The 72,089-nt window shown below is 37.6% G+C and overlaps 5 protein-coding genes and 1 pseudogene across 5 annotated transcripts; all 6 read left to right on the top strand.

The window, feature by feature from the left end:
* Window positions 1-17,330: 17,330 nt before the first annotated feature.
* On the top strand, window positions 17,331-18,285 carry LOC112606826 (olfactory receptor 8B3). The gene has a single exon (XM_025357736.1). It carries the CDS (start codon window positions 17,344-17,346, stop codon window positions 18,283-18,285), a length of 942 nt encoding a protein of 313 aa, XP_025213521.1. The 5' UTR covers window positions 17,331-17,343.
* A 4,725-nt stretch (window positions 18,286-23,010) lies between these two features.
* LOC112607012 (olfactory receptor 143-like) lies at window positions 23,011-23,967 on the top strand. The gene has a single exon (XM_025358011.1). It carries the CDS (start codon window positions 23,035-23,037, stop codon window positions 23,965-23,967), a length of 933 nt encoding a protein of 310 aa, XP_025213796.1. The 5' UTR covers window positions 23,011-23,034.
* Window positions 23,968-39,324: 15,357 nt separating this feature from the next.
* On the top strand, window positions 39,325-40,257 carry LOC112606809 (olfactory receptor 8B3-like). The gene has a single exon (XM_025357710.1). It carries the CDS (start codon window positions 39,325-39,327, stop codon window positions 40,255-40,257), a length of 933 nt encoding a protein of 310 aa, XP_025213495.1.
* A 10,457-nt stretch (window positions 40,258-50,714) lies between these two features.
* LOC112606834 (olfactory receptor 8B3-like) lies at window positions 50,715-51,647 on the top strand. Its single transcript, XM_025357751.1, has one exon. The coding sequence runs from the start codon at window positions 50,715-50,717 to the stop codon at window positions 51,645-51,647; it is 933 nt and encodes a 310-aa protein (XP_025213536.1).
* Window positions 51,648-62,808: 11,161 nt separating this feature from the next.
* Window positions 62,809-63,741, top strand: LOC112606849 (olfactory receptor 8B3-like). The gene has a single exon (XM_025357770.1). It carries the CDS (start codon window positions 62,809-62,811, stop codon window positions 63,739-63,741), a length of 933 nt encoding a protein of 310 aa, XP_025213555.1.
* Window positions 63,742-68,110: 4,369 nt separating this feature from the next.
* On the top strand, window positions 68,111-69,042 carry LOC112605982 (annotated as a pseudogene).
* Window positions 69,043-72,089: the final 3,047 nt, after the last annotated feature.

Below are 72,089 nucleotides of genomic sequence, written 5' to 3'. Positions count from 1 at the left end.
TTGTAAGAACCAAGATATCCCCAGAGGCCAAGACCAGGACATATTTCAGCAAGAACAGTCTGGCCAAAATGCCACACCCCTGCTACATGCATCTGACACTATCCTTGGATCTTGCGGAAGCCATGCAAATGGTTCTCAATGGTTCCATTTGTTTGTATCATTGTAGATGAATTTCTCAGGTGGGAGCATGCACGTAGGTCCTGCTGACCTAGGTCAAGGTTCCTGTTTTCTGGCTGCCAGGTGGTATGAGGAGGGGCCTTGTCTCCTACATGGTTTCTGCAGTGGGAAAATGGGCGTTGAGTCCCTCCAACATGACACTGAATGGAGGATTTCCCCCAAAAGACACAAGTTCATACATTTGACTCACATTTTTAACTCTGGCTATAACTTATGGCTTATTTACATAATATCAACTGTAACATTTGGGGGTGTTGTTCTTGCTGTCTTTCATTGCATGTGATTAAATCATATCAAGGATTCAGGTCATTTCTCCCAAACTGATATTTCATTTATTTTCATATATTTAAGGTGCTTTTTATTTCTGGTCGAAGCATTGAGTATTGGTGGAACTGAATACTAAGATGGCTGGCAAAGTAGAAATCTAATCTCCAGAGGCTCAGCTCCAGTATCATAAAGAAAAGTATATTCCTTCACAAATCTGAAAAAAACAAGAAATGGGGAAAGGATTCCCTATTTAATAAATGGTGCTGGGAAAATTGGCTAGCCATAAGTAGAAAGCTGAAACTGGATCTCTTCCTTACTCCTTATACGAAAATTAATTCAAGATGGATTAGAGACTTAAATGTTAGACTTAAAACCATAAAAAGCCTAGAAGAAAACCTAGGTAATACCGTTCAGGACATAGGCATGGGCAAGGACTTCATGTCTAAAACACCAAAAGCAACAGCAACAAAAGCCAAAATTGACAAATGGAATCTAATTAAACTAAAGAGCTTCTGCACAGCAAAAGAAACTACCATCAGAGTGAACAGGCAACCTACAGAATGGGAGAAAATTTTTGCGATCAACTCATCTGACAAAGGGCTAATATCCAGAACCTATAAAGAACTCAATCAAATTTACAAGAAAAAAACAAACAACCACATCAAAAAGTGGGCAAAGGATATGAATAGACACTTCTCAAAAGGAGACATTCATACCGCCACCAGACACATGAAAAAATGCTCATCGTCGCTCACCATCAGAGAAATGCAAATCAAAACCATAATGAGATGCCAGTTAGAATGGCAATCATTAAAAAATCAGGAAACAACAGGTGCTGGAGAGGATGTGGAGAAATAGGAACACTTTTACACTGTTGGTGGAACTGTAAACTAGTTCAACCATTGTGGAAAACAGTGTGGTGATTCCTCAAGGATCTAGAACTAGAAATACCATTTGATCCAGCCATCCCATTACTGGGGTTATACCCAAATGATTATAAGTCATGCTGCTATAAAGACACATGCACACGTATGTTTATTGTGGCACTATTCACAATAGCAAAGAGTTGGAATCAACCCAAATGTCCATCAGTGACAGACTGGATTAAGAAAATGTGGTGCAGGCCGGGCGCGGTGGCTCACGCCTGTAATCCCAGCACTTTGGGAGGCCGAGGCGGGCGGATCACAAGGTCAGGAGATCGAGACCACGGTGAAACCTCGTCTCTACTAAAAATACAAAAAATTAGCCGGGCGCGGTTGTGGGCGCCTGTAGTCCCAGCTACTCGGGAGGCTGAGGCAGGAGAATGGCGGGAACCCGGGAGGCGGAGCTTGCAGTGAGCTGAGATCCGGCCACTGCACTCCAGCCTGGGCGACAAAGCGAGACTCCGTCTCAAAAAAAAAAAAAAAAAAAAAAAAAAAAAAAAAAAAAAAAAAAAGAAAATGTGGTGCATATACACCATGGAATACTATGCAACCATTAAAAAGGATGAGTTTGTGTCCTTTGTAGGGACATAGATGCAGCTGGAAACCATCATTCTCAGCAAACTATCACAAGAACAGAAAACCAAATACCACATGTTCTCACTCATAGGTGGGAACTGAACAATGAGATCACTTGGACACAGGAAGGGGAACATCACACACTGGGTCCTATTGTGGGGAGGGCGTGGGGGAGGGATAGCATTAGGAGATATACCTAATGTAAATGACGAGTTAATGGGTGCAGCACACCAACATGGCACATGTATACATATGTAACAAACCTGCACGTTGTGCACATGTACCTTAGAACTTAAAGTAAAATAAAAAAAAAAAAAAAGAAAAGAAAAGTATATTCCTAGAGTCAAACCATAAAGGAAAAGAAAAAGAATAGGTGTATGGATTTGGACAGAGAGGAAACCGTATACATATGCCTAATGATTTATGTATCGGTTTACTCATTACATTAAAAAATAATAACAGAGGACTGAGATTAACCTACTCATTCATTAAAGCAGGACAGATCAAATACATTTTCAGATATCTGTACAAAAAGTGCTATCTAGGTGTATAAAAAATGAAGACTACCTTTATGTATGAAATAATCTCCAAAAGGTGTTGTGAAGTGGAAAAATCTGTCTTACACCACTGTTCCAGTCTAGCCTAGTTGGTCCGTATGGTGACTGCACAGATATCTGGGACTCCTCTTTACTAATCTTCTGAATCTACTCTTCCTGGGTCCTAAGTCTTACTCATTCTTCAGTTGTTTCTCAAGAAGTGATAGATAGGAAATAAAAAGCAAGTTGACAAACAGTGCGTACAGTATACTACTGTTTGTGTAAAATTTGTGGGATAATGCATGTGAATTTCATGATACAGTTATGCACTGCACAATGACGTTTTGGTTGATGACAGATTGCACATATGATGGTAGTCCCATAAGATTTTAACGGAGCTGAAAAACTCCTATCCCCTAGCAACGTCATAGTCATCAAAAGGTAAAGACATAGCACAACGCATTGCCCACATATTTGTAGTGATACTGGTGTAAACAAACCTACTGTGCTGCCAGTCATAGCAAAGGATAGCACATATTATGTACAGTACATAATACTTACTAATGAATGACTGCTACTGGTTAATGTATTAATCTTACTATACTCTACTCTTTTATCATTATTTTTGAGTGTACTTTTTCTTTTCTTTTCTTTCTTTCTTTCTGTTTTTTTTTTTTTTTTGAGGCAGAGTCTTACTCTGTTGCCCAGGCTAGAGTGCAGTGGCGCAGTCTCAGCTCACTGCCAGCTCCACCTCCCGGGTGCACGCCATTCTCCTGCCTCAGCCTCCCGAGTAGATGGGACTACAGGCACCCACCACCATGCCCGGCTAATTTTTTGTTTTGTTTTGTTTTTTTGTTTTTAGTAGAGACGGGGTTTCACTGTGTTAGCCAGGATGGTCTCGATCTCTTGACCTCGTGATCCGCCTGCCTCGGCTTCCCAAAGTGCTGGGATTACAGTAATCTAAGGTTAATTTATTATTGAAGAAAGAAAATATTTTAAGATAAATTTAGTGTAGCCTAAATGTACAGTGTTTATAAAGTCTATAGTAGTGTACAGTAATGTCCTAGGTCTCCACGTTCACCTGCCACTCACTCACTGACTCACCCAGAGCAACTTCCAGTCCCACAAGCTCCATTCATGGTAAGTACTCTATACAAGTGTACCATTTTAAATCTTTTATACCGTATTTTTACTGTACCTTTTCTATGATTAGATAGGTTTAGATACAGCAATACTTACCATTGTGTTACAATTGCCTGCAGTACAAAGTACAGTCACATGCTGTAGGAGTTTGTAGCCTAGAAACAAGAGGCTGTACCATGTAGCCTAGGTGTGTGGTAGGCTGTATTATTTAGGTTTGTGTAAATTCACTCTGTGATGTTTGCATAGCCACAAAATCACCTAACAACACATTTCTCAGAACATAGTCCTAGGCTCTAAGCAACATAGGACTGTATATCAACAAAATATCACTAATAGCATTGATAAAATAACTGGTAGCACTGGCTGCCTCCAGGGCGAACAACTAGCTGGCTGAGAGACAGGGACATAAAGGAGACTTTCCGCTGCATATCCTTTTTGAATCGTTTGAATTTTGAACCATATCATTGCATCATGGACTTAAATCATTTTTTAAAAACCCACAATACTAAGAAGCTGTATTTTCCTTATAGAATATGATTATATATATATACACACACACACACACACACACACACATATAGACAGAGAGAGAGAGAGCTAAGTTTAGAGAGATGGTGGTGGTGATAAGAGAATGTGGTAAAAGAAAGCTCTTCAGGGGAAACAGCATCGAGGGAAGAAACAGTGAAAAGCCTAAGAGGGAAGAGAGAATGTGTGACATCCTAAACAGTGCTTTCCTCAAGAAAAATATCTACTGATATGAGAACATGTTCATGATATCAAGAGATTTAAAAAAAACAGAGTAAAAAATTTCCCCCGGCTCCAAGAATCAGCAGGAAAGGTTTTGAGATGTGTGAATAATGTAGAGTCATAGACAACAGCAAAAATTATTATGTGGGGACTACAGGTGCTGAAGACTTTCAGCTGATGAGATGTGGAGGATATTGAAGAGGATCAGGGCATAAGAAATGAAACTAATGAAATGAAGCTAAGGACTGGCCTCTAGTATGCTAGTGGCAAGAATTCAATCTTGTTTATCATTTTCTATGGTCCTATTAAAAACAGATCTTGGCTTTTTTTTTTCTGGTCTTTATCACCCTATCACTAAATATATGCAGTTGCTTCTTGATTTTTCAGTGTTAGGCCTCAATAAAAAGTCAACTGACTTTCAGTTTAGGATATTAGAATTAACTTCATTTTCTACCTCCCTTCAACACAAATATACTTCCTATTCTCTTTATTCTCCCAATACAGTTTATTTTTTTCTAGTTGGATTCATATTCAGTGTTTACATAATTATAAGAATGTAAATGCTTTGCATATATAAACACTACAATGTGCTATGATCATTTTTCTTTCACTAACTTTGTTCTTTCTAGAATATTTATGGTTTTGGTTTTTCATTCAGTTTTCTATGTACTTAAAACAAATTCATCTTAATACTCTCCCTCTGATGTTTAAATCATCTTTCCATACTTACAAAATTTGGTGTTCAAAAGCAAATATACATAACTTAAATATAATAAAAGTTTCCATCTTACCCATATAAAGTTTAAAATAAGTTTTTCTAAATGGAGGGCAGCTCCGTAAAATAATAAACTTGGACCCAAAACCCTTTTCTTACGTTGCTCTGTCATCTCCAACACATGCTGTTCGACATCAGTGTGGCCAAAGAGGGAGCATCGTGAGAGAAGATGGAAGTGAAGTTTTTTGTGGGTTTGGAACTGACACACTTGATTTCCACTTATCCTCCATGACGGGAACTCAGTTATGGCTGTGCTTAAGCAAAAGGGACTCTGGGAAAAGTATTCTAGTTTTGTGATCAGGAAGAAGATAAAATGAGTTTGTGGAGCATCCAGCCTGCCCACACTTTGTATGTCTTGACCACACCTGGCATGTCTGAAAGTGTCCTTATTTTATACTCATATTTCAATGATACAGTAACATTCAGTATGTGAACTGCCAATTATTTCCCTCATTTTTAGTATAGTACTTCTCCACACTCAAGTGCATTCTATTCTGGAGATGCTTCATTTTCCATCTCTACAGAATAAACCTCCAGTCTTCTACTGGGGTGTAGGAGGATCACTCTTCTGGATGCACCGAGTAGAGGAGAGAATCTGGGGATCTGCCTACTTCTGTAACAGACTTTCAAGCCGCCCTCCTGTTTTTATGTTCACCATCACCCCTACTTTCAGAGGTGAGCTGTGCCACCACATTACTGAGCATGTGAGACATGCTATGACATAATCTGGATATCTGCTTCCACTATGGAGCTCTGAATTCAGCTTTGTGGGAATCACCGAGTCAGTTACTGATTATCACTGTGCCTTCTAGCTTTCTGATTTTTTTTCCTGCTGTCTTTCCCCTGTGTTCTTGTCCCAGTAAGTTAATGAAACATGCTTGTGCTTCTGCCTTTTAATGCCTTCATTAACATTTTAGTGGCCTTTCAGAAAGTAGCAGTGGTTAAAATGGATGAGTTCAACTGTATTTCTCTAACCCAAAGTCCTCTGGCTAAATTTCTAAGGTGAAGTCTGTGCGCACACAAAGCCTGCACAATTCTGTCTATTGGCAAAAACCCTCCTCTCCTCAGTTAATATGCCTTTGCTTAGATAAAGGATCCTTGAGATCTAAACTCCACAAGTAAGGTATCTGATTATTTTGGAACTTTTACTTATTCATTTCATGAAATAAACATCCGTAGAGGATTTAAGTATCAAGACTCTCTGAACATAAAAGGAGATAACATACAGATCTGCCCTTTAGTCTAATTGAAGAAGCAACAGAAGAAACAGAATTGCACAACTTATGGGTAACTGGTATTAACAACGCTAAGCTCTTTTATTAACTTACCTTTTAAAATCTCTATACAAGTATCTGTGTTTTACACAGGAATAAATCGAGGCTTAGTTTAAATGCTTTTGCCCAAGTTGCAAAAACTAATGACAGAGCCAGGATTCAAATACAGATCTTTCTTAATGTAAAATTTATTTCTGCTACAGTGCTATTCATAAAAATGGAAGTAAGCATTGCCACAGAAATTTGCACAAGGTACAATAGTGCAATATATTAAGAGTCTTTTAATTCTAAGTGATTGCTTTTCAGTAATTACTTTTGGTAATTCAGGTTTAACAAACCTGAGCCAAATCAGTTTAAACAAAAAAGTTCATTTAATTGGAAAGTCCAAGTAATGAAGGTCAGGCGAGCCTCCACATTGGGGCTTAACCTGGGAGAATTCTTAGCTTCGCTCAGAAAAGAATTCCAAGATGAGCCAGTGGTAGTAGACAGCACCTTTTATTAAAGTGGCAATGTATAGCAGCAGCAGAGGCACCGCTCCTTGTGGAGCAGGGCTACTCAGAGGCAGCGTGCGCTGTGCAGCAGCTCAGAGGTAGGTCTGCAGTCATCTTTATACCTACATTTAATTGCATGCAAATTAAGAGATGAATTATTCAGAAATTTTTAGAAAAGGGGTGATGACATTGGGTGTTGCCATGGCAATGGTAAATTTTCATGGCACTGGTGGACATGTCTTATGGGGAAGTGCTTTTGGTGCCTCTTTCCTGCTTCAGTCAGTCTTCAATCTATATGAAGGGCAGCTCCCTAAAATAGTAAATGGAGTCGAGTCCTGCCTCCTAGGGACACATTTTGCTTCAGATTTGTCTGGATCCAAGGGGTCACAGGGGTTGTGCCTCTTTTTCAATTTTTCTGATGTACTTGAATCTATGTGGCTTTTTCTTAGACAGATTTCTCCACCTCTAGACGAGAAGACCCCATTCTGCTCCTTATGAAAATGTGTCTCCACCTTTATTCCTCTCAGCCATGGAAAGAGCCACTTACAATAAAACTGTCAGAAAAACAGAACAAGATAGAATGTTCTCAATTTAGCAAAAGAAACTTATTAAAAAACTATATCTTGCATCATAGTTAATGGTTGAAGACTGAATACTTTCCCCAAAAGACTGGAAACAAACTAAGATTATTCTGCCTCCTCTATGTTTGGTGAAGAGCCTAGTTTGTTGAAATATGACAGAAAAATGAATTAAAATGCCAACAGATTGAAAAGGAAGAAGACAAATAAGCATTGTTCACCTAAAATAATTGCTTATGTAGAAAATTCTTAAAAAATTACAGAACAAAAATACTAGAGCTAAAAAATGAATTTAGGTCTCAGGATACAAGGTCATTAAACATAAATCAATTGTATTTCTATATACTAGCCACAAAAATTTGGAAAGTTATATTAATACATCATTTATAATAGCATCCCAAACTAACTTAGGAATAAATTTAATGAAATATGTGCAAATGTCTAAACTGAAAACTTTAAAACCTTGCTCTGAGAAAGAAAAAGTAATATAAATAAATGCAAGATACATGATATTCATGGAATGGAAGATACAGTATTATTAACACGTCCATCTATTAGATCTATAGATTTAATGCAATCCCAGTACAAACATTGTCTCAACATGTTCAAAATTCTCAGAAAAAATAAGTTTTAAACTTGAAGTTTAAATTAACTTTTAAACTGGAAGTTAAACCCTACCACTGCCAATCAAAGAAGATGGTTAAAAAAAAAAAAAAAGAGAGGCAATTTCAGAGAGGCAATTTCTATAAAATTTGTATTCCATGTATATTTTCTCTGGAAATTAATAGAACATTTTTCAATCAAAATGAGGAAGAAGACTATTATAGTTGAGAGGAATGTAAGGAGAATTAAAAATTAAATGTAATGGAGTAACCTGGATGACCTGGAACAGAAAAAATGACATTAGATAAACACTGAGGCTATATAAATACAGACTTTAGTTAATGATAATGTAACAACATTGGCTTATTAATTATAATAAGTGTACCATACTAAGGTAAGATTTAATATTAGGGGAACTGAGAGTGGGGTATATGATAACTCTCTGTACTATATTCGCAGTTTTTCTATAAATCTAAAACTATTCTAAAAAATGAAGTTCACTTTAAAAATGGAGAGATAAATGAAGAAACAGGAAAACATAGAGTCAAGAAAACAGGTTACCTAACACAGGTATGAGATGAAGAGAATTCCCAGAAAGATGGTGACAAGAGATCTCAAAATGTTAGATTTTCAATAAAGCTAGAGGAATCCTGTTAACATTGTAGTAGGTCACAAGTTTCTTAGGATGAGATTTTTGAGAAGATGAAAATTTGAAATATCAGCTAACATCATATGGCTACAACTATATATGGTGAGAAAAGATACATACAAAAGGAGAAGAGGTCATGAGGATAATTCAAAGAAATCATAGACTATCAAAGCAAAGGAGAGCCCTTCAAAATATTTGCTTCATGGAAAATGAAAAGGAAATAAAATAAAAATGATTCTGGTGTCTGATCTATTATCTGTAAATAGTGTTTAAAATTGTGTTAATAATGCAACTACTCAATATTTATCTAGCCAAATTTATAATTATAAACCATATTGCAAGGAGAAGATATGTGTGTGTGTGTGTGTGTGTGTGTAGTGAGAAGGAGGTTACAAAGAGCAAATTCTTTTATTCCATAAGAACCCACATTAGTAAACCAAGTGTAATCCAATCAGGAGGTGAAGAGAGACTTATAAAAGCAATGTATTAGACAGGAAAGACCAGAGCAAGATTTCAAAGAGATAGCTTCTCTGGGACATGGAGCCTGGATGAAGAAGAAGAGTGAGGAGGAGATTCTTAGATTTAGTAACCTGGGTGATCATGAAAGTAATCTAGACAATAATGAACAGAGAAGGAGCGGTTCTGGAAATCGTAAGAAAATTCTGACTACAGTTTGGGACACTTTGAACTTGAGGCACATAAATACACATAAAATAAAAGTGTTCAGGGAGCAGGCAGGGAAAATGTTCACATTTTGTATATATAGATGAATATGAATGAGGAGGAGAACAAACACATACCAGACTCTTTCCATATTCCAGGCAGTGTTCTAATACTTTCCAGGTACTAAATCATTTAACCCCCAAGGCAATCAATTACTATTATCATCTTACAGAGGAGGAAATAAGGGTGAAAGAAGTTACATAACATCTAAAATCTCACAGTTAGAAAGTGGAGAAATAGTCTAGATTTAAATGGAGATAGTCTGACTTAGCTACAAAGTAGCTAAATAGTCTCTTATCTACTTTGTTACAAATATCTTTATAGAGGAGAAATCCACAACCATGTATAGTGTCAAAGCTATAATCTACTATTTTACTAACACAGTCCCAAAGGCATGTAGGAAAGTAGTAGAAATGGCAAGTGACTGTATCCCTGGACTTTCCTTTTGTAGTGCTGTGCATAGACTCCAGGGGAAAATGAAGTGACAAAGGGAGCATTCACTCTTCTGCATCAGAGCCTGGATTTTCTGACATGAAATTATAAACTGAGTGAGACCTTTGAGTATGGAAGGATTGAAGGGTAGGTCTGTGACACAGGATATACACACAGGCTCAGTAATATAAACCTTTAAGAGGCTCATCCAACTTTAGAGGAAATTGCAATAGAAATAATCATTCTCTGGGCTTTGAATCACTTTCTCCAGAACTGTAGGGCATGAAACAAATTCTCATTCAAGCCATTTAGGCTTCAAAAGTTGTTTTACTGCTTGCTTGTGAAGAGGGCCTTCTGGGCAAGTTTTCAAATAGAAGTCGTGGAAAATTCTCCAAATAACTCTTCTAGCTTGTCAGAGACTGAAGACTGTGTTGATGGCTCTTGCCTGCTGCATCATCAGATTTGCCCCCTTCCAGACAATGGGAAAGAAGGGCCCTCGAGGTCTAGCATCGGTAAGGTCTCTAGGAAAAATGACGAATGTCTAAATCATCTTTGTCTTGCCAATTTCCTTCCAAACCCATAAATCAAAGATTCTAGGGGAATACTCTGGAGACAGCCCTGGCTGGATGGAGGAAGTGCTGAAACTGCAAAAGGTCTACAAGCAGTTTTCTCTGGTTAGAGACCTACAAAAACTGACATGGGGGAGGGAGAGAAGAGGGAAGGACAATCTGGACTTTCAGGCCGTGGGGGACCACCTCAGGAAGTCTTCCTCCTTGGATGCCTTGCTGTAAGTCTTTAGACAACCCTGAGCTGACAAACCAGCAGATCCAGCTCTCCCTCTAGTGACAAAGAGGGAGGATCTGTCATTAATGTTATTGCCTGCTTCTGTTCTTATAGATCATATCATGAAATGAATGGCAGTAGAAAATAACTCTTTAGTGACTGAGTTTATCCTTGTGAGATTAACAAACTCCAGCTGCCCCAGTGTTTCATTCTTAATGTAGTCCCCGTGGGGAGAATTTGAACATAATTTCATGTCCCTAAATTCTCACCTTCATACCCCCAGGCGCTTTTTCCTCTTCACTCTATCCTTCGTTGATGTCTGCTATTCATTTGTCTGTACCACAAAAATTCCAATGGGCTTTATCTCAGAGAGGAACATCATCTCTTTTGCGGGATGGCCAATTCAGTTATATTTCTTTTACATCTTTGTCAAAGAACCTAAAAGTGGGGTCTTTGTGGGAATAATGTTCTCAGCCAAGATGCTTGTAGTTGAGAGATAATGGACTAGTTGTTGATGTGAAACTAGAAAAATGCACATGGCCCTAGAAAGGTTTGATTTTAGAATGGGATAAACAAAGTCTGCTACAGAGCAACATTTCATCATATTCTTATATTACAGTGATTATTTCCAGAAATAGTGAGGCTGCAGAGATTTGGGACAAGGCTCCTTAGTGAAGCAAGACACAATCTCTAGAATTGCAGGTGTACTTTAAAAAGTCTGTTACATATTATAATATGTTTTTATATTTGGAAACAGAAAAAAATGAGTTATTTATAACACAAATCATAGAAAATGAATCTTTACAAAATCTTCATGTTTTGTGGCTTACTCACAAGAAAATCCGTTTCTACTTCTCAAAAGGTTCAAGGAAAAATACTCCTTAAAGGACATATCTGATTCCGGAGAATAAGCTTCCCTATGTGTGCAATTTTTATCTTTGTCAGAAGATACTACTACCTTTTGAGAAAGCTGAAAAGACTGCTTTGTAAGAACAGCTTTAGAATGTATTTATACCAGTTAAGATCTTTACTTACATCTGACTAAAAAATTTGCTGTAAGAATGAAGCATCATTTATATACATTTATTAGGTAAACTTACGTTATTGTAATGGATTGTTTAAAACTCTTACTCTACCATGCAGAAATCTAAAGGCCTCATAACTGCCTCTACCGTTTTCTCTCCTACATCCATTAAGATGCCTGATTAAATAGCTTAAAATGGTTTGATCTAAGTTTAGCTCGACAGCACATCTTTAAAAAGTCACATTTTACAAAAGACAAGCAAAGATGCTCAGCATCCACGACTACATCCTTGGTACTTAACAAAAGTGAAATATGAGTCGCAGGTTTGGCATGTACCTTGCAGTCTGAATATGATATCCGTGTCACCAGCACCCCCTGGTGGAGGATAAGTCAGCAAAATGCTTAGTTCTGCTGTGAATCAACAGAGTTATTTTACAGGTCCACTCTTTTCATCATCCTGGCAAAAATTTTCAATTTTTAAAATTAAAGCTATAATTTACATAAAACTGAAATGATTAAATATTCAAATGCAGGTTTAAAAACTAATATAATTTGAGATTTGAAGTAAGACTATTTTAGAATATGACGCATTTTTAAAACCAACTTGTGGATATTTGGAAGTATCATATCTGCAAATTAGTGACTTTCTTGAAGATAGGGGTACTGTCATACATCCTTGTTATCCTTCTGTTGTACCAGCTGTATAAATACAATTTTAATTGGAAGAAAGTTTTATTCATATAGAAGCCCTATAAGAATATATGTGAAAGGCAGAGGCTACAGAACCTAAAAAGATGCTCTCAGGAGGGAAAGGGTGGAGAGTATCTGATAGTATGCTTTGCTCAGCTGCAAGAACAGTTGGCCAAGTTAGGTACTCACTGTTCTATTTCACAGCCTGACCAAAGAGGCACTTCACCACCTGGAGACCAGCTACAGCTGTCACATGGAGAGAAGGACAGAGACCATTGTGGACAAGAGACCTATGGAGCTGCTGATGGAGCTTTTGTTTTGGGTGTCCAAGAAGCACAGTGCTCAGCCTTAGGTGCTGCCTTCCGTGGTGGTGGGAGAGCAGGCCAGAAATCCTATGGCCACTGCTCCAGGCAGAAGCCCTAGATCAGATACTTCTGTCCAAGTATCCTAGATCAGATATTTCTGTCCAAGTATCCTAGATCAGATACTTCTGTCCATATATTCTCTTATAGCAGCTGATGGAGCCTTTTGGTGGCATTTAAGCTGGTTGCAATGTGGTTACTCTAATAATGCATACACTTTCTACAAATTAGAACTTCTTTGTTGTTTTGTAATATTTGAAATAAAAAAGTGAAATTGATTCCAAACAGATTCAACATTAAATATGCCAAAGAAAGGAAAAAAAACTCTTATATTTTTAAACTCTGATTTCAATAGCAAAGTTCTAAATGGTGGTACAAATTATTGAAAACTCTCACCACTTTTTATATATAATTTCTCATTGATGATGATTGCTGTGTTTTGATTGTTTGTCCCCTCCCAAATGCATCTTGATATTTAATTGCCATTGTAGCAGTATTAAGAGATGAGACCTGTAAGAGGTGATTAGGCCATGAGGGTTCTCCTCTCATGAATTAATGCCTTTATAGCAAGAGTAGGTTCCTTACAAAAGGATGAGTTCAGCTCCAGTCTCTCTCTCTCTCTCTCTCTCTCTCTCTCTCTCTCTCTCTCTCCCCCCATCTCTCTGCATTTCCCCTATGTGATAACACAGCAAGAAGGCTCTTGCAAGATGCTGACACTTCAATCTTGGACTTCCCAACCTCCAGAATCATTAGCCAAGAAAATTCTGTTTAAATTACCCAGTCTTAGGTATTCTCTTATAGCAGGTCAATGTGAAATAAAACAGTGACTATAAAAGAAATTAGAGATACACTCATTAAAAATTCTTGAAAAGCATTGCAAATAACTATTTCTAGCACAAAGCCTGATGTAAAGACTTTATGTTCCAAAAGAAAGTACAAATTTTCATTAATAATTATGAATATATATATTTGTGGAATATTATCTTATAAAAATTAGAGAAATTTTAAAATTAGGCTGGGTGTGATGACTCACACCTGTAATCCCAGCATTTTGGGAGGCCAAGGTGGGAGGATTGTTTGAGCCCAGGAGTTCAAGACCAACCTGTAAAACAGTGAGACCCTGTCTCTACAAAAATAAAAAAGATTAGCTGGGTGTGGTAGCAGGCGCCTGTAGTCTCAGCTACTCATGAGGCTAAGGTAAGAGGATTGCTCGAGTCCAGGAGGCCAAGGCTTCCATGAGCCAAGATCGTGCCACTCCAGCCAGGGTGACAGTGAGACCTGGTTTCAGATATTGTTAAATAAATAAGTATTTTATTTAATCTATTTATTTATTTTATTATTTAATTTATTTATTTTAAATAAATAAGTATAATAAAAAAGAAAAAAGAAAAAAATCGCTGTTACCAAAGGCTGGGGGTGAAGGTAATGAGGAGACGTTGGTCAAAGGGTGCAAAGTTTTAGTTAGAAAGGAGGTATAAGTTTTTGAAATCTATTGCACTGACTGGAGAGTATCATTAATAATAATGCAATATATATTTCAAAATTGCTAAGGGAGTAGATTGTAAGTGTTTGCACTACAGAAAATCAGTATGTGAGTTGATAGGTATGTTAATGACCTTAATTTAGTGACTCCATGATGTATACATTTATCAGAACACCACATTGTGTCCCATAAATATATAAAATAATTACCAATAAAAAATAAAAAAATAAAAATTTATACATCTCTTTTAAGATGGATATCTTTGGTTGGGTATGGTGGCTCACTCCTGTAGTCCCACCACTTTGGGAGGCCAAGGCAAGTGGATTGCTTGATCTTAGGAGTTCAAGACCAGCCTGGGCAGCATGATGAAATCCTGTCTCTATGAAAAATGCAAAAATTATCCAATGGCGGTGGCACGTGCCTGTAGTCCCAGCTACTTGGGAGGCTGAGGTGGGAAGATCTATTGAGCCTGGGAGGTTGAGGCTGCAGTAAGCTGTGATTGCAGCAATGCATTCCAGCCTGGGCAACAGAGTAGGACCCTGTCTCAAAAAAAAAAAAAAAAAAAGAAAAGAAAAGAAAAAAAAAAGACTTCTGTATCCTGAGTTAGGTGGTGGTTACATAAATATGTACATGGGATAGAATTGCATAGATTTACACACACATACATACAAGCATATTAAACTACTGAATAAGGTCTGTAGTTTCGTTAACATTATTGAACCTATGTCAATTTCCTAGTTTTGCTATTGTCCTATAGTCATGGAAGATGTCTCTATGTGAGGAAACTGGGTTCAAGGGAATCTATGTATGACTTTTGCCACTTCTTGTGATTCTAGTAATTTTAAAGTAAAAAGGTAAAAAAAAAAAAAATACATGCCTTCTCACAAGCACAAATTCCTACCTACAGGGAAATTCTGAAGTCACACTGTCTTGAAATGAGGGCCCCTGAATACTGATTTTTCTTATGGATTTGATTTTAACCCGAAAGGCAAAGACATGTTGAATTAGAGCAACCCAAGGTAAATACATTTTTATGAAACAAAGGTTAATTCTGTTAACAAAATTTTTATTTAAAAAATCTGAAATCAATGAAAAGTATCCTTTTTCTTTCTGCCTATGAAGTATGCAAAAGTAAAAATGGATTATTTAAAATCACTCAATATTAAAAATGAGCAGCATAATAAACTTTACTAAATTATACATACATTGCTGTTAAAGCTAATACACTACCTAGGATTACAATTAGCAAAAATTCTGACAATCATTACATTTACATCTTTATACATGAGAGCAGAGGCTCTTTCTTCTATGCCCTGTGGATTGCATAATCCCTGATGAGAAGTTTACATCTACTACAACAAATTAGGCTGTAAACACAGGCATATAATTCCTTCCCTGCAGAGTTTGTCAGGTCGGGGAGGTCCTGAGAGACTTGCTGCTGGATATCTAATCAGGTCCAAAAGAATTATAAGCCTTGAGCAAATGCCATGTGCTCTATGACATGGTAGCTCTGGTGTGAAGTCCGGTTTTCCAACAAAACCTCTTGGCAAATTTATAAATAATAGTTTGACCTACACCTCAAAATGACTCCCAGAACATTCAGAGTCTGAGATCTATCCTCAATCCTTTTACCAGTGAAGGGAGAAGAAGATTCTTTGACTACATCTGGTCAAAATAGATACCTTCACAGCCAGTTCTTCCTCTAGGGCAGTGAAGGTGAAACACACATCAAGGGTCAGCACTGAGTTCTCTCAGCGGAAGGGAGGTGAGTTAATCAAGCTTCTATTTCTCCCTCCTGGATGTTGCTGAAAAATGGGGAAAAGAATTCTATTCAATAGCAAGAAACTTAGTGGTATGGAGCTCTGACTCTAGGGCTTGCATTTCTCTCACATTGTTCTCTCTGTTGGATTCATTCTTAGCCTGGTAATCAAGATAGCAATAGCAGTTACAAGTGAAACATCCAGAACAGAGGAATGTCAGGAAAGGAGATTTGTCTCTTAATTAAAAAATATATTGACAGGTGCTATACATATAGAAGAGTTTAAGTATCATAAAAATACCAGTTTGGTAAAATTTTACAAACTTAACAACTAATATGACTGTACCCAAATTAATTATGTTTCTCTCATGCCCTCCTACAAAGACCTGTGGAAGCACATTCAGCTTCCTTTCTTCATCCTCTGTCTAGTTAGGATGGAATAGAGGAGAATGTGCAGAAACACTTATGTGATTTGTGTGTGGTGAATCATAAGGCTTCAACTACCAAGGGTCTTCAGTTATCACCTGGTGACTTCATGGATTCTTACAGTAAGGTATCTGGAAATGCTATAGGAGACCCTTGTCTAGGAAACAGAATATGGGCATGGTCTCTGCCCTAAAGGAATCCTCCCTTACCTGGTGGACATCACAAGGAAACTGAAGTGTCTAGCAGAATAATGGAAACATAAGGAGAAACTAGGAAGTGGCCAGGCGCAGTGGTTCATGCCTATAATCCCAGCACTTTGGGAGGCTGAGGCGGGTGGATCATCTGAGGTCAGGAATTCAAGACCAGCCTGACCAATATGATGAAACCCTGTCTCTACTAAAAACACAAAAATTAGCTGGGGTGGTGGCATGCACCTGTAATCTCAGCTACTCAGGTGGCTGGACAGGAGAATCTCTTGAACCCTGGAGGCAGAGATTGTAGTGAGCCGAGATCCCCCTCCTGCCAGGGCAACAAGAGTGAAAATATGTCTTAAAAAAAAAAAAAAAAGAAACTAGGAAGTGAAGAGCCAGGTGGAAGCGAGGGAGATGAGACACATCCACACAACCCAAGCTCAATAGCAAGTAGGCCTGTGCCTCAGCTACTTCACCTCTCTGTCTTCTAGTAAGGACTGGAGCAATTGTTTGTCACATTCACCCTGTGCAGACAAAAGACAGTGACTGAAATGTTGAGGAGTGGGTGTGGCAGTACATTCAGCACATTCAGACCCCGTGAAACAAAGAGGAACTCACCCAAATTCCTACAGCCTGAGTCCCCTCCTCATGAATGAGATTTTGTAAAAAGAAATCTGTGTTCCCTACTAATGGAATTTTCTTTTGTCTTCCCAGAGTTTTGAAGACAAAAAATGCTGGCTAACAATAACTCCTTAGTGACTGAATTTATTCTTGCTGGATTAACAGATCGTCTGGAGTTCCAGCAACCCCTCTTTTTCCTGTTTCTAGTGATCTACATTGTCACCATGGTAGGCAACCTTGGCTTGATCACTCTTATCAGCCAAAATTGTCACCTCCACACCCCCATGTACTATTTCCTCTTCAATCTCTCCTCCATTGATATCTGTTACTCCTCTGTTTTCACTCCCAAAATGTTAATGGACTTTGTATCAAAAAACAATATTATCTCCTACGAAGGGTGCATGACTCAACTGTTTTTCTTTCTCTTTTTTGTCATCTCTGAATGCTACATGTTGACCTCAATGGCCTATGATCGCTACATGGCCATCTGTAATCCATTGCTGTATAAGGTCACCATGTCCCATCAGGTCTGTTCCATGCTAACTTTTGCTGCTTACACAATGGGATTGGCTGGAGCCACGGCCCACACCGGCTGCATGCTTAGACTCACCTTCTGCAGTGCTAATATCATCAACCATTACTTGTGTGACATACTCCCCCTCCTCCAGCTTTCCTGCACCAGCACCTATGTCAACAAGGTGGTGGTTCTCATCGTTGTGGGTATTAATATCATGGTACCCAGTTTTATCATCCTCATTTCTTATGTTTTCATTGTCATTAGCATTCTTCATATCAAATCCACTCAAGGAAGATCAAAAGCCTTTAGTACTTGTAGCTCTCACGTCATTGCTCTGTCTCTGTTTTTTGGGTCAGCAGCATTCATGTATCTTAAATATTCTCCTGGATCTACAGAGCAGGGAAAAGTTTCTTCTGTTTTCTACACTAATGTGGTGCCCATGCTCAATCCCCTGATCTACAGTTTGAGGAACAAGGATGTCAAAGTTGCACTGAGGAAAGCTCTGATTAAAATTCAGAGAAGAAAGATATTCTAATTAGAAGCAGTAATAATGTAAAGCAATTGAAGGACTTCAAATTTTTATTAGTGTTTTTCTTTTTTTTATTATACTTTATGTTCTAGGGCACATGTGCACAATGTGCAGATTTGTTACATATGTATACCTGTGCCATGTTGGTGTGCTGCACCCATTAACTCGTCATTTACGTTAGGTTTTTCATGAAGAGATTTTGTTGCTTCTACAGATGATGTTAAGTGTGATTTAATAAACTTGTCTTATCATTTCTCTTATGCAATCATCTTGTCTCTTTTTTTTTGTTTTTGCATCTCTGGCACTTCTCACAATTTTACTAAATAGGTCACGGCATATTTGTAAAAGGAACATAATGCACTGATATTTTTCATTATCATTTTATACACTTCCTCTCTCCTGGGCTACTCTTAACTAGACAAATATGGTAAATTTCGTGAATTATAAAAATGTCAAAGTCATGGCTTTCTCACCTAAACACAGAAGTGCCAAATATGATAGAAGCATTTTTATTTTTATCAACTTTGTTACAGATACAGGCAGCTGGATTTAATGAAATGTCTTTGTTACAAATGTAGGTAGCATAAAGCAGAATCAGATCCCAGTGATCTTGTCCTTTTGTTCTATGTTCTCACCATTTTTCCTTTTATTATTCTGACTTTTCTTGTTCCCTTTGAGAATGGCAAAATTTGTACCACATGCCGTTTGCTTCTGAGAACCTCTATCAGTCCAGTCCATTTGATATAGCAAAGAATATGTGTATCTCCACCTTTTATTGCCAAAGTCAGTGTTAACAGAGGATGATTAGAGAAATAATACATTTGCACCTCAGGATTCCAATAACGGGGAATATAGATTACATTACAAAACTTTCATTTATTACTATCTAAAACAGCACTGACAATTTTGAAAAAAGCATGTAGTTCCTACTGTAAATGTTATTTTTTTACTCCTTATAGGTAAATACTACACATCAAGTTAGCAGAAATATTTTATACAACCTTTTCCTTATCCAATGTGGTTTATCATAAGAAATGTATATTAATGTTAATAAACTATATTTCTACAAATATTTTGTGGGCCTATTTAAATTTTATCTCACCACTAAGACATGAAACACATTTTATATAAAGGTTGTCACCCAGATAGGAGTGCAGTGGCTCAATCATAGCTCACTGCAGCCTCCAACTCCTGGGCTGAAGTAATTCTTCCACTTCAGCCTACAGTTTAAACGTTTTTTTGTACGTATGGTTTTGGCCCATTTTTAGGTTAACTTTTGTGTATAGCATGAAGTAGAAGACTTCTTCAGCCTCCTGTGTAGCTGGGACTACATGCACACACCATCATGCCTCTCTAATTTTTAAATATTTGGAGAAAAAAATTTAACTCCTGACCTCAAACAATCTTCCTGCTTCGTCCTCCCAAAGTGCTGGAATTACAGGTGTGAGCCACCGTGCCCGGCTGAATTGGAGTACCTTGCTTGTGAACACCAACAATAAATGTATTATTTTAATTAATAATTAATAACATATAAAAATAATGACAATTATAAATCTGAACAACATTGGGGTTTAATTTATGTTTTTAGAGGTGAACTGTGATAGCCTCAGAGAAGAACTGCTCAGCTCCCTATCAAGAGACCTATCGGTGGCGTGCATGGCTGACTGAAAGTCTATAGCTGCACTTCTTTGGATCCACCAAGGTGTTTAGGCAGAGTCCATTCTTACTGTGAGATGCCCTCAGTCAATGACTCTGCAGGGCGGGTGGGCCTTAAAGAGAGCTGGCAATTTCCATCTCACATGGGTCTTTTCTGATAGGAAATCTTTGTTTAGAGACTTCCTATCCTCCCAACCAAGACTTTTTAGAACTACTCTGTGGTCTGAGATTTTCCTATGCGAACTTTCCATTTCTTTCTCCTTCATAGGTGACTTTCATCCTGATCTGAGGCCTTCATTGCTGACTCTTGCTTCCTCCAATTTTATCCTTAATAGGCATGTATAACAAAATATGTGTTGGAGGTCTTATCATTTCTTGACATCTCCTACTTAGGGGACCCTAAATGACAAAGAAGACTTACATTAGCTGATTTTAAAAGTTAGTATAAGGCTGTGACAATCAACGCAGGTTAGTTTTGTTATAAAGTCAGGTGAACAAGTCCAGGGGACAGAATAGAGACTCACGCCTGTAATCCCAGCAATTTGGGAAGCCCAGATGGGTGGATAACCTCAGGTCAGGAGTTCAAGACCAGCCTGGCCAACATGGTGAAACCCCATCTCTAATAAAAACACAAAAATTAGGTGGGTGTGGTGGCACACACCTGTAATCCCAGCTACTGGGGAGGCTGAGGCAGGAGGATCACTTGAACCTGGGAGGTGGAGGTGGCAGGGAAGTGACATCATACCACTGCACTCCAGCCTGGGTGACAGAGTGAGACTCTGTCTAAAATAAATAAATAAATAAATAAATAAATAAATAAATAAATAAATATGAAATTGTATCTCCATGACGGCATGTACTGAGAAGAGATTTACAAAAAAAAAAAAAAAAAAAAAAAAAGATAAGAATATATAAAGAAAAAAGGAAAAATATATGGGATTATAGGAAAAAAAGAAAAACAATTATAGTACTTGATGAATTTTTTGTGAATAGTGTTTAAAAATAGGCTTAATAACATAACACAGGTATATTGTTAAAACCGAATTTATAATTATAATCCTATTGGTAGGAGTTTGTACGGGGGGCAGGAAGAGGAGGTGTGTGTGTGTTTTCAGTGGTGTTGACAGACTTGAAAGGTCCAAATTCTCACCTTTAAGGAGTCTGTTAGAAAACCTTTAGAGTAATCCAAGTTTGAGATGAAGAGGGACTACGAAAGCTGTAGAATTGAGAGAAAGTCCAGATCATTCAAAGAGGTATATTCTCTGGGACTTGGAGACTGGAAGAGATAGTAAGGGAGAAGGAGGTGCTTAAGTTTAGTTTGTGGATTATATGCCCAGATGGTGGTAAAAATAATTTATAAAATGATGACGTGAGAAGGAGCAGCCTTGGGAAGCCTAAGAAAACACTGAATTCAATTTGGGGCACTTTGAACTTGAGACACATAAATAGACATAAAGTAGAACTTTCTAAAAAACTGTTATGGCAGAAGTGCAGGCTATAGAGACAGAGCAGCGGTTCTCAAATATGGGCAATGCTGCTCCCCAGGGGATGTCTGACAATGGAGAAAATTTTGATTTAATGATTGGTGTGTCTGTGTGGTGGGGGGAATATCAGTGGCATCTAACGGGTAAGGTCAGGGATGCTGTGCTTTGAGCCCTGTGCTACACAGGACAGCCCCACAACCTAAACTTGTCCAAAATGTAAAAAGCACCAAGATCAATAAATCCTGATTTATATACATATGGACGAGTAACAGGGGCACGGCTGCCAACACCAACCAGGTTCTTGTTATGTGTCAGGCACATTTCTAACACTTTATGTGTAACTCATGTAATTCCCACAAAACGTTATGAGATAGCTTTTTAAAATTAGCCTTAGTTTATAGATATGCATAGGTTATATAGATACAAATACACATATACAAGGGGCAGAGAAGTTCTATCACTTGTCTGAGGTCTCAGAGAAAGTTAAGAAGCCTGGATTTAAACTCAGCCTGACTTGAGGCCCTGCTCCCATTCCCTCAACCATTTGGCTACATCTCTATTGTGTTGGTTTCCACAAGCATGTGTAGTATTAAAGCTATGATCTAATATTTTACTAACACAATCCTGGGGTCTTGTAGGAAGGTAGCAGAAATGGCAAGTGACTGTGCCCTGGACATTTCTCCTGTAGAATTGTGCATAGAATCCAGGGCATGATTACGAAGGGAGGCGCTCACCCTTCTGCAGTGGGAATTAGGACTTCTTGATGTCAAATTATAAACTGAGTGGAACACTGAGTCCCAAAGGAGCCGATGCTGGATCTGTGACACAGGTTGTAAACACAGTCTTGGTAATATCTACCCTCAAGGGGCTCATTAAACTTGGGAGGAAATCATAAAGTGGAGAATAATTTTTTGTGCTTCTAATCAACTTTCTCAGAACTATGGGACGTGAAATAGATTTTTATTCAAGTCATCTGACTTTAGGAGGCTCCTATAAGGTGGTTGTTTTCCTGCATACAAGAGAGGAGAACCTTCTGGGAAAATTCTCAAACAGATTTTATGGCATATTCCCTAGAATACCTCTTCTAGCATGTCGAAGATGGAGGTCTATGCTGTTGACAATTACTGCCTTCATCATCAGCAACTTTGACCCTCTCAGGACAGTGGGTAGGAAGGACTCTGATGGTCCTTCAGCAGTTAGTCCTCCAAGCATAGAAAGGTAAGCATTGAATCACTTTTGTCTTGATAATTTCCTTTCAAGCTCAAAACTATATATATCAAAAGTTCTGGGGCAAAACCATCAATTTATTGCTTTTTCCAGCTTTAGTCCTTAGAGAAACTTGAGAAGAAGGAAGGGAATAATGTGCAGATGCATTGGGAGGTCTACCAGCATTCTCACCAGACAGACACACAACATGATGGGGGAGAAAGGCAGGAAAAGGGAATTCTCAGGAATCACCATAGAAAGTATTAAGCCTTGGATGCCTTGCTATGTGTCTTCAGACACCCTTGGGTTTGTAAACCAGTAGATTCAGCTCTCCCTCTGGAGATAAAGAGTGAGGGTCCATTATTAATGTTTTCTACACCTGTTCCTACAGATCACACCCAGCGAGTGAATGGCTGTGGAAAATGACTCTTCAGTGACAGAATTTATTCTTACAGGATTAACAGACCAACCTGAGCTCCAATTGCCCCTGTTTTTCCTCTTCTTGGTGAACTATATGACCACCATGGTGGGCAACTTGAGTTTAATTAATCTAATTTGCCTGAATTCACACCTTCACACTCCCATGTATTTTTTCCTTTTCAATCTGTCCTTCATTGATCTCTGTTATTCATTTGTCTTTACCCCCAAAATGCTGATGAGCTTTATTTCAGAGAGGAACATCATCTCCTTTCCAGGATGCATAACTCAGCTCTTTTTCTTCTGCTTTTTTGTCCACTCTGAGTGCTATGTGCTGACAGCCATGGCCTATGATCGCTATGTGGCCATCTGCAAACCCCTTCTGTACACAGTCACCATGTCCCCTCAGATCTGTTCTCTGCTGATGTTTGGTTCATATGTGATGGGGTTTGCTGGCGCCATGGTCCATACAGGATGTATGATGAAGTTCATCTTTTGTGACTCCAACGTCATCAACCATTACATGTGTGACATATTCCCACTGCTCCAGCTCTCCTGCAGCAGCACCTATGCTAATGAGCTGGTGACGTCTGTTATTGTGGGCACAGTTGTGATAGTATCAAGCCTCATTATCTTAATCTCTTATGCTTTGATTCTTTTCAATATCCTTCACATGTCCTCAGCTGAGGGTTGGTTCAAAGCCATCAGTACCTGTGGCTCCCACATAATAACTGTTGGCCTATTCTATGGATTTGGGCTGCTTGCTCATGTTAATTTATCATCTGATGGGTCTACGGGTCAGGGGAAGTTTCTCTCAGTGTTTTACACAAATGTAGTACCCATGCTGAACCCCCTCATTTATAGTCTCAGGAACAAGGATGTCAAACTTGCTCTAAAGAAAACCCTAAAGAAAATTACAAACTGAGTAGAGGCAATGGTGCTGCCTTAGCCCCTTTTCCAATTACTGAGTCTTCCTCTCCTCTCTATCTGCTTCCTCCTATTCTTCTTTTCCTTCTCTCCATCTTTCTTTCTAAAGTCTTGTTAGCAAGATTTCTGCCTTTCTTCTCCCACTATGCAATGTAACTCTGTGGGTCTATCCTTGGACAGAAGAATCCTCCATCCCAAGGTGGCCCAAGCCTGAACTTTATTCCCCATACTGAGGCAGGAGAATAGCCCAGGAAGTTGGGGGTGAAGTCGGGGGTGAAGGGGACCTGTTGGACGTAGGCTAGCTTAAGCAATAGCGAAAGCAAAACCTGCAAGATAGCAGCAATAGAACATACGAAATAAGGGCGTAAGCAGCAAGTTCATGAGGGAGTAAGCAGTGAGTTGGAACATGTAATATAAGGCAAGTGAGTTGGAATGACTTGTAGCAATTTGGTCGTGAGAAATAAAAGTAAAGATGAGCAATTTGGTCAGAAGGGATAAAGTAAGGTTAAGCAAGGATGAGCAATTAACTTATGAGAAATAAAGTGACGTTAAGGCACAATGAGGGAAAGGCAAGGATGAGCAATTCATTTACAGGAGAGAAGGTGAGGTTAAGCAAGTGATGATAAAAACATGTAAAAGGCCATGAAATGTAATAAACCAGGGCTGATACCACTCATGGGTCAGCCTGATCCATTGCGGATCATACTGTGCTTAATAAACCTTTTGCTGCTTTGCTATATGCATGTGTGTCATGTCCAATTCTTTGTTCATGGCACCAAGAACCTGGGATTTCACAACATTAGCCAGTAACAATACCAGATGGAGATGCTGAGCTGATATACTTTCCTATCTACCTACTATTTTTTCTTAAGTGTCACCCTCATCGATGGTACGCCAGGGAGGTGGATGCTGTCTGACAAATTCACTTTTTTCTTGCCTTCTCTGAAGCAATTACATAGAGTTCTTTCTTGTTTCATTAGTTTTATTATTTATAACTACATTAAAAGACAGAAGGGATGACAACAATTGTGGACAAGGTAAAGTTGTAAAAATCTCCAGAATTTTTCAGGGTTCTTTTAAGAGTGGTTCTTATTCTGGATTTCTGGCCTCACAACTGTAATGGAACTGCACACCTTCTTGCACCAAGGTTCTATTCTTACAGATGTTTACAGATGGATTAGGCTCACAACTCTATCCACCTTTCTCAAATCCTACCAATAGAATGACAATACATTGGTCAACTTACATTTTGTTGTAATAGAATTGACATTGTTACCACCTTATTCATGTCCACAATCTCTGTGGATTGTGATTGTGATTAAAAGTTTTACAATGATATTCTTGGCAAAAGAATAAAGTGCCATGTATAATGAGTGTCAAGATTTTCTGTCTACCTAGCTGTGTAACAGGGGTTCTTATTGAAAAAGAGATCTAATACTTCTTTTAAAAAGCAAACAAAATTATATGGCACAAATTTGCCTGATTGAGATTTATTCTTGTAATATGTAAATTTGACTTCTTTTTCCTCTGACAATAAAAAATGAAATCTGAGGCCCATGCTGTGTGCTGCATTTTTAACAAATCCCTTTACATTTAGATCTTCTTATCTTGTTCTCCAGATGAAGAAATGATACGTGACTTGCTCAAGGTCACACAGCTTATGATGCAGGGCCTGAGTTTTGAAACTATTGTTCATCCCACAAATAAATTGAAAAAAAGAAGTCTGGGAAGAAAGAGGACTTCTGGGGAGTTATTTCAGAATGAACTGGAAGGTGGGGGTTGTATGGGAATGATGGTGCCTTCAGCCAAAATGCCTACAGCACAGAGATGCTCTTCAAGGCTTTGATCCCCAACTAGAAAAATACACTTGCCTCTGCAAAGGTTTGATTTTAAGGTAGGGTAAACAGGGTGAGCTCCAAAGACATGTTTCATCCAGATCTTTTAATAATAGTGATAATTTCCTGAATGGTGAGGCTGAGGAGTTTGGGTCAAGCCTTCCTGAAAAGGCATGTCACTATTTCCATAGTAGTGTACGTACTGTACAGGCCTATTAGATAATATGCCTTCATTTAGAAACAAAAATAGTTACTCATAACAAAAAGAATAGAAAATAGGCTCCACACAGAAGTTAAACTGTCTATTGCCTATTACTGATAGTGGCAGGAGGCAGAAATGCCTAGGCAGATAGGGGCAGGTCCCTGGTTGAAACCCTACCTTCAAGCCAAAGACAGTTTAAAGCTTGAAAGCCAAGCTACAAGTGAAATCCATGGACTGGATTGAGAACCTGTCTTTCTTTCTAGTGCACTTTCCTCTGATTGATCCCCACACTTCATGTATTTTACATTTACCTACCCTTTCCCATTTGATTTTCTACACTGTTTTCTGCCCACCTTTGAATGGTGTCTTTGCTTTAATCTTTTTTGCATACTTACAAACCAATCAGCACGCACTCCCCATTCTGAGTCCATAAGAAGCCCTGGATCCAGCTACACTGGGAGAGAAACCACCAGAATGCAGTGGTGGGGGGCCACCTCCCCACATCCCCCCTTGGCTGAGAGCTGTTCTGTCACTCAATAAAATTCTTCTCTGCCCATCCTCACCCTTTGAATTATCAGTGTAACCTCATTCTTCTTGGACATGGGACAAGAGCTCAGGAACTGCTGGATGTGGGTATGATCTATAAGATAGGCAGGCCAAGTGGGTGGGGTGCCTCTAGTGGCAGGACACGAGCTGAGTAAGGCCCTGGCTTGGGGTAGGGGGTGTCACAAGCCATGGAGGTCCCCAGTTGGCAAAGTGGTTGAGAAAAATCCTGCATCATTACTACCTTGAATGAACTCAGGGCAAGATGCCCCTCAAAGGATATATCATAGGTAGGGGACATGATTAATTATCATTGTAATTTTTATATTTATACAAAGATACCATAATTTTTGAAAAGTTCTAAAACATTTTGTGAGAATAGCCTTAGAAGATGATATTGCTGGCTAAGTACTTTACTTCTATGTGATTAAAATTATTGGTGTTAGAGTGAAGAGTCAAGTTTTTACATTCATTAGTATATTTATCTCACTTACTTAATTTTGTTTAAAACTTTTACTCCTGAAGCAGAATCTGAATATCTATATTTGCTTCTATCTTTCTTTTGCCTACATTCATTGTAGTGCCTGGTTAAAGAGAAACCTTATAACTGTTTGGTTTGGATTTTGCTTTAAAGCACATATTTTAGAAGTTCATGTTCTAATAATGACATAGAAAGAGGTGTATAAAATTCATGTCTATAACCACCCAGTACTTAAAAAAAAGTAAAATGTGATTTGCAGGCATGGAATTACTTTGTGATCTAAGTATTGTATTATAGTCACCAGCACTCTCTCATGGAAAATGAATCAGCAAATAGCTTGACTTAGTTCTGTGAAGTCAACCGGCTTATTTTATAGGTTGAATTTCTTGTGTTGACATGGCAAATGTAATTGATTTCACTTTTTAATTAAAACCACTTCTAATAATATTTATAACTAAAGTTTAAATTAAAGTTTATTATCTTTTAAAATTAATATAATGAGGCCGGGCGCAGTGGCTCACACCTGTAATCCCAGTACTTTGGGAGGCCAAAGTGGGCAGATCACTGGAGGTCAGGAGTTCAAGACCAGCCTGATTGACATGGAGAAACTCCATCTCTGCTAAAAATACAAAATTAGCTGGAAGTGGTGGTGCATGCCTGTAATCCCAGCTACTCGGGAGGCTGAGGCAGGAGAATCACTTGAACCTGGGAGGCAGAGGTTGTGGTGAGTCAACATGGCTCCGTTGCACTCCAGCCTGGGCAACAAGAGCCAAACTCCATCTCAAACAAAAAATTAATGTAATGAGAAAATTAGATATAAAATAACTTTCGAATGTATAAACTTATTTAAAAATTATTGAATGCTTATAAGTTTTATATGTGTGCTTTGGTAAAGATATAGATATTGTCAAATACTTCTTTCTTATTTGTTGTATCATAGTTTCTCCATACACACAATTAAAACTGGAAAACCATACTAATATATGTTAAAGACATATAAAACCTTTCTTTTTTTAACATAAAAGCTTAATTATATTAATTATATATATTTTAAACACAGATTTTGTTGCACAAACTTAAAAGGGCAATATCCCAAGGTTTAACTTTCAGGAAAAACATTAAATTAGAAATTATATTTAGAGATTCATGAAATGGTACCTATTTACCAACCAAGTTCATTTCATCACCCAAAGGAATTGAAATGTTATCAGGTCCTGGATTTGACATAGCACCAAGGCTGACTTATTAATGAAAAGGTTTTGAGGTACTGCTTTCCAAAAGTCTTATTCTTTCTCCTTTATGAAAATAGATTGGGACAGAGCTTTCTAACTACTGTATAACAGATAGAATGGCAAAAGGGGTTTGAGGTTAAGGTACTGAGCCTAGGATAATCAGGTTGGGAGTTTCAGTCTGGTTGCTCTGGCAGATTTAGCTTGGCAAGGACTCCTGGGTGGTCAAGAGTAAAGAAGTCTGATGTGACGGCACACCACGGCTTTGGTAGGAGCAAGAGCAGTGAGACAAGATAGCACTCATTGCTCCACTTTAAAATCCCAACCAAAGAGATGCTTCACCCCTGGATACCAGCTACAACTGTCACATGCAGAGGGTGACAGAGCTTATTGTGAACAAGAGGCCCAGGGGTTTGCTGAAGAGGTTGTCAGGTGCTCAAGAAGTACAGTGCCCAGCCTTAAGTGCTGCTGTCTGTGATCTGGTCTCTCTGTTCCCAGATCAGATACTTCTGCCCATTTCCAGCTGATGTATTCTGTTAGTATCATCCGTTAGCATGACTGGTCTAAAAATGCACAAGTTTTCTAAAAATTAGGGTATCTTTGTTATTTGGAAATATTAAGCAAAAAAGTGAAGCTGGTTCCAAACTGATTCAAAATAAAATTTGTCAATGAAAGAAAAGACTATTTGCTTTGTTTGAATGGGATTTCAATTTTAAATATTTGGCTATTTTTTTCAAAACAATTTTAAATTCTGTTACTTTTACATTCAAATTTGTTGTTGGTGGTGATTGTAAATATTTGTTAGTTATAATTACTAAGAATTCTCATACAGTAATTACAAGCTTTATTCACAAACCTGATAGAAAAAATTACTTTCCAGAAGCAAGCACAAATTTTTATTGACTGTTATGAAGATATTGTATTTGAAAATGTTATCTAATAAAAGTAAAATAATTATAATTCTGATTTTAAGTGTATTTTGGGTTTTAAATAATTTACATTAATATGGTACATACTGAAAGGACTCTGTTTCCTTATTTTATCAACAAATTTATCATATGCATTGAAATGAATTTCCCAAAATATTCATTTATAATTTAATGAATAATGAAAGCAGTCAATATAATCACTACCGAGTTGATAAAGTATTGCCAGACATTTTTATTAAGTATTTTTCACTACGTTTTTCCCCAAGTGTTTGTTTAGGTCTCAAACACCTAATCCAACAATATGAGATAGTTAAGTTGTTAAATAGCTTAGTCCAATTTAGGGCCAGTGGACTGGGTGCGCTCACTACATAGTTCAACTTTTGTTGATAGCCAAAGAAATACTTGTATATTTAGCATTCAGAAAGTGAGGTGCTGTATATTTCAGTTTTGTGAGTTTTTGTAAGTCTCTTTCCATTACATATTTGGTAGACTTTAACATTATACAGAATCATGTAAATAATGTACACAGGACAGAAAATACCTAGAGGAGATTAGATAGCTACATATATTGTCACAGGTATTTCCCTCTGAATTTTCCTGTGTCCCTTTGATTCACCTTCTTTTAATTCCTGTACCTGAACCATTACACTTTGTCCATTCAAAATATGTTAATAGCCTTTTTTTTTTGGTCTGTCCGGGACCTTGCTTTTTATTAATTATCACTATACAACAGTTTCATGCTGGACTTTTCAAAAAGAAGCTGTTGGAGAAATAATACAAAATAATGATAAATATATACAACCTAAAATAAGTTTCCAGAGCTGAGGAGTTTTCTCCAGCTTCTGTTGGGCTCATAGTTTTGCAAGCACTTAGAAAGATTCTTTTCTTCCCAGATTTTCTCAATGCACATTATTATTTCTGTGTGAACTGGATCCATCTTATTTGCCTAAAATTAATGCATTAGTCTTCTTAGCTTATCTGTTTATTGAGCAACTCACAATTATCTCTCTCTTTTAAAAATGTTTCCTCTTCCTAAGTTGCCTCCATCACTGACTTCTCATTTCTAATGTTCCGACTCAGGGAATTCTCTAGTCAACCCTTGATTTTGAAGGACAGTCACACTGGCTATCCTTGAATTTTAGTGAAGTGGGCCTTTACAACCTTGGTAATCAGGCTCAGCAAATCTGAGGCATTTTGTGATAATGCTTTTCAACTGTTCACCCTTGCCAGACAGAGGATAGCAACCCTGGGCTTGAACTTTCAATGGCTCACTCATAAGCAGGAAACCTGGTTAGAATGGAATATATATAGAGGGGGCAGAGTCAGGAAAAGGATTGAGAAAAACCAGGAATACTAGGCTGGTCTTGAACTCCTGGCCTCAAGCAATCTGCCCACCTCGGCCTCCCAAAGTGCTGGAATTACAGGTATGAGCCAATGTGCTCAGCCTGTTTATTTCTTTGTAATTGGTGAAAGGTATGTTTTCTAGGTATAGAAATCTAGGTTGACAGTGTTTTTTTCTTTTAATAATTTAAAGATGTTGCATGACTGTTGACTGATTTATTCTGTTTTGACAAAAGCCCTGTTTTTACCCTTCTCTTCATTATTTTGTATATAATATATTCTTCCCAAACTCTTACCCACCATCAGTTGCTTTTAATATTATTTTCTTTATTATTGGCTTTAATCAATTTGATTATTATGTACTTTGGAGAAGTATTCCTCATGTTTCTTCTGCTCAGAGTTATTTTGAGATTCTTGGAGCTGTATAGGTGTGTAATTTTCATCAAATTTTGAAAAATATTGGCTATTAGTTACTTAAATATTTTTTATGACTCTACTTTTTTGGGATTCCAATTACACATATATTGGGTCACTTGAAATTGTCTCATAGTTCACTAGTGCTCTGTTGATTTATTTCAGTCTTTCTTTCCTCTTTGTGTTCTCTTGTTATGCTCCCAAGTTCACTAATCATTTCTTCTGCAGTAATTTTCTGTTAATCTCATACTGTATATTATTTATTTTAATCATTTTATGTTTTATCTCTTGAAATGCTTACTGGTTTTGGTAATCTCCTTCATGTGTTTCACTAACATGCTAATTCTTTCCTCCAATTTCATAGCCATATGGGATATATTGGTAATAGCTGCTATTGTCTATATCTATTAATACTAGCAATGTGTCATTTCTGGATATTTGCTACAAATTGATGTTTTCCTCATTATGGGTTAAATTTTTGGTGTTGTAAACGGTATTGCTTTTTAAAAATGTCAATTTCCAATTGTTTATTACTAATAACTAAAAAAATTATGCTATATTTTGTGACCTTGCTAAAATACCTTATGAGTTGTCATAGTAGTAGTTTTTAGACTTTTGGGGATTTTAAAATATAGGCAATCATGTAATTTACTAATAGAGATAATCTTATTTCTTCTTTTCCAATCTATCTGCCATTTATTTATTTTTATTGCCTTACTTTACTGCCTATAACCTTGAGTACAATATTAAATAGCAATAGTGAGAGTGGAAATACTTTTCTTGTTTCCACTCTTAGGGGTAAGGGATTCATTTTCATCTTAAACTGTGAAGTTAACTGTAAATGCCCTTCATCAGGTTGAAGAAGCCCCCTTCTATTTAGAGTTTTTCATGCTTTTTTCCCCAGCTATTTAGATGATCATATAGTTGTATTTTTTAGTAGTCTTTTTTATGGTGAACTATATTGATATACAGAATTAAACCAGCTGGGCATTACCAAAAATGAAATGTACTTTCCATGATGTATTTTTGTTTTATGCATTGTTGAATTCAATTTGCTAAAATTAAAAAAAAGTTTGCATCTGCATTTATGAAGGTAATTGTTTTTTTTTCTTATAACTACTTTGCTGCTTTTGTTATCAAAATTCTTGTCTATAAAATGTATTGCAATGTTTTCCATCCTTTTTAATTTTTCAAAGAGTTCATGTAACGTGAGTATTATTTCATCTGTAAATGTTTGGTAGAATTTAAGAGCAAAGCTGCATGGGTCTGGAGTTTGATTTGTGGAAAAGTTTTTAACTGAAAATTTAATTTTTATTTATTTTATTTTATTCTATTTGAAACAGAGTCCTGCTCTGTCACCCAGGCTGGAGTGCAGTGGCATGATCTTGGCTCACTGCAACCTCCACTTCCCGGATTGAAGCGATTCTCCTGTCTCAGCCTCCTGAGTAGCTGGGACTACGGGCGCATGCCACCACAACCAGTTAATTTTTGTATTTTTAGTAGAGATGGGGTTTCACCATGCTGGCCAGGCTGGTCTTGAACACCTGACCTCAGGTGATCTGCCCCCCTGGGCCTCCCAAAATGCTGGGATTACAAGTATGAGCCACCATTCCTGGCCTGAAAATTCAACTTTAAAAATATATATAGGGCCATTCCAGTTACCTACTTTTTTTTTAGTGAGTTTTGGCAGTTCGTGTCTTTCAATAAATTTATCCTTCAATAGTGGTCAGGTTTATTAGCATAAATTTAAAAATTACAAAATTTTCCCGTACTTTTCTTCTGATATCTATGGGATTTGAGGGAACAGCTTTCATTTTTCATATTTTAGTCATGTGTGTCTTTTTTCGTTTTTATCTGACATGTCTGGTTAGTGGATTATCACTCTTATTAATATAAAAAAGAAAACTTTTAGGTTAATCAATTTTATACATCTTTCTTTTCCCATTTGATTTTTTGGTCATTTTCGTTATCATTTATTGTTCTGCTTGTTTTGAATTTAACTAGGGGTTCTTTTTGTAGTTTCATAAGGTGAACACTTCAGTTTGTAATGTGACACCTCTCTTCTTTTCCTGTGTAGGCACCTAGGTGGCATAAATTGACCTGTAAGTATTCTATTTCAACACATTACACATATTTTGTGTTTACATTTTCTTTTCCTTCCAAAAGTTTTCTGATTTTCTTTCTGTTGCATCTTCTGTTATTTAAGAGCTTACTATTTTTCCCTGGTGACATTTTAATCAAAATAGTCATATACCGTATAAATCACACATTTAAAGGGTAAAATTCAACAACTTTTTGTTTATTCACAGAATTGTGCAAGCAAAACCATAACCAAATTTAGAATATTTTTCTCACCCCCACCATTCCCCATATCTTTAACTCTCACCTCCCTATTTCCCTACCTGCGCCCTAGGCAACCACCAATCTACTTTCTTTTTATGTAGATTTGCCTATTCCAGATCTTTCTTTTCTTTTCTTTCTTTCTTCTTTTTTTTTTTCTTTTGAGACGGAGTTTCACTCTTGTTGCCCAGGCTGGAGTGCAATGGTGCGATCTCGGCTCGCTGCAGCCTCCGCCTCCCAGGTTCAAGCAATTCTCCTGCCTCAGCCTCCCGAATAGCTGGGATTACAGGCATGCACCACCACGCCCTGCTAGTTTTGTATTTTTAGTAGAGACGGGGTTTCTCCACGTTGAGGCTGGTCTCGAATTCCTGACCTCAGGTGATCCGCCCACCTTGGCCTCCCAAAGTGCTGGGATTACAGGCGTGAGCCACCGTGCCCGGCCTCTGATCTTTCTTATAAAATAAATAATAAAATAATGGTCTTTGTGACTACTTTTTCTCATTTAATGTATTTTCAAGGTGTATCATGCTTTAACTTGTAATGATACTTCATTCATTCACCACTACTCACCCTTTTTCTTTGCAGAATAATATTCCATTGTGTGAATATACCACATTTTGTTTACCAAATTACTAGTTGGTAGATATTTGGTGTTTTTTCCTACATTTTGACAATTATAAACAATGGTGCTATAAATATTCATATGAAAGGTTTTATGCGAATGTATGTTTTTTGTTTCTCTGATGCATATAACTGAGAGGAATTTCTGAGTGAAATAGTAATTCTGTGTTTAACCTTTTGAGAAACTGCACGACCGTTTTCCAAAGTGGTTGCAGTCAGTTGGCATTGCCACCAGGAGTGTACAAAGGTTTCAATTCTTCACATCCTTACCAACATGTGGTTTTATTATTTTTAAAAAATTATAGCTGTCTTTGTGTGTGAGGTAATATTTTCCTATGGTTTTGATTTGAATTTCCCTAATTACTAATAATATTGAACATCTTTTGATGTACTTATTGGCCATTTGTGTATATTCTTTGGAGAAATGTCAATTGAAATCATTTGCCCATTTTAAAATTGAGTGTTTTGTCTTTTTATTATTGAGTTTTAAGTGTTATTTAGGCATTCTGCATACTAGGTCTTTTAAGATTATATAATTCACAAATGTTTCTCCCATTCTGTGGGATTTTTTACTTTCTTAATAATGTCCTTTGGGAATGACCCTTATTTTGAGGAGTTGGAAAACATTCAGAGAGTCTGTGGCTTTTTGGCTAATAAAAAAAACCCTCTATAAACATACAATGATTTCCTTTTTCTTTTAATTACATAAGGACTGTGTGTGTAAATACGAACTCAATGTATACATATATTTCACATAAATGTTTTTATAATTGTTTGAATATGCTAGGGCAGCTGATTTGATTTAAAACTTCAAAGAGTAACTCACTTAACAGATAACAAGTATACTCTATAGTTAAATTGAGTAAACACGATTTCCTATTACGAACATTTTTCACAAGCTTTCTGACTGAGGTAGAAGATGTTGGCGTCCTGCCTATAGTAGACATTGTTCCTTCCCTTCTCTCTAATGCCAGAAAATTTCTCTCATGATAGTGGCTGAAAATAAGAGATAATCATTTGACAGTCCTCCCTGCAACGAGGTTGGCTGTGTGGCATATTTCTGACTGGTAAGACATAGAAGGAAGTCATTTTTAGGCTTCTGGAGAAGACTTAGCTCAGAATAAAAAGAGAGGGATACGTGAGGAGAGTTATTCTGCATTGTTTTTTTTTTTTTTTTTTTTTTTTTTTTGCTTTCTTCTTTGGATACAGGTGGTTCTTGGAGCTATAACAGCTGTTTTGTGAACATAAAGTGAAAACCCTGAGGAATAAGTTCAGCAGACTGAGGACAGTGGAATGGATGAGGATGGGTCTTTGATGAGAGGGTTTAGTTGCTGAATCAACACTGGGACACTCTGCCTCTAGATTTATTGTTATGGGAATGAAATGAGCTCCTATTTTAAAGAGATTCTGTAATTTGAAGAAATTTTTTTCTAACTGATAACGTGGGTTGAAAGTTTATGTTTCTTAGAAAGTAAATAAAACGTATCATGTTTACAGATGAACATCTTGGAGTATATTCTTAATTGTTTTATGTAAACATTGAAAAGAAAACACTGTAATTTATTATGATGAGAAGGAGAGCTTGTGAAGATTTAAAATTAAATTTTAAATGTAACCTCCCCTGGCTAGTGTTTTTTGGTTTTTTTTGTGCACTCTTACAAACTCAGAAACATGAACATTGTCTAATATTCTTTTTCCCATATTTGTGAGAAAAATAAGAAATTATACAATACCAGATGTGCTCAAAATACTTCAATTAATCAGAATAGTTCTTTAATGGCTTCTCATTAGCTATAATCTGACTCAATTTCCTTGCTAATTTTAATCGAAACTGAATAATAGCTTTGAAATTTACACTTTGATTATATAGTTTCAGTTGTTCAGTGGGTAATGGAGAGCCATTGGAAGTTCTAAAACTAGGGAAGGCAGAGCTGCACTTTCAGAGCTTATTTTAGCAACAGAATAGGTGGCTAATAAGAGGAACTATGTGGAAAAATGCTAGAATAACACTTAGAAGCTACTGCAATTCAATAGTACAGTCCCATTAAAACCTAAGGAGTGTCTTACTTGTGAGGTGGCTGAGAGAAGGGCATGGAGGTCATTGCGTTTGTAGACTCTAAGCATCTAAGAACCGTGGAAATTCGATTCTGAAGACTTTCAGCCAGATAACATACTTTTCATAATTTTTAAAGGAGGGGCTGCCAGGTACCCTTCTCTGTACTTAGCATTAGGAGCAAAGTAGTAAACAAATCTGAAGTGATCTTTGTCTTTACAGAACTTATAGTTTTTAGGGGAAAGCAAAAATTAAAGGGGAAAAATCCTGATGGAGAATCTGCCAGAAGTTATGAGAACACAAATAATAACAGTTCACATTTACTGATTATTTATCATGTGCCAGGGGCTGTTTCTACCATTGTATTTATTTCATTTAATTGCCACCACCCAGTGAATGGGATGTTATTATTAGTATCCCTATTTCAGAAACTATAAACCTGAGAAAGTAAAAACCTTCTTTAGAAGCAATGTAAGCCATTAAAAGTTATTTTGGTGATGTCCTAGGAGAGACAATACCTGAAGTGAGTTACTGCAGTCCTTCAAAAAAAATTTTTACATAAAAACATGAAGTCTCAAAGAGCCCGCATTGCCAAGACAATCCTAAGTCAAAAGAACAAAGCTGGAGGCATCACGCTACCTGACTTCAAACTATACTACAAGGCTACAGTAACCAAAACAGCATGGTACTGGTACCAAAACAGAGATATAGACCAATGGAACAGAACAGAGTCCTCAGAAAAATACCACACATCTACAGCCATCTGATCTTTGACAAACCTGAGAGAAACAAGAAATGGGGAAAGGATTCCCTATTTAATAAATGGTGCTGGGAAAATTGGCTAGCCATAAGTAGAAAGCTGAAACTGGATCCTTTCCTTACTCCTTATACGAAAATTAATTCAAGATGGATTAGAGACTTAAATGTTAGACCTAATACCATAAAAACCCTAGAAGAAAACCTAGGTAGTACCATTCAGGACATAGGCATGGGCAAAGACTTCGTGTCTAAAACACCAAAAGCAACGGCAGCAAAAGCCAAAATTGACAAATGGGATCTAATTAAACTAAAGAGCTTCTACACAGCAAAAGAAACTACCATCAGAGTGAACAGGCAACCTACAGAATGGGAGAAAATTTTTGCAATCTACTCATCTGACAAAGGGCTAATATCCAGAACCTACAAAGAACTCAAACAAATTTACAAGAAAAAACCAAACAACCCCATCAAAAAGTGGGCAAAGGATATGAACAGACAGTTCTCAAAAGAAGACATTCATACAGCCAACAGACACATGAAAAAATGCTCATCATCACTGGCCATCAGAGAAATGCAAATCAAAACCACAATGAGATACCATCTCACACCCATTAGAATGGCAATCATTAAAAAGTCAGGAAACAACAGGTACTGGAGAGGATGTGGAGAAATAGGAACACTTTTACACTGTTGGTGGGATTGTAAACTAGTTCAACCATTATGGAAAACAGTACGGCGATTCCTCAAGGATCTAGAACTAGATGTACCATATGACCCAGCCATTCCATTACTGGGTATATACCCAAAGGATTATAAATCATGCTGCTATAAAGACACATGCACACGTATGTTTATTGCAGCACTATTCACAATAGCAAAGACTTGGAATCAACCCAAATGTCCATCAGTGACAGACTGGATTAAGAAAATGTGGCACATATACACCATGGAATACTATGCAGCCATAAAAAAGGATGAGTTTGTGTCCTTTGTAGGGACATGGATGCAGCTGGAAACCATCATTCTTAGCAACCTATCACAAGAGCAGAAAACCAAACACCGCATGTTCTCACTCATAGGTGGGAACTGAACAATGAGATCACTTGGACTCGGGAAGAGGAACATCACACACCGGGGCCTATCATGGGGAGGGGGGAGGGAGAAGGGATTGCATTGGGAGTTATACCTGATGTAAATGACGAGTTGATAGGTGCTGACGCGTTGATGGGTGCAGCACACCAACATGGCACAAGTATACATATGTAACAAACCTGCACGTTATGCACATGTACCCTAGAACTTAAAGTATGATGATAATAATAATAATAATAATAAAGTCTGTTTTATCAGAAAAGAAAAAAAAACACGAAGTCTCGAAGTAGACCTTGTGGGAAATTTCCCATAAGGAAGAAAGAGAGAAAAAACCAAAAACAATGATTTCCCTTCAGAGATGAAGGTGGTGGCGATGTGGGAGTTTATTTCTGGCTCTGCTTTGAGGTATGTACGAGCCCTAGAGGGAAGGGAAAACTTGAGTAAAAGTATTGAATCCCTGAGGAAGTAAAGACAGAGCATGATGCAGGGTGTAAGTACAGTTCCCTTATTTTCTATTATACCCAGAATCTATTCCCTGGGGAGGGGGCTGAGTAAGCTTCTACCCTTTTTATAACCAAGCACATTATATCATTAAACTAATATTAAATCTTCTATATCTTACCAAGTGACTAAACGGGTAATAATCAAGACTTCATTTTTCTCTACTGCTTGAGGGGAATCAAAGTCATAATCACAAATAAAGACATATAAGAAATTAAGACTGGACAGTATGTTCTTAGAATCAAAGGAACAAAAGCCTGGACACCTGAAATTACTTTTCCAGGATCACAGGGAAATAAGAAAGTGAAAGAAGCATCAAGGTATTCCGGACCCTAAGAATGGTGAGTTTCTGAATTCTATTTACATTAGTGTTTTCTTTCATTGAGATGGAAGCCCAGGGATCTAAGATACACCATTTCTGCTCATTTTGAACAATTCTGAAACTCAAGTGAAACTGGAGAATGTGTTTGAAGGGGGAGCAGAGAATGTTCAGTGACACTAGTAGGCTCAATGGTTGCCGTATTTACTGAGCAAGTTCCCTTTTCTTGGACAGAACCCTCTTTGTCCTAGATTGAGAAGTTTTTCACTGTGACCTGGGACAGTAATGTAACCTCTCCTAGACTCTGGTCCCCTACCAGTGGATTAGAAACAATGTATTGGTTTTCACTGCATCAGACTAATTTCATTAGAGGCCAGTGTCAGTTGCTTAGGCCTCTGCCTCCAATTTTGCTTCTGAGAGAAGGGCTCAGGTGAATGAAGAAATGATGAGATGGGAAAAAAATGGTTCAGTCCTGGTCCACCCATCTCCCTTATCCCTTGTTATTTCCAGCAGTCATGTTTGTATATGGGAGCACTGGCCTTCCCTCTCTAGGGCTCCTTGGTGGTGTTCTGTAAAGGCAGATTCTGTGGATACAGGATAGGCTAGTGTCGGGCAGCCTCACTGTGGGAAGAGCTGGACTGTCCTCTAATGCAACCATTTTCTCCCCCCCGTTTCCAGAGATTCCCTTAAAGAAGAATGGTACCCGGAAATGACTCTTTGGTGACTGAATTCATTCTGGAGGGATTAACACATCAGCCAGATCTCCAATTCTCTCTGTTCTTCCTGTTTCTAGTAATCTATGTGGTCACTCTGTTGGGAGACTTGGGCTTGGTAACTCTAATTGGACTGAACTCACACCTTCACACCCCCATGTACTTTTTCCTCTTTAACTTGTCCTTCATAGATCTCTGTTATTCTTCTGTGTTTACACCCAAAATGCTGATTAACTTTATTTCAGAGAAGAATATTATCTCCTACAACGGGTGCATGACCCAACTTTTCTTTTACTGTTTTTTTGTTATTTCTGAATGTTACGTGCTGATGTCAATGGCCTATGATCGCTATATGGCCATCTGTAATCCACTTCTGTATCACATTGCCGTGTCTCCTACAGTGTGTTCCAGCCTTATGCTTGGTTCCTATTTGATGGCCTTTTCTGGTGCCATGGCCCACACTGGATGCATGCTGAGACTGACTTTCTGTGATGCTAACACTATCAATCACTACTTGTGCGACATCCTGCCTCTGCTCCAGCTCTCCTGCACTGGCACCTACATCAATGAGCTGGTGGTTTTCATTGTGGTGGGCATCAACATCATTGTGCCCACTGTTACCATCTTTATCTCTTATGGTTTCATCCTCTCCAGCATCCTCCATATCAGCTCCAAGGAGGGCAGGTCCAAAGCCTTCAGCACTTGCAGTTCCCACATAATTGCTGTTTCTCTGTTCTTTGGATCAGGTGCATTTATGTATCTCAAACCATCTTCTGCTGAGTCCATGGATAAGAGAAAAATCTCTTCTGTCTTTTATACAAATGTGGTTCCCATGTTGAACCCCTTAATCTACAGTCTGAGGAACAAAGATGTTAAATTTGCCCTAAGAAAAGCCCTGAGAAGCAGGAAACTTTGATAAGCAACAGTATGTGTCTGTATGCATAGTCACAAGACAGGGATATTCTCTTTATTTAATTAAAGTATTACAGTAGTAGCCTTCTTATCCTATTTCTTTTTACTGTGGTGAAAACATCTGAGTTTTCTTTTTTTTTTTTTTTTTTTTTTGAGACAGAGTCTCGCTCTGTCGCCCAGGCTGGAGTGCAGTGGCGCGATCTCGGCTCACTGCAAGCTCCGCCTCCCGGGTTCACGCCATTCTCCTGCCTCAGCCTCCCGAGTAGCTGGGACTACAGGCGCCCACAACCGCGCCCGGCTAATTTTTTGTATTTTTAGTAGAGACGGGGTTTCACCGTGGTCTCGATCTCCTGACCTTGTGATCCGCCCGCCTCGGCCTCCCAAAGTGCTGGGATTACAGGCGTGAGCCACCGCGCCCGGCCAACATCTGAGTTTTCTTTCAATTTAAATTGCATATAATTTTTTGGAGTATATTTCTTTTCTTTATGATTTTCACTATTTTTCTTAAATCTTTTCACGATATTTTCAGTTTAGGAATAGCATTAAGGAAGAAATTTATTTCTACATTTTTGTTTTTTCATTATGGACTTCCTTTCATCTTCTGTTGAAAGATGAGTTTTTATGCAAAGAATCAGGTAAAGTAGAACTAGGGTGACACTGTGCCACTCATATGGTGTAGGGTTTCTTTTTAAAAATGTTATTATTGTATTGATACATAATAGATGTTTGTATTTTCAGGGTACATGTGAGAATTTAATTCATTGGTGTAAGGTTTCTTATTTTCTACTCATTTTATACCATTGGAAGCTTGAATCAGATCATTTTGTTCTACTTCTGCATGTACTTTTTCTACTGGGCAGGAATATGTTCCCTTCAAAAGCCAGTGTCACAGATATAAAAGACTTCATAATGATCATCAAATATAACCCATTTTGCAGCTGCACACGATGCATTTACCTTCTTTGGTAGATATTTCTGATTTACCTTTGTATACCCAAACAGCACAAACTCAGTTGTTAATATGTATGTATGGAAAGAATACTGATTCTCAGAGAAGTCAATAATTTACTTAAATTTACAGAGTTTCTTAATAAAAAAGCCTAGAATATACTATTTATTCCTAATTTCAAGTCCACTACTCTCTCTAGTATGCTTTTGGTCTACTTCATTTTATTATTTTTATTTCAGTAAATATAAGTATGAAAAATATTTCTATTTTAAAATTTGAATGTGCTTTCTCTCTGAATGATACATAAATCTTCCTCCAAGTGGTTGCTGCTTTGTTTTTTGTTTAGAAAAACAATTGGATGATTCTTGTTGTTGGGACAGATCCGGCCTTTGAGGCTAGCATAGTTGGAAGATGATTGCTTCAACTAAGGAGCTGAATTTTTCTACGACATCAAAAAAAATTGAGATGTTTTCAAGGTCTTGTAATTCAGAGAACAGGATCAGGGAGAGAAAGGAGCCCAGCAAAACATGACATTTAGGCCAAGACCCAAAGACACAAATGGCAATTAAACAAGATTTCCCTTTGTAAAGAACTATCAATGATGCTTTAGATACCACATTGCAGTATGAATTTGTGTCTGTCCTGTAAAGCACTGTAATTGTTGTATACTGCTCATTAAATCTTTGATAAAATATACCATGCACAAAGATGGTACATTAAAAGTGTTCTGGCAAATGTTAGAAGAGTTATGGTACATTTGTGGTAAACTGTATAGAGAGAGGAGCATAACTTTAGGAGCTATTATAGTGAGGGGTAATTGAAACTCAAGTTAGAAAGAAGGAATCTAGAAGGAAAAATAATAGATGAATGAAATCCCCTTCCTATGACTCTCCTCTCTTTTCTGGAAGGCTCTAGAAAAATTAAGGAGATAAAAATTTCTCTAGATAGGATGAAAGCTTAAGTTATTTGACTTTAAAGAAAGGTTAAAACCACAGGTCTTGAGGGCCCAGGAACAAAATGATCATACCCATTTTTATGGGCTTTCAAATATTACTCCCATATGAATTTTAAGATACAAAACCCTCAAATTACTGCTGGGAGATTATAACAATTTGAAGGAAACATTAGGTGATGATGTTTTTAAAATAATAGGATGTTGGATTATTTTTACTTTGAGAAAATAGGTCTAACGATGAGCATCTCAAAATTCTTAATCTGATTTATCAAATAACAATGTAAACATTTTGAAAAATAATTATGATAGCATTTATTATTTTACTATTTTAAAAGTCCCCACTCAATATTTAGTAATTGGGAAACGTATCATATGTGGTTTGTTGACTTGGTTTTTTTTTTTTTTTTTTAGATGTTAGGCATTGCTAAATCCTTGACTTTTGATTTTAAAATAGCACTCATATCTCATCCCCTGACCCCAATATCAACATGCTTGATTTTTTGCTTAACAAGTCCTATTTATATAAAATATTTTATCCTGCTTGGAGCTTTCTTTCTGCTTTTTATCCATTTGTTTTGTGTTAGCTTTAAAAAATAGTTTTCTTTATTGAAAAAAGAGTGTTTTTAAATAAGTAAATAAGTCTGTGCTACTTGAGACCCTTTGTAGAGATTGCAGAGGTGCATCCTTTTAGAATATATTTTATTACTATTTCAGGTTTAGCCTGGCTACTAGTCTTTCATTTGATGAGCCTCAAAATACCAATAAAATGTGCTTCAATAAGAAAACAACTTTCATTAAAAATAACATTCATATTATTTTGGGAAAAAAGTTGTAAAAGTTAAGGGTGGGTGGCAAGGTTTTAATAGAGACCATTTAGCTGATATATTTTTAGTTAGAACATTTAAGCACTACGTATCTATTTGGACTTCTTTCAAAAGAAAGGAATAAGTCAGAGGAACCAAGTCAGGTGTGTTAAATGCAGAGCATGGAGCAATCCTTTGTAGTTTTTTATTCTCATTATGGAACCGGTGATAAAAGGAGTTATGAGAGCAAGCATAGTACAGTACTAGTATAGTATAGTATACTAGCATAGTATAGTACTATTGGAGTTGTCACAGCTGAGTTAAACAGGTAAGTAGTATTATTCTCCTATGCCTGTGTACTAAGAACAAGGTGTTTCTAATTCAGTGAGAAAGCTTAGACTTTTTGTGTGATTACACAAAATGTTTTTCTTGGTTAAAGACCAGAAAGAATGTTTGCTGATAACTTGCTGAATTTGTTTAATGTGAACTTTCTCTAAGCAAGCTGCTAATGCTACTCAGGGTTATGTTTGCAGTGAGTGTGATCAGGGTAAAGTCTGGTTAAGGGGTGGTGAAAACCAGAAGTAGAAGAGGCTTTGTGTTGTACATCCCTTTACTTCCTCAATCCCAAATTTATTGAGTCCTATCATCCACTCCTCTTATACTGCCCCCTGTGTGTACACGCACACACAATCCTTCGTAGATTTTGTGATGGTGAAATAAGAAGGTGCCTAGCACACAGATATCCACAGAAACAATGATTCGGCATCCATCGATGAACAAATGTGCTTTTGTGAGAGATTTGTATCCAATCTTCATTTATCAGGTTTCGAAGACATGGTGGAGCCCAAGACCAAAGATGTTGCTTTGAGAAAGCAGGTTCATGCCCTGGTGGCAGACTCATTAACCATATTCCTGGATATAGACTGGAAACATTCGTTTAGCCTTGCGAACCTAGCTCCAGCTCTGCTTTGTCATGGTCCTGCTACCCAGTCCATCTTCCAAGGGACTCTGGAGGACTTATGCTCATGTATGCTTTCAGTAACAGGCTGGGTGAACTTGGACTAACTGCAGTCCATGAAGCAGCACTAGAACCTGGCTCAATCCTTTCTCTGTCACAATGTAAGGACATTCATACCTTGCAAAGACCTGGTCAAAGACATCCCCATCTCTGCCCCTGGTGACAATCCTTGCTATCTTGGTCCTGATTGTGGAATCTAAAGTAGTCCTGTGGCTTTGCTCTATCCCTGCTCTATCATGATCCTGAGGCAGCCCTGCCCTCCCATAATCACAGCAGAAGATACGCTTTCTTGTGTCCTAGTAATAGGTCTGCCAAGCTCAGACCTGACTGCAGACTCTGAAGCGGCCTCATTTCCCACCTCCAGACCCATTCTACACAGTCGAGGGGATGCCTGCCTAGGGACCCAGCCAGGGATCCACTGAAAACCACGCCTATTTATAACGCATTCATAAGACAAATGCACCATAAATCACATGACCTGACTCTAGACCTGCTGGACTGTGATTCCAGAGGTAGTTTTATGAATCTGGGGACACAGTTGGGACAGTTTTTAACCTGCCAAAACAAGTCTGTATGTAAAAACTTGAAGTATTTGCCTCTTTAAATGCACAGACACCAACACAAGGCCACACAGATCACAAAAAATTAAGCAGACTTAACACCATCAAAGGGGACTAGTAAAGCTCCACTATCTAACATTAAATAAATGGAGGTTTATGGGCTACTTGATGAAAAAATATTCAAATAATCATCTTATAGGGACTCCATGAATTACAAGATGACACATAAACAGCAAAACAATATAGGAAAACAATACACAAATAAAAGAGGAAGTTTAATAAAGAATAGAAATCATTAAAAAACCCCAAAATCCTGGACCTGAATAGTAGAATTACTGAAATGATAAATTTAAGCAAAAGTATCAACAGCAGATTATATCATGCAGAAGAAGGAAGCAGCAAACCTTTTTTTTTGAGATGGAGTCTTGCTCTGTCACCCAGGCTGGAGTGCAGTGGCACAATCTTGTCTCACCGTAACTTCTGCCACCTGGGTTCAAGCGAGAATCAGTAAACTTAAAGATAGGTCATTTGAAATTATCCAGTTAGAGGAAAAAAAATTCAAGAAGAATGAAAAAGAATAGTGAAAGTATATGTGACTTAAGAGGCACCCTCAAACAATATACACCCTCTGGGACTACCGGATAGAGAAGAGAGAAAGGGAGCAAATGCATATTTCAAGAAATAATAGCTGAAAACTTTCCAAATCTATTGAGGGCAATAGACACTTTCATTCATTAAGACCAAACATTACCAAATAGGTTGAACCAAAGGAACCATATGCCAAGACACATTTAAATTAAATTATAAAAATTAAAGGCTATCATTGATGGGCATTTGGGTTGACTCCAGGTCTTTGCTATTGTGAATAGTGCTGCAATAAACATACACATGCATGTATCATTATAACAGAATGATTTATATTCCCTTTGGCACATACCCGGTTATGGGATTGCTGGGTTAAATAGTATTTCTCTTTCTATTAATAGATCCTTGAAAAATCGCCACATTGTCTTCCACAATGGTTGAACTAATTTACATTCCCATCACCAGTATACACCATGGAATACTATGCAGCCCTAAAAAGGAATGAGATAATGTCCTTTGCAGGGACATGGTTGGAGCTGGAAGCCAGTATTCTCAGCAAACTAACACAGGAACAGAAAACCAAGCACCACATGTTCTCACCTATAAGTGGGAGCTGAGCAATGAGAACACATGGACACAGGGAGGGGAAAAACACACACTGGGGCCTGTCAGCAGGGTGAGGGGAGGTAGAACATCTGGATAAATAGCTAATGCATGCAGGGTTGAATAGCTAGGTGATGGGCGATAGGTGCAGCAAATCCCATGGCACACATTTACCTACGTAACAAACTTGACAATCTTGCACGTGTATCCCTGAACTTAAGATAAAATAAAATTTAAAAAATCAAATGCAAAGAATTTTGAGAAAAGCAAGAGAAAGTCATTTGTCACATTCAAGGAGGACTCCACAAGACTATTGGCAATTTTCTTAATACAAACTTTGCAGGTTAAGATATAGTCAAAGAAAATATTAACCAAGAATTACTTAGTTATATACCAAAAACATTAACCAAGAATTAACCAAGACTTACTCAGGGAAGTTGTCCTTTAATGGTGAATGGGAAATAACTTCTAGACAAACAAAAATTGAGGGAGTTTGTCACCACTACGCCTGCCAAAGAGTGCTAAATATTCTTCAAGTTGAAAGAAAATGATGATAAACAAAGAAAAAATCTAACTGCTAAATACAAATATAAAGAAAGAAAAAGGATTGTAAAACTTTAATGGATAAATCACTTTTAACACTACTATATAAAATAGAAGACTCAAGTAGTAGTAAGAAAAGCTATAACAACATACAGTTCTTCATGCAAACACAATATAGAAAGAAATAAAATCGGATGGCAATAACATAGTGTTTGTGTGTGGGTGATGGCAAAGTATAGAGTACACATACAATTCAAGTTTTAATAGCTTAAAACAGACTGCAGTAACTATAAAATATTTGATGAGAACCCTGTAAAATATACAGTGGATTCATAAAAAAATAAAATAAGTAAAGCAAATCACTACAGAAAAATCAAATCTCAAAGAAACACAAGAGGAGAAGAGAGAAATAAGAGAAACACAAATTGGACAGAAAACAATAAAGAAAGGCAAGAGTATGTCCTAATCTATCAATAATTAATGTAAATGAACTAAATTCCCAAATCAAAAGATACAGAGTGGCTAGATGGATTTATAAAAGCAAGACTTAATTACATGCTATCTATAAGAGACTCACTTTACATTTAAGGACACAAAGACTGAAAATTTAGGGGTGGAGAAAGATATTTTATTTAAATAGTAATCAAAGAGCAGGGGTGGCTGTACTTCTATCTGACAAATTAGACTTTAGTCAAAAAGTCTCACAAAAGTCAAAGAAGTCATTGTATATGATAAAAAGGTGTATTCAATAAGAAGATGTAGCATCTATAAATATATGTGGATCCAACATGAAAGCATATAAACATGTAAAGCAAACACTGACACATCTGAATGGAGGAATAGACAGCAATATGATAATAGTAGAAAATTTCAATTCCTCATTCTCTGTAATGGATCAATAATCCAGACATAAAGTTAATAAGAAAATAACAGAACTGAATAGCGCTGTAGACCAAACAGACCTAATAGATATAGAAAGAATTTCCACCCAGCAGCAGAGAATACACATTCTTCTCAAGGACCCAAAGAACACTCCCCAGGATAAATCACGTGTTAGGTCATAGATCAAGTCTAGAGAAATGTAAGAACATCAAAATCATTCCAAATATCTTTTATGACCACAAAGGAATCAAAATAAGAATGGATTACAATAAGAAAATGTGAAAATTCAGGAATATGTATAATAGAACAATATACTCTTAAACATTGAGTCAAAGAGGAAATCAAAAGGGGATTTAAAAAATACATAGAGACACAAAAATGAAAACACCAAAACTTTTTTTCTTTTTTTGAGACGGAGTCTGGCTCTGTCGCCCAGGCTTGAGTGCAGTGGCGCAGTCTCCGCTCACTGCAAGCTCCGCCTCCTGGGTTCAGGCCATTCTCCTGCCTCAGCTTCCTGAGTAACTGGGACTACAGGCTCCTGCCACCACGCCCGGCTAATTTTTTATATTTTTAGTAGAGACGGGGTTTCACCTGTGTAGCCAGGATGGTCTCCATCTCCTGACCTCGTGATCGACCTGCCTCGGCCTCCCAAAGTGCTGGGATTACAGGCATGAGCCACCAGGCTCGGCCAACACCAGAACTTATGGGATGCAGCAAAAGCAGTACTTAGAGAGAAGTTTATAGGAAAAAAATACCTACACTAAAAAATTAAAAAGATATCAAATTAGCAATCTAATCTTGTACTTCAGGGAACTAAGAAAAAAGGGAGAAAATAAGATTATTAAACCCCAAATTAGAAGAAGGAAGAAAATAATAAATATTTGACTAAAAACAAGTCACATAGATTATAGAAAAACAATAACTAATTAAAAAATAAGTTTTGTGTTTTGAAAAGGAAAAGTAAACAATACTGAGAAACGCTAAGTTAGACTAACCAAGAAAAAAAAAAGAGAGATGACTTCTCGTGATGTTTTTGTCTGCCTTTGATATGAGGGTAATGCTGGACTCATAAACTAAATTTGGAAGTGTTCCTTCCTCTTCAATTTTTTGGGAAGAACTTGAGAAGGATTGGCATGAATTCTTTGAATGTTTGGTAGAATCAACCAGTTATCTTTGTTCATAGTAGCTGCCAGGTGTCCAGAGTGTCACAGGTCCAGCCAGTGCTGTGAAAGAAGGGAGGCAGAAGCCAATTGATCAGGTAGCCTCCAGATAAGTTGGATCATTGGACTTCAGATTCACCTCTTTCTTAGGGAAATGCTGAGAGCTGGAGTTTCTAAACTGCTAGTGTCTGTGTTGATCCTTGGGAAGGGGCCATGGAGATTATTAGACAAAACCACCAAATCTGTTCTCATTGGACCCAGGATGCTATAGTATGTTGTGTCCCATGTCCTGTAAGCAGTTTGAGATTTCCTGGACAGTAGCCTGTCGTCCAGATAGTCCCAGAAAAGGAGGGGTTTTTGCTTCACCTCACCTGGAAGAAGTTGGGAGAGTTTTCTTTTTTAAGTCTTATCTCTATTCTGAGCTGAGGGGGTAGCTACGGTGTATGTTAGTCTAAATTGCCTTGTGTTCTCACTGATCTCTGCTGGTCAGAGCAGGCCATGTCCTGTGTCTTGTCACTGCTGTGGGGCAGGCTAAATAGAAGCCAGTTCTCTGGATAACTTGCAGAAAGGTTGGTACTGGATGCTCAGTGTATCTCAATGCCCTCCCCAAGGAAAAGCTTTTGCCTGGTTGCATGGTGTACTGCCAGGAACAGGGATTATGGCCCAAGAATAATGCAAATGTTCCATCAAATCAATTTGGCTGGTTTTATGCTATAGTGAGGTGTAGGGACATTGTAACTAGGTTTAGAAGTTTCACAAATGGAATCTGTCCATGAATTGTGCAGAATTACTTTGTTCATGGAGGAAGGAGAATTGAGACCTTCCCGTCATACCATCTTGCTGACTGAGAAATGAGAGTTTATTTCTGGCTCTGCCTTGGTGGATGTAAAATCCCTAGAGTGAAGGAAAAACTTGAGCAAAATACTGAGTCCCTAAAGAACTAAAGATAGATTATGGTCCAGAGTGAAAATACAATCCCGTTATTTCCCTGTTACTCTTACAATCTGTTCCCTGGGGAGGAGACTGAGCAAGTTTCCATCCTGCTTATAACCAAGTACATTGTGTCATTAAACTCACAATAAATCTGGTGTGGCAACTGTGATAATATTATTATCACATATCTTTATTAAAGATTTTTTTTGCCTGCTGCTTGAGAGAAACCAAGATTAAAATGATAAATTATGATGTATATATCAGGAATATTTTCAGAAACTATTGGAAATAATGTCTGGGTTTCATCTTAGAGAAAACAAAGCCTTAGAGCTTGAAATTGCCCTTCCAGAACCACAAGGGTAAGGAAACAATAGGACAACACAAAATTTTTAAGGCATAAGAAGGGTGAGTTTCAGGCCGGGCGCGGTGGCTCAAGCCTGTAATCCCAGCGCTTTGGGAGGCTGAGGCGGGTGGATCACGAGGTCAGGAGATCGAGACTATCCTGGCTAACATGGTGAAACCCCGTCTCTACTAAAAATACAAAAAAACTAGCCGGGCGTGGTGGCGGGCGCCTGTAGTCTCAGCTACTTGGGAGGCTGAGGCGGGAGAATGGCGTGAACCCAGGAGGCGGAGCTTGCAGTGAGCCGAGATCACGCCACTGCACTCCAGCCTGGGAGCACAGCAAGACTCCGTCTCAAAAAAAAAAAAAAAAAAAAGAAGGGTGAGTTTCTTATTTCCCTTTATATTAATGTCTTACTTGCTTTGAGGTGGAATACCAGGGATCTGAGACATTCTACTTTATTTTCCACCTTGAGACTCAAATGCAACTGTCAGAAGTATCTGTTCAAGATGGGAGGTGAGAATGTTCAGGGACATAAGGAACTCAGAGAATGACAAGTTTCGGTCAATAGTTTCTATGAATTGGATTCTCCCTTTTTTAGATTCATGACTTTTTTCTGTGACTTGGGGCAGTAACTTATTTCTAGGTTCTGTTGCTTTTCTTTTGGAGTAGAAACAATGTTCTTTGGTCACCCCCTGACCTGAGTCATATTAGAGAATGGCACCAGGTTGCTGAGGCCCTTGCCTCTAATTTTACTGGTGAGGGAAGAACTCAAGTGAATAAAGAAATGAAGAAATGAGGGAAGGAGAATTCTGTCGGGATCCACCCTTCTCTCTTCCCCTTATTATTTCCAGCAGTCTCATCTGCATATGGCAGCACTGGCCCTCTTTCTATAGGGTTACTTCAGGTGGGTCTTTGCTATATTTATCTTAGTAAGACTCTGACAAGAGAAGGTCAGTGCCATTCAGTCTCATGACAGTGGTGAAGCCAGATTCTTTAGGTCCAGGTTGGGTTAGTTTCAAACAATTCCAGTAATATCCCATGTTGTGGGAGAAAATATTGTGAGAAGAACTGTGTTGTCCTCTAATGCAACCCTTTTCTCCTGTGTCCACAGATTCTCTTGGAGAAGAATGAATCCTGGAAATGGCTCTTTGGTGACTGAATTCATTTTGGTGGGCTTAACAGACCAGCCAGATCTCCAAATTTCCCTGTTTTTACTATTTCTAATAATGTATGTGATCACTCTGATAGGAAATTTGGGTTTGGTAACTCTAATTGGGTTGAATTCACACCTTCACACCCCCATGTACTTTTTTCTCTTTAACTTGTCCGTCATAGATCTTTGTTATTCTTCTGTGTTTACACCCAAAATGCTAATGAACTTCATGTCAGAGAAGAATGTTATCTCCTACAAGGGATGCATGACCCAACTTTTCTTTTTCTGTTTCTTTGCCATTTCTGAATGTTATGTGCTGACATCAATGGCCTACGATCGCTATGTGGCCATCTGTAACCCACTTCTATATAACATTGCCATGTCTCCTACAGTGTGCTCCAGCCTTATGTTTGGTTCCTATTTCCTGTCCTTTTCTGGGGCTATGGCTCACACTGGATGCATGCTGAGACTGACCTTCTGTGAGGCAAACATTATCAGTCACTACTTCTGTGATATCCTCCCTCTGCTCCAGCTCTCCTGCACCAGCACCTCCATTAATGAGCTGGTGGTTTTCATTGTGGTGGGCATCAACATCATTGTGCCCACTGTCACCATCTTTATCTCTTATGGCTTTATTTTTTCCAGCATCCTTCAAATCACCTCCACTGAGGGCAGGTCTAAAGCCTTCAGCACTTGCAGTTCCCACATAATTGCTGTTTCTCTGTTCTTTGGATCAGGTGCATTCGTGTATTTCAAACCATCTTCTGCTGGGTCAATGGATGAGGGAAAAATCTCTTCTGTCTTTTATACCAATACAGTTCCTTTAATGAACCCCTTAATTTATAGCTTAAGGAACAAAGACGTTCAACTTGCTTTGAGAAAAACCCTTAGTAGGAGAAAGTTTTGATCAGAAACAGTACCTTTCCATTTATATAGTTGTAGGACAGGGAGATTACAGTAGTTTTAGCAGCAGTCTTCTTATCCTATTTCTTTACTACTATGGTAAGGAAATTTGAATGTTCTCTCAATAATTCATTCCCACTTTTAATAGAGTACACTTTCTTCCTTTTCTCAACATTTTTATTCACCTTTCTTTACTGTATGGTAATAACATTAGGGAAGAATTTGTCTTCGGTTATTTTGTAATGGTTTCTTTTCACCATTTTTTTTTTCCTCTGGAAAAAGATGAATGGTGTGCTAATGATTGAATCAGGTAACACTGTGGTTACATTGTGTCCTTGTAGGAAAAACTTATCTGCCACTTGCCATTGGAAGCATGTATCAGGCAATGTGTTCCTATTCCCACAGTTTCATCTTCCACTGGGCAAGAATACATCTCCTTTAAATGCCCAAGAGGGAAGATTCCATGAAGACTATACTACCCACTTTGTATTTGCAAACACTAGCCATTAAGCCTTTTTTGAGAAACATTTTTCTTATTTAATTTTAAAAGTGAAGCAGCATATCATCCATATATATTCTTTGCATGCATGGGAAAGTGGAGCAAATGGTAGTTAACTATTTACTTCAAGTTACACAGCCTCTTAAAGTCCAGACTTAATATAGACTTCTGATTTCACGTCTCCCAGCATTTCTAGTATACTGTCTTCTACTTTATTCTCTTTTATTTTTATTTCAATATACATGGAATATAAGAGCAGATTTCTATTTTGCAAGTTGACCATACTTAGTTTCAGGATAGTACATGAATTTTTTTCAGTACAGGTATTCCCTTTGGCTGTTGTTTGTTTGGGAAAACAGTTTGATGATTCCTTTTTGTTAAGAAACAGGAGGCGTTTGGGGCCAGTGTAGTTGGGGGACTACTGGCTCAAAGATAAATTTTTATATTTGAACGAAACATTCTTTGAATAAACCAAATTGGGACAATACCTCTTCTGGAATTTCTGGAATAATATGTTGGTGTATTTTTCTTTTGAGAAACAGGCAAAAAATGACTATTCTAAAAATTCTTAATCATGTATCAAGTGACAGTTTAAACATTTTCAAAGATAATGTTATATATACTTATTATTTTACAATTTTTCTAAACTCTGCTCAGTATTTAGGTATTTGAAGTTTAGCATAGCTGGTTTGTAGCCTGTTTGCTTTTTTTCGGATGTTCAGATGTTTGGTGTTGCCAAGTTATTAAATGACTTTAAGAACTCCTCATTCTCCAACCTCTTACCCCAATATCAACATGCTCGATTTTCACTTAACAATTTCTACAGAATAGTTGATGTTGATTAACTTTTGTTTTGTTTTTCTTTTTTTTTTTTTTTTTTTTTTTTTTTTTTTTTTTTTTTTTTGAGACGGAGTCTCGCTCTGTAGCCCAGGCTAGAGTGCAGTGGCCAGATCTCAGCTCACTGCAAGCTCCGCCTCCTGGGTTCACGCCATTCTCCGGCCTCAGCCTCCCGAGTAGCTGGGACTACAGACGCCCGCCACCTCGCCCGGCTAGTTTTTTTTTTGTATTTCTTAGTAGAGACAGGGTTTCACCGTGTTAGCCAGGATGGTCTCGATCTCCTGACCTCGTGATCCACCCGTCTCGGCCTCCCAAAGTGCTGGGATTACAGGCTTGAGCCACCGCGCCCGGCCTGTTTTGTTTTTCATTGACTGTTCATTTTAATAAAAAATTATTTTCCTTATTGAGGCAAAAATGTATCTGATTATTAAACACTATCTCTGCTATTTGAGACCCTTTGTAGACATGGAAGAGCCACATCTGTTAGATATTTTATGAACATTTGAGGTGACCCTAAAAGTAAGAAAAATCTTGTCACTAATCTTTCATTTGAAAAGCTTTAAAATACAAATAAAATCAATAGCATTTTTGAAAAAAATAAACTTACTTTAAAATTAAGGTCTATCTTTCAGATTATTTTGAAAACATTAATTTAGGTATTTAAATACAGTTTGTAAAACCCAAGGATGATCAAGTATAAACAAGGCAATTTAGCTGAAAGATTTTTTCTTAGCAACTTAAGCAGTGTATTTGGAATTCATTCAAATGGAACCAAAATGGTATCTTACATGTTTAGCATAGAATTATCTGCCATAGTTTTTGATTTTTTAAAATGTGAATGATGCCAAAGAAATTATAAAAGAAAGTATAGTTCTATTTAAGTTGTGACAGCAGAGTGGGAAAGAAGTAAGCCATGAGATTAATATGTGTCTGTGTACTTGAAGGGGATGTTTCTAAGTCGGGGAGGAAGTTTGGGCCTTCTGGGGATTAACAGAAAATTATTTTTCCCAGTTAAGGACCAGAAAGTTTGTTATATCCTGAATTTGCTTAAAGTGAACTTTCTCTAAATTTGCTGCTATTGCTGATCAGGATTTGGTTTTGAATGAGTGTGATTAGGATGCACTCTGATGAAGGGATGATGAAAGCCAGAAGTAAAAAGGGTGTTTGAGTTCTACATCTCTTTACTTTTATAACCTCAATCTCTATTGAGCCCCATTATCCACTTCTCTGCATGTCCCCTGGCCCCATACACACACACACACACACACACACACACACACACACAGAGTTCTTTCAAGTTTTCTATTTTATGAGACCCCTGCATCACGTGGAATCTCATATTAAAATTTTACAGCCAGATTTAGGTAGATAATTCCTAGTTCCAACTCCAGAGAGGCAGGGATGAGCAGGAAATTCTTCCTGAATCCAGTAAGAGTGAACAGTTGTTCCTTCAATCATTCCTTGTTTATGGAGATGCGACACACACACACCAAACATTTTATACATTACACTGTACAATGCACAAACATCTTGTACATTGTTCATAGCTAAGTGAATATAAACTTGTGAACTTATGGCATTATGCTGTATGTCACAAACAAATGAGGTGTGGTAATACAGTATTATGAAGGTAGGTTTCGTAATACATGTTGCATTATGCACTTGAAGTCAGGAATTTGAGACCAGCCTGGCCAACACGGTGAAACTCTGTCTCTACTAAAATACAAAAATTAGCTGGGCATGGTGGTGGGCACCTTTAATCCCAGCTAGTTGGGAGGCTGAGGCAGGAGAATCGCTTGAACCCCGGGAGGCAGAGTCTGCAGTGAGCAGAGATCGTGCCACTCCACTCCAGCCTGGGGTGCTGCCAGTGGAACAGAATAGAGAATGTCAAAATAAAGCCCCATACCTATAGCCATCTGAATTTTGATAAAATTGAAGAAATTAAGAAATGGGGAATGGACTCCCTGTTTAATCTATGGTGCTGGGTTAACTAGGTAGCCTTATGCAGGAGAATAAAATTGGACTCCTACCTTTCACCGTATACAAAAATTAACTCAAAATGGATTAAAGATTTAGATGTAAAACCTCAAACTATAAGGACCCTAGAAGAAAACTAGAAAATGCCATTTTAGACATTGATCGTGGGAAAGAATTTATGATTAAGCCCTCAAAAGTAATTGCAACAAAAACAAAAATTATCAAGTGGCACCTAATTAAACTAAAGACCTTATGCAAAGCAAAAGAAACTGTCAACACATAAGCAGACAACCTACAGAATGGGATAAAATATTTGCAAACTATTTATCTGACAAAGATCTAATATCCAGAATGTATAAGGAACTTAAACAATTCTACAAGTAAAAAAACAATCACAGTAGGTATAAGACATGAGCAGATACTTTTCAGAAAAATGCAGATCAAAACCACAATTAGATACCATCTCTCACCAGTCACAATGGTTATTACTAAAAAGTCAAAAAATAACAGTTGCTGGTGAGGTTGTGGAGAAAAAGGAATGCTTATACACTGTTGGTGGAAGTGTAAATTAGTTCAACCACTGTGGAAGACAGTGTGGCAATTCCTCAAAGAGCTAAAAACCAGAACTACCGTTTGATGCAGCATTCTAATTACTGGGTATTCGCCTAAAGTAATACAAACTATTCTATTATAAAGACATGTGCATTCTATTATAAAGACATACTTTCATTGCAGCATTACTCACAATAGAAAAGACAGAATCAACCTAAATGCCCACCAATGATAGATTCGAAAAAGAAAATGTGGTACAGATAAACCATGGAGTACTATGCAGCCATAGAAAAGAATGAGATCATCTCTTTTGCAAGAACATGGATGGAACTGGAGGTCATTTTCTTTAGCAAACTGACACAGGAACAGGAAACCAAAATCACAAGTTCTGTGGGAGCTAAATAACGAGAACGCATGGACACATGGGGGGAACAACACACACTGGGGCCTATTGGAGGGTGGAAGGGGAAAGGAGGAAAAGGATCAGGAAAAATAATTAATGGGTACTAGGCTGAGTACATGGGTGATGAAATAATCTGCACAACAAACCCCCATGACATAAGTTTATGTATATGACAAACCTGCACATTTATGCTTGAACTTAAAAGTTAAAAATAAAAGTTTTCCATGTTTCACCAATAATGTCGGTTCAATGTTAATAGATATACCTTATCACACTGAGAAAATTCTCCTCTATTTCAAATTTGCTGAGAGTTTTCTTAGAAATAATGAATGGGTAATGAATTTTGTGAATTAGTTTTTCAGAATCTATTGAACTGACTCTGCTATGTCTCCCTGATTTAATTAATATGATGAATTTCAAAGTTTCACATTTAAGTACTAATGTGCATTCCTGCATAAATACCACTTGGTCATGGTGTCTATATTTGTCATATGTTACTGGTTAAAATGTCTATATTTTGTTATACATTTTTGTGAACAAGAAAAAAAAAGAAGACATACAAATGGCCAAGAAACATGAAAAAGTGCTCAATATCACCAGTCAACAGAGAAATGCTAATTAAGATCACAATGAGATATGCCACTTTACTTACATCAATAGATGGCATCTATTATTTTGAAATAGGTTCCTTTGATGCCTAGGTTTTTGAGGATCTTCTCATGATGGGTGTTGAATTTTATCCAAAGCTTTTTTTTTCACGTCTGTTTAACACGTAGGTGGAGTGTGGAAAACAAACTCCAATACTGGCCATATTACATAGACTTTAACTGAAGAGACATAAATGGAAGTTATGTGTGGAAAACACATTCCAACTATGTGCTAAAAACAAACATGGCCGGGCGCGGTGGCTCACGCCTGTAATCCCAGCACTTTGGGAAGCTGAGGCGGACAGATCACGAGGTCAGGAGATTGAGACCATCCTGGCAAACACGATGAAACCCCGTCTCTATTAAAAATACAAAAAACTAGCCCGGCGAGGTGGCGGGCGCCTGTAGTCCCAGCTACTCAGGAGGCTGAGGCAGGAGAATGGCGCGAATCCAGGAGGCGGAGCTTGCAGTGAGCCGAGATTGCGCCACCGCACGCCAGTCTGGGCGGCAGAGCGAGACTCCGTCTCAAAAAAAAAAAATTTGAGAGTTTAATCCACGAGAACACATGGACACAGGGAGGGGAACATCATACACTAGGGCCTGTCGGGGGGTTGCGGGCAAGGGGAGAGAGAGCATTAGGACAAATACCTAATGCATGCAGGGCTTAAAACCTAGATGACAGGTGGATAGGTGCAGCAAACCACCATAGCACACGCATACTTATGTAACAAACATGCACATTCTGCACACGTATCTCAGAACTTAAAGTAAAATAAACAAACAAAAATTAACACGTGTCAGAATGTACAAGTCTTGTTGCCTTAGCTTTCTCTGGACAGATTTCCACTTTGTTATTTATAAGGCCAGCTGGATTTAGTCCTGAGTTTTATGGAAAGTCACCAGATCGGCATTTTTTCACACTAGTAGTTTTGTGACAAAATATAATTCTTATTTTTATGGCGATGGAAATTTGTAAGAAGGCTTTCCTCTGAAGATCCAGTGTTTCTTCGGTGCTTTGCCATGAGTTATGTTCTAAAATGTGTAGAGAATTTATGATCCAGCAAATCCTCAGAAGCAACACGTTTGTAATATAAGTAGGTTATTGGTACCACAATAGGGTAAACCCCAGGCACTGCACTGCTCTTCTAATAATACACACACTGCCACGTTGTAGGATTTGCTAGGATATGTTCTGAGTTGTAATATCCATAAAAGGTTCATTTCCTTTATACACAGAATTTTCACACTTCGATCTCTTCAGAAACTTCAAAATGTGCAAGTTTTTAGGAAATAAAAAGAAGCCTCAAACATGGCCACTTGGTTTGGGACAGGGATGGACATTGAATGCACTGGTCACATAAAACATGAATTGACAGGTTCTGTTTTTACTTCTCTATCTTTACGCAGAGACTAAGAGAGAAATAGATCCAGATTATGCATCTGTTAATACTTCACAACTGCTGTTTGAGTCTTTATAGTCCGTAGGCATACTCTTTTCAAGATGGGAAAGCAGGGTTGGTGCAAGGATGCTCCTGGAGAGAGCCCAGTGTCTCTTTTTTAAATGACAAGCAGTTGTGGCATTTTCTAGGGGCATTCCTAACTTCAATCCATATAATTAATAATTATCTCTTTCTTTTCTTTCATAACACTACATCATGAATTTCCCTTTGCTTACCTAATTTATGACTCTAGCAATTTTAAAATCAGACGTGATGTACTGGGAAGAATCTAAGCAAAGATAGCAAAGACGAAGCTTCAAACTGAAATGCAAATCTCAATGTTAATGGAAATAATCTTAATTTTAATGCATTGAAAATTCAGTACCTTTTTGGTCTGTTCCATCTCTCTTGCTTAAGAGATACTGTATCAAAACCAAAAAGTCCCATAATTGTGGTAGTGCAAGTTGTTATTTTGTGTTTGGAGGCACTACTTATTTTGAGTATTTTAAAGACATTTAGAGAGTTTTTTGATTAATAAAGGAATCCTCCTTTTTTGCTGTTTGATTAATAAAGGAACCCTCACCAAATAAGTACAGAATGATGCCTTTTCTCTCTACTCAACACAAATAAGTAGGATGCTTGTAAATATATATATAAAATATATATTATAAACATATCAATATATAATAAATATATAAAATATATATTATAAATATATAAATATATATATTATAAATATATATAATATATATTTAAATATATATAAAATATATTTATATAATATTATTAATATATAATTAAATATATATTAAATATAATATATTATTAACATATAATTAAATATATATTAAATATATTATATTTATATAAATATAATATATATTTAAATATACATAAAATATATAAATATATAGTATAAATATATAAAAATATGTATTATAAATCTATATAAATATATAAAATAAATATATAAATATATATTATAAATATATAAAAATAAATACATATTTATTTTATTCAAGCACAAAACATTTTTTGTGTGGAATTATTTTCATTATATATGTATACATATACATACTTATTTATATAATGGGTTGAATATCCCAAGACATATGAATTGATTTAAAGCTTAAAGGATTAAATAAATAGTAAGTATATATTTTAAGAATTGTTAAAAATAAAACTTTTTAACTTTTAAAATAACAAACATATTCACCCAAAAATAAGTATATTCTTTAGGTAAATTAAACAAACACAAGTTTCTGTTGCAAACATTTTTCACAAACTTTTTGTTTGTGAGAGACAGTGCTGCTGCCCTATCTAATAGATACAGCTCTTTCTTCCTTCCTTCCTCTCTCTTTCTCTCTCTCTCTCTCTCTCTCTCTCTCTCTTTCGGAGCCTCACTCTGTCATCTGGGTTGGAGTGCAGTGGGGCGAACTCAGCTCACTGCAAGCTCCGTCTTCCGGGTTCACGCCGTTCTCCTGCCTCAGCCTCCCGAGTAGCTGGGACTACAGGCGCCCACCACCGCGCCCGACTAATTTTTTGTATTTTTAGTAGAGACGGGATTTCACCATGTGAGCCAGGATGGTCTCGATATCCTGACCTCGTGATCCGCCCGTCTCGGCCTCACAAAGTGCTGGGATTACAGGCCTGAGCCACCCCGCCTGGCTTTCTCTGCTTTCTTAATGCCAGAAACTTCCTTTCGTGAGAGAGGGTGAAAATGGGAGAGATTCATTTTGCTAGCTTTCCTTGAAGTTAAATTGGCCATATTACATAGCCCTTAACTGAAGAGATATCAATGGAAGCTATCTGCTGCCTTCAAGAGAAGATTTACTTCACTTTACATAGGGAGGTAAGTGAGGGGAGTCCTCTAGCCTTCTTGTCTGGCTTTCTTCTTTGGATATAGCTGTGTTTGTATGTGACTTTTTTGTTTGTTTGTTTTCTTTTGAGGCATAGCAGCTATTTATGACCATGAGGTGATAAGCCTGAGGACTAAGGCCAATAGACTGAGGACAGTGGAAAGGAAGAAACTGGCCTTTGATTAGAGTGTTTAATGTGGAGTCTACCCTAGGACACTCTAGCTCCAGATTCGCTGTTATATTAGAAAAATAAACTTTTAATTTTAATTCTAGTTTTTTAGTTGAGCATGTGCTCAAAAGACTCAAATTATCTGAAGAGTTATTTCATGGCTTCTCATCAACTATAACTCTGACTCAATTACTTTTTAATTTTAAACCTGGCTGAATTATAGTTTTGACATTTACACTATTATTCCTATGATTTGAGTGCCCCATGGGTAAGGGAGGGCCCTTGGAAGTTCTGAAATGAGAGACAGAGTTGTACTTTCAGACCTCATTCTAGAGGCAGGATAGGTGTTAAATAAGAGGGAATATGAGGGAAATGCTAGAATAAGAGTAAGGAACCACTACAGTAGTGGTTCAGTAGTACAGGTTGAGTAAAACCTAAATAGTGCCTAGACTTGTGTGGTGCTTGAGAGGAAGGAATGGAAGTCATTGTTTTTCTAGACTATTTTTAGCATGTGAGAAATGTAAAAAAGAGTACAGATATTTTCAGCCGGATAATGTAATTTCCATAAATACCTAAGGAGGTACTAGTATATACTCTGCACTGAGCACCAGGAACAAAGTAACAAGCGAGGGAGAAGTGGTCTTTTTCCTCACTGAACTTACAGTTTTAGGGGAAAGCAGGGATTAAAGGAAGAAAATTTCTGACAAGTCTTATGATGGGGGATCTATCAAAGTCATGAAAATACATATAATAAAAGCAGACATTTATTGACTATTTACCATTGCCAGGCAGTGTTCTAATCATTTACTAATATTTTATTTAGGAGTCAAAACAACTCAATGAAAGAAATGCTGTTATTACCATATGTATTTCAGAAATTATAAACCTGAGCACAGAGAGTTTAAGTAACTTTTCAAGTTAGTTGTCACATTTAAGCTCCCAGAAGGGTGCTGGCTGTGGTGGCTCATGCCTGTAATTCCAGCACTTTAGAAGGCTGAAGTGGGTAGATTGTTTTGAGCCCAGGAGTTCAAGACCAGCCTGGCAACATGGTGTAAACCCCGTCTCTGCTAAAAATACAAAAACTAGCTGGGCATGGTGGCACACACCTGTGGTCTCAGCTACTTACTTGGGAGACTGAGGTGGAAGGACGACTTGAACCTGGGTGATGGAGGTTGCAGTGAGCCAAGATCATGCCACCGCACTCCAGCCTGAGTAACAGAGTCAGATCCTGTCTAACAAAACAAAACAAAACAAAACAAAATAACAGAGACCTCCCAAAAAAACCAACCAAACAAAAAAAACCAGAAGGATCTTCAGGTAGAAATTTCTAGTAGTTGTTTAGAGTAAAAAATTTATAAGGTAGAAGGCAATTAAAAGTTGACATATCCCATGAGAAACACAACTGAAGTGAGTTACTGCAATTCTTGAAAATTTTCAGATTAAAAAAATAGAAAGCATGGAGGTAGAACCTGTGGAAATTTTCCATTTAGCAGTTGGGAAGAAATAAGTCAAGCAATATATTTCTCATCAGATATAAAGATGGGGAGATGGGAGTTTACTTTTGGTTTTGCCTTGGAAGATAGATAAGCCCTAGGGTGAAGGGAAAACTTGAGTAAAATTATGAGTCCCTAAGAAACTAAAGATCACGGTCCAGGGTGTAAACACAATCCCCTCATTTCCCTTTTACACTTAGAATCTGTTCTCTGGGGAACAGACTGAGCAAGCTTCTACCCTGTTTATAACCACGTGTGCTATATCGTTAAACTCACATAGAATGTTCTATGACTTATCAAGTGGGGAATGTAATAATGATAAAGACTGTTTCTCTTTTGTATGAGAGGACTCAATGTCATAATCATAAATTATGATCTGTAGTTCATGAAGATTTTCAGGGCATATCAGAAATTAAGTCTGGACTGCATCCTTTTAGTATCAGAGGAACTAAAGTCTCAGAACCTGAAATTGTCCTTCTAGGACCACAGTGGCAAATAAGGATAAGGAAGAACCAAGGTTTTCTGGCATAAAGAGGGTGAGTTTCTGAATTCCCTGTATATTAATGTCCTCCTTGTTTTGAGATGGAAGTTCAGGGATCTAAGGCCCTTTATTTCCCATTCTGTACATCTTGAGATACAAGTGAAGCTACCAGAAGAATCAGTAAAGGGAGAAGAAGGGACATTAGTGTGCCCAGTGGTTGCAGTATCTTATCAGTAACTTCCCTCTCCATGGACAGAACCCTCTCTGTTCTGTGTGTAGTGCTTTGCTTCTGTAACTTGAAATGGTAACTTCACCTCTCCTAGACTCTGGTGCCCTGCTCCTGCATTAGAAACAATGTTTTGGTTTTCACCACACCAGAGTTTAATCTGCATTAGATAGGGGCACCAGATTGCTGAGGTCTCTGCCTCCAATTTTTCTGATGAGGGGAGGAATCAAGTGAAAGAAGAAATGATGAGATGAGAGAGGATCATTTTGTCCTGGTCCACCCTTCTTCCTTATCCCTTGGTCTTTCCAGCAGTCGTGTTTGCATATGGTAGCACTGGGATTCTTGCTGTAGGCTAGGTTGGTGCTGTTCTTTCCTATATTTAGCTTAGTAAGAGTAAAAAGGGGAAGTCAGTGTCACCCAGTATCATGGTGGTAGCAAAGGCTGATTATGTGAGTCCAGGTTGGGCTAGACTTAGATAACCTAAGCAGTATTCCATGCCCTCAGAGAAAATACTGTGGGAAGTTCTGAGTTGTCCTCTAATGCACCCCTTTTCTCCTGTGTCCACAGCTTCCCATAGAGAAGAATGGCTCCTGGAAATGGTTCTTTTGTGACTGAATTCATTCTGGTGGGGTTAACAAACCAATCACATCTCCAAGTGCCCCTGTTCTTCCTGTTTCTAGTAATGTATGTCATCGCTGGGTTGGGAAATTTGGGTTTAGTAGCTGTAATTGCGCTGAACTCACACCTTCACACCCCCATGTACTTTTTCCTCTTTAACTTATCCTTCAGAGACCTCTGTTACTCTTCTGTGTTTACACCCAAAATGCTAATGAACTTCATATCAGAGAAGAATTTTATCTCCTACAAGGGGTGCATGACCCAGCTTTTCTTTTTTGGTTGTTTCATCATTTCTGAATGTTATGTGCTGACATCAATGGCCTATGATCGCTATGTGGCCATTTGTAACCCACTTCTATATTACATTGCCATGTCCCCTAGAGTTTGCTCCAGTCTTATGCTTGGTTCATACTTGATGGCCCTTTCTGGTGCCATGGCCCACACTGGATGTATGCTGAGACTGACCTTCTGTGATACAAACACAATAAATCACTACTTCTGTGATGTCTTCCCTCTGCTCCAGCTCTCCTGCACTGGCACCTACATCAATGAGCTGGTGGTTTTCGTTGTGGCAGGCTTCAACATCATTGTGCCCACTGTCACCATCTTTATCTCTTATGGTTTCATCCTCTCCAGCATCCTCCATATCAGCTCCAAGGAGGGCAGGTCCAAAGCCTTCAGCACCTGCAGTTCCCACATAATTGCTGTTTCTCTGTTCTTTGGATCAGGTGCATTTATGTATCTCAAACCATCTTCTGCTGGGTCCATGGATGAGAGGAAAATCTCTTCCATCTTTTACACCAGTGTGGTTCCCATGATGAACCCCTTAATCTACAGCTTTAGGAACAAAGATGTTAACTTTGCCCTGAGAAAAGCCCTAAGTAGGAGAAAATGTTGATCTGAAGTAGCATCTCTCTGTGCATTACTTACAGGCAGGAAGTCTCTGTATTTTATTACAATAATTTAAGAGGGGATAGTTTTTCCTTTTGTTTCTTATCACGGTGACGGTTAGTTGAGTATCCTCTCAATTTGCCTTTAATGTTTTTAATAATAGGTTTTCTTCCTCCCCATTATTTGTGCATTTTTTTCCTCTTTCATCATTTTTCCTGCTTAATAGTAAAGTTAAGGAACTTTTCATGTTTATTTTTTTCATCAATAGTATGGACTTTCTTGTTTTCTCCTGGAAAAGATGAATAGTTTTACAAACAAACAAGTGAAGTAAAACTAGGATGACAATGTGCCATTGGTAGGTACTGGTATCGTGTCATTGCAAACGTGAATCAGATAACCTGTCCCCACTCTTGTTTCTTCATCCTCCACTGGGCAGCATCGTGTCTCCTTAAATGCCAAGATATACAAGGTTTTACAAGGCCTGTCAAATACAACCGAGTTTGCAGTTGTAAATACTATGCATTAAACTTCTTTTGGCATACATCTTACATTCACCTCTGTACACCCAAGGTAGCTCATGGCACATGACCCATAGAAATTTTTTGCGTGGAAAGGATGTTGAAGCTCAGAGAGGTTAATGATTTGCTTAAAATTATACAGACTCTTCATGAAAAAGCCTAGAATAAACTAATACCCTCCAAAATGATTTTAAGTCTACTATTCCTTCTGGTATACTTTGTGCTTACTTCATTTTATTATATTTATTCACTAAGCACTGAATATTAAATGAGAAAAACATTTCTTTTGGATAGTTGAATATGCCTTGTTTCTAGATGTTATATAAATTTCTTTCAGGATGATTGTTGCTTTATTTGTTTGTTCTGGAAAGCAGCTTTATTTTTCTTTTTACTTGAAAAAAGGAAGTCTGTTGAGGTAGGTTAGGTGAGAGATAATTGGTTCACATAGAGACCTGAAAGTTTTTTACAAGAGTTAAAGAAAAAAGAACTTGAAATATTTTGAAATGCGCATAATTCAGAGAATAGGGGCGTGGAAGGGACAGAAGCCCTGCAACATGTCATTAAGCCATGACCCAAAGAGACACACAGCCAAGAAATGTGAGGTGCCTCTATGGGGGACTATAAATGAGGATTTAGAAACCACATTTCAATATGAATTTGTATCTGTCGTGTAGACTAATCGTCCTTCACAGTCATAAATATTTGATAAAGGTGTAATCCACAATGAGCGTAAATTAATACTGTTTTTGGGAGTTAATATGAAAACACGTGGATACATTTGTGGGGAGCCAGGAAAAGAAAGAACAGAAACTTCAGGAAAAAAATCGTGAGTGGTGATTAAAACACGAGAAGAAGGAATTTAGAAAGTGAAAAGAAAATTGAAGCTCCTACCTATGACGTTCTTCTCTAAATTTGAAGGCCCTAAAAATATTTTGGTGATCACAGAATTTTTCTGAGTATGATGCAAGAAAGCTTAAGTTATCTGATATGAAAGAAAGGTTAAGCCTAAGGGCTGGAGGATTGGGAACAACTAAATCACTCACGGTTTTTTTTTGGCTTTCATTTGCTATTTTCATATGGATTTTAAGGTACTAAAACCTTATATTACAGTTGCAAGAGCAATGATAATTTGAAGGAAATGTTTGATGAATAACCTAAATCATTACAATTTCTTTTCTAAAATAGGATATTGCATTAGTTTCCCTCTGAAAAAAACAGGCAAGAGATGATGGCTCTTAAAACCCTGTAATTTGCAACAACATGTGACAAAAACAAAATTGGAAATCCTTAGTTACATTAACCAATAAAAAAAGAGAGAAGACTTTTCTCGTGATTTTTCTTCTGGCTTTGATATCAAGGTAATGCTGGTCTCATAAATTAAATTTGAAAGTGTTCCCTTGTCTTCAATTTATTGAGTTTGAGAAGAATTGGCATTAATTCTTTAAATGTTTGGTAGAATACACCAGATATCTTTGTTCTTAGTAACTGCCAGTTGTCCAGAGAGAGCAAGATCCAGTCAGCACCCTGAAACAAGTAAGGCAGAAGCCATTTGCGCAGGTAGCCCTCAAATAGTTGGATCACTGGACTTCTGATACACCTCTTTTCCTCCTTAGGGAAATGCTGAGAGCTAGAGTTTGCATTAACTGCTGGCACCTGTGATGAGCCTTGAGGAGAGGTTGCATTGGAAGAGTTCAGTGTATCTCTTTCCCTCTCCAGGGAGAAGCTAGGAGGGCCTTCCTTCCTTCCTTCCTTCCTTCCTTCCTTCCTTCCTTCCTTTCCTCCTTCCTTTTTCCCTCCCTCCTTCTCTCCTTCCCTCTCTTTCTTTCCCTTCCTTCCTTCCTTTCTCTCTTTCCCTTTCTTTCTTTCTTTCTTTCTTTCTTTCTTTCTTTCTTTCTTTCTCTTTCTTTCTCTCTTTCTTTCTTTCTTTCTCTTTCTCTCTCTCTCTTTCTTTCTTCCTTTCTTTCCCTCCCTCCCTCCCTCTTTCTTTCCTTCTCTCCCTCCCTCTCTCTCTCGTTCCCTCCCTCCCTCTCTCCCTCTTTCTTTCTTTCTTTCTTTCTTTCTTTCTTTCTTTCTTTCTTTCTTTCTTTCTTTCTCTTTCTTTCTTTCTTTCTCTCTTTCTTTCTGTCTTTCTTTTTCTTCTTTCTCTCTTTTTTCCTTCTGTTTCTTTGCTTTTCTTTCTTTCTTTCCCTTCTATCTCTGTACTGAGCTATTTTGTCTAAATTCCTACTATGTTTTCACTGGCCCTTAGTGATCAGAGCATGCTGTGTCTTATGTCCTGTCAGTCCTATGAGACAGGCTAGATAGAAGCCAGTCCTTGGCATAACTTGTGGAAAATGTGGGGCATTGGATGCATGGTGTACCCCAATGCCCTTCCCAAGGAGAAGTTTTTATTCCAACTGCATGATGCTCTGCCAGAAATAGGGATTATGGTACAGGGATAATGCAAATGTTCCTACCAGATTCCATGTGGCTGGTTTTATGCTAGACTGGGGTGTAGGAACATTATAACTAGGTTGAGAAGTGTCACAAATAGAATCTGTCCATGAATTGTTGTAGAATTACTTTGTTCATGGGGGAAGGAGGATCTAGGGCTTCCTGTTGCACCATATTGCTGACTGAGAAATTAAAGCTTATTTCTGGCTCTGCATGACTGATGTACAATGACCAGAGTGAAAAGAAAACTTGAGTAAAATATTAAGTCTCTAAGGAAGTAAAGGCAGGTTATGGTCCAGGGTGAAAATACAATTCCCCTGTTTTCCTGTTGCTCTTAAAATCTGTTTTCTGGGGAAGAGACTGAGCAAGCTTCTACCCTGTTTATAACCACTTGTATTATTATCATTAAACTCGTAGTAAGTCTTCTGGTGTCTCATTAAATGGCATATGTAATAACAGTAAAGACTATTTTTTCTGATGCTTGAGAGGATTCAAAGCAATAATCATAAATTAGACTATCTGTAGTTCAGAAAAAATTTCAGAACATACTGGAAATAGAGTTTGGGCTGCATCTTCTTAGAAGCAAAAAACCCAAAGCCTCAGACACTGAAATTGCCCTTTCAGGACCACAGGGTAAGTAATCAAAAGAAAGCACCGAGGTTGTCTGGCATAAGAGGATATATTTCTGAATTCTATTTATATTACTGTCTTGCTTTGAAATGGAATTACAGGGATATAAGATATTGCCTTTTATTTTACACCTTGTCAGTCTTGAGATTCAAGTGCAACTGATGTAAGAATCTATTTAAAGTGGGAGCTGGGAATGTTCAGAGAAAACAGAGAAAGCGTGGATGCAGTATTTTAGTCAGTAGTTCCCTCTCCATGAATGAAAATCTCCCTCTTGTAGATTTATGGCTTTTTCTGTGACTTGGGGTAGTAATGTAACCTTTTTTGGACTTGGGTTCCCTACTTGTGTATTAAAAACAAGATCCTTTGTCCCCACCACACCAAAGTCTAATCTGCATTGGATATGGGTACCAGGTTGCAAAGGTCTCTGCTTCCAATTTTAATGGTGAGGGAGGACTCAAGTGAATGAAGAAATAATGAGATGAGGGAAGGATGATTCTGTCCCGCTTCATCCTTCTTCTCCCTTATTCTATTACTTCTTAAGGGTTAAGTTTGCACTTGGCAGAACTAGCCTTCACTCCATAGGCTAAGTTAGTGCTATATTCGGCTTAGTAAGATTCTATCATGGGTAAGTCAACGCCACTCAGTAACATAGTAGTGGTAAAGGCAGATTCTGTGGGTCCACATTAGTCTAGTTTCAGACAATCTCAGCAATATTCCAAGGTGTGGGAGAAAATACCATGGGAAGTTCTGGGTTGTCTTCTTTTCTCCTGTGTCCATAGATTCCCTTAGAGTAGAATGTTTCCTGGAAATGGCTCTTTGGTGAATGAATTCATTCTGCTGAGGTTAACAGACCAGCCAGATCTTTAACTCCCCCTGTTCTTCCTGTTTCTTGTAATGTATGTTGTCACTGTGATAAGAAACTCTGTCTTGGTAATTCTAACTATGCGGAATTCACATCTTCACACTCCCATGTACTTTTTCCTTTCTAAATTGTCCTTCACAGACTTCTGTTACTCTTCTGTGTTTACACTCCAAATGCTGAGGAACTGTATTTCAGAGAAGAATATTATCTCCTACATGGTTTGCATGATCTAGCTTTTCTTCTTCTTTTTCTTTTTTTATCTCTGAATGTTATATGCTGACGTCAATGGCCTATGATTGCTGTGTAACCATCTGTTACCCACTTCTTTATCACATTGCCATGTCCCCTAAAGTGTATTTCAGCCTTATGCTTGGTTCCTACTTCCTGTCCTTTTCTGGGGTCATGGCCCACACTGGATACATGCTGAGACTGACCTTCTGTGATGCAAACACCATCAATCACTACTTCTGTGACATTCTCCCTGTGTTCCAGCTCTCCTGCACCAGCACCTACCTACATCAGTGAGCTGGTGGTTTTCACTGTGGCAGGCATCAACATCATTGTGCCTATTGTCACCATCTTTATCTCTTGTGGTGACATCCTCCACATCAGTTCCAATGAGGGAAGGTCCAAAGCCTTCAGCACTTGCAGTTTCCACATGATTGCTGTTTCTCTGTTCTTTGGATTAAGTGCATTTATGTATGTCAAACCATCTTCTGCTGGGTCTATGGATGAGGGAAAATTCTCTTCTGTTTTTTATATGAATGTGCGTCCCATGATGAGCTCCTTAATCTACAGCTTAAAGAGCAAAGATGCTAAATTTGCCATGGGAAAAGCTCCGAGTAGGAGAATGTTATTGCCATAAACAACATTTCTCTGTGCATGTAGTTACAGGATGGGGATTCTCTGTATTTTATTATAATAACTTAGGAGGAAATAATTTTTCCTATTTGTTATCATGATGATGGTTAGTTGAGTATCATCCTATCAATTTGTCTCCTGTCTCCAATTCTTATAGTAAATTTTTTTCCCTCACCCTTTGCACATCTTTCCCCTTTTTGTCATTTTTCCTATGTAATAATAAAGAAAGTTTTTCTTTTTTTCCATTGTCATTATGGACTTCCTTTTTTCTTCTAGAAAAAATGATTGGTTTTTCAAATGATCAAGTAAAGTAAAATTAGGATGACAATGTTCTGCTGCATATAAGAACCTGACAACCTGCCTCTTGTCTTTCCACACTGGGCAGCATCATGTGTCCTTTATATGCCGGTGTTTTCCAGACAGACAAGGTTTGACAAGACTTAACAAATACAGTCCACTTTGCCATTTTAAATATACACATGAAGCTTCTTCTGGCATTAATTTTACGTTTACCTTTGTATACCCCAAATAGCTTATATAGATCACCAATATACCAATATTGCATCTCTGAGGTGCTGGAACTAAGAGGTGCTAATGACTCCCTTAAAGTCACGCAATTTCTTTATTTAAAAAGCCTAAAATAAGTTAATAGACTCATGATTTCAAGTCTACTACTTTTTGTGGTATACTTTATTATTTTACTTATTAAACACGAGATACTATACGAGAAAACATTTCTTTTGGACAGTTGAGTGCGCTTTGTTTCTAGATGATAAATAATCTCAGAATGGTTATTGCTTTAGTTTTTTGTTCTGGGAAATTGTTTTTTTGGGGTGTGTGAAAGTGGAGATCTATTAAGCTGGGGTAGTTGCGAATTGATCGGCTCAAGCAGGGAGCTGATGTATTTTACAAAATCAAAAAGCATATTGAAATATTTTCTGATGTTTCCAATTCAGAGAATAGAGGCATAGGAGAGAAAGGAGCCTAGCAATTTGTAATTTAGGCAAGAATTCAAAGAGACACATAGCCAATATACAAGAGGTCCCTCTGTGGGGATTATGGGGATTATCAATGAGGATTTAGAAACCATCTGAAACTCTCAATCAATTTAAATTTTCGATCTGAATTTGTATTTGTTCTGTAAATTACTGTAACTATCTTTTGTTAACATAAAGCTTTGACAAAATTTGTAATCCACAATGACTATACATTAAATAATGTTTTGAGGAGTGAATGTGGTCACATTTATGGAGAACCAGGAAGGGAAAGAAAGGAAACTTTAACCAGAAAAATAATGAGTAGTAATTGGATCTCAAGTTAGGAAAGAGGAACTTAGAAAGTAGAACCATGGAAAATTAATGCTTCTCCCTATGACTTCTTTTTCTCAAAATTGGAAGGCCTTACAAATACTATGGTGATCACAGAATTTTTCTGAGTAGGACGAAGGCATAAGTTATCTGATATTAAAGAAAGGTTAAACCTGAAGGCTGGAGGACCTGCAGACAACTAAATCACTCATGGTTTTGTGGCTTTCATTAGCTATTTTCATATGCATTTTAAGGTATTATAACCTTATATTGCAGTTGTGAGATTATATAACCACGTAATAACATATAGGAGGGTGTGTTGTAGGTTATAAATGTGAAACAAATAAGGGCAATGAATTGGAGGGAGCTAAAAGGAAGGTAGTGCTGAGTAAAATGAAAAAAAGTGATTTCATCTGAAAGATTAGAGAGCATTATGCATTATAGGACCATGTATGTCATAATGTTAAAATTATATAACTACGAAGACTATGTGTGTGAGTATAGTATATTTTTTGACAGGCATTTCAGGAGTCACTAGCGTGTGATAATGACCTGTACCTAAAAGTCAAACAGTCACTGTTAGAAAAGGAGAGGAGAAGAAAATTCCCGATCTTTTAGGCCTGGAGGAACGTGGTATTCATGATGTAAAATTTTGAATAGAATATTAAGCCTCCGAAGATAGCAGGGCAAAAGCATCTTGGTCTGTGTATAAATGACTTCATAATTATGGCTTTATTAAAGCACTTGAATTATAGACAGGCTCCTGAAGAAGCCACTATATCAGAATAAAAGAGCTTTCATGATGCTACCTGTAATTATTATAATACCTCAAAAACAGAGCTTGCTGTTTAGATGCCTTGTTTTTGGTTAAATGATTACTTCTGGGCAAAATCATAATTAAAAATCATGACTTTTATTTGACTGATGTCAAAGACTGAGACTTATAAATGCCCTTAGCATCTCTACAGAAAAAGAAGAGGAGGAGCTTTAGAATAATCCTTAGACCACTATGACCATAAGTGCACAGTTTTTGTGTGTGAACAGAAGTTTTTATTTTTGTAGGCAAATACCTTAAATTGTGACCATCTTAAGAGAAACTACAAACTGTTTTCTAGCAGATGCACCATGTTGCATCCCCACCACTGATGAATGAACATTTCAGCTGCTCTGCGTACTCATTAGCATTCGATTTAGTCGTTTTGTTTATTTATTTTCATTTTTCTAATAGCTTTTTAGTGGTATCTCATTGTGATTTTAATTTGACTTTCCCTAATAACTAATGATGTTGAGGATCCTTTCATGAGTTTATTTCCCATCCATATGCCGCTTTTGGGCAAAGTGTCTAGGTACAACCTTTGCTCATTTATTTATTCAGTTGTTTCTTTACTTATTTTTGAGGTTTACTGGTGCTTTACAGATTCTGGATGTACGTTACTTAATAGATGCATGATTTGAAAATATAATCTTCCAGTGTTTGGCGTGTTTCATTCTTTGAGTATTATCTTTCTTAGAGGAAAGGTTTTTAACTTTGATAATGTCTAATTAACTATCTTTTTTCTCTGATGGACTCTGTTTTTGGTAGCTTATCAGGAAACTTTGCCTTATTCTATGTCAAAAAGTTTTCCCTTTTGCTCTCTTTTAAAAATCTTAAAGGTTAATGTTTTACCTTTATGTCTATGAGTAATTTTGTGATAATTATATTAATGATGTGAGTTAGGTTTCTTAGTCTCTTCTGCATTTCTAT

This window comes from Theropithecus gelada, chromosome 14, assembly GCF_003255815.1.
Source record: "Theropithecus gelada isolate Dixy chromosome 14, Tgel_1.0, whole genome shotgun sequence".
Lineage (NCBI taxonomy): Eukaryota > Metazoa > Chordata > Mammalia > Primates > Cercopithecidae > Theropithecus > Theropithecus gelada.
The sequence above is the reverse complement of the archived record's forward strand: the minus strand, read 5'-3'. Positions and strand labels throughout refer to the sequence as shown.

Coding starts and splice junctions, on each gene's coding strand:
- LOC112606834 (XM_025357751.1), top strand. CDS start 50,715: ATGAATCCTGGAAATGGCTCTTTGGTGACTGAATTCATTTTGGTGGGC.
- LOC112606826 (XM_025357736.1), top strand. CDS start 17,344: ATGCTGGCTAACAATAACTCCTTAGTGACTGAATTTATTCTTGCTGGA.
- LOC112606809 (XM_025357710.1), top strand. CDS start 39,325: ATGGTACCCGGAAATGACTCTTTGGTGACTGAATTCATTCTGGAGGGA.
- LOC112607012 (XM_025358011.1), top strand. CDS start 23,035: ATGGCTGTGGAAAATGACTCTTCAGTGACAGAATTTATTCTTACAGGA.
- LOC112606849 (XM_025357770.1), top strand. CDS start 62,809: ATGGCTCCTGGAAATGGTTCTTTTGTGACTGAATTCATTCTGGTGGGG.